At 31.3% G+C, this 66,197-nt stretch overlaps 7 protein-coding genes across 9 annotated transcripts; 5 read left to right on the top strand and 2 right to left on the bottom strand.

The window, feature by feature from the left end:
* Positions 1-16,648: 16,648 nt before the first annotated feature.
* Positions 16,649-18,518, top strand: LOC108329378 (homeobox-leucine zipper protein HAT5). Its single transcript, XM_017563591.2, has 3 exons — positions 16,649-17,104; positions 17,206-17,597; positions 17,824-18,518. The coding sequence occupies exons 1-3, from the start codon at positions 16,987-16,989 to the stop codon at positions 18,286-18,288; spliced, it is 975 nt and encodes a 324-aa protein (XP_017419080.1). The 5' UTR covers positions 16,649-16,986; the 3' UTR covers positions 18,289-18,518.
* A 7,155-nt stretch (positions 18,519-25,673) lies between these two features.
* Positions 25,674-27,538, bottom strand: LOC108336574 (uncharacterized). Its single transcript, XM_017573051.2, has 5 exons — positions 27,050-27,538; positions 26,746-26,879; positions 26,289-26,436; positions 26,088-26,194; positions 25,674-25,995 (listed from the first exon to the last, which is right to left on the bottom strand). Exons 1-5 carry the CDS (start codon positions 27,360-27,362, stop codon positions 25,954-25,956), a joined length of 744 nt encoding a protein of 247 aa, XP_017428540.1. The 5' UTR covers positions 27,363-27,538; the 3' UTR covers positions 25,674-25,953.
* Positions 27,539-28,146: 608 nt separating this feature from the next.
* Positions 28,147-32,324, bottom strand: LOC108331789 (LRR receptor-like serine/threonine-protein kinase FEI 1). The gene is made up of 13 exons (XM_017566717.2): positions 32,035-32,324; positions 31,637-31,775; positions 31,478-31,549; positions 31,314-31,385; positions 31,140-31,211; positions 30,948-31,019; positions 30,793-30,864; positions 30,245-30,351; positions 29,944-30,117; positions 29,504-29,836; positions 29,147-29,401; positions 28,675-28,808; positions 28,147-28,579 (listed from the first exon to the last, which is right to left on the bottom strand). The coding sequence occupies exons 1-13, from the start codon at positions 32,111-32,113 to the stop codon at positions 28,361-28,363; spliced, it is 1,800 nt and encodes a 599-aa protein (XP_017422206.1). The 5' UTR covers positions 32,114-32,324; the 3' UTR covers positions 28,147-28,360.
* A 4,115-nt stretch (positions 32,325-36,439) lies between these two features.
* On the top strand, positions 36,440-38,897 carry LOC108329792 (protein NRT1/ PTR FAMILY 2.8). Its single transcript, XM_017564181.2, has 3 exons — positions 36,440-36,578; positions 36,655-36,872; positions 37,288-38,897. The coding sequence occupies exons 1-3, from the start codon at positions 36,440-36,442 to the stop codon at positions 38,764-38,766; spliced, it is 1,836 nt and encodes a 611-aa protein (XP_017419670.1). The 3' UTR covers positions 38,767-38,897.
* A 3,662-nt stretch (positions 38,898-42,559) lies between these two features.
* On the top strand, positions 42,560-46,529 carry LOC108346229 (protein NRT1/ PTR FAMILY 2.11). Its single transcript, XM_017585286.2, has 4 exons — positions 42,560-42,756; positions 42,840-43,057; positions 43,250-43,809; positions 45,463-46,529. Exons 1-4 carry the CDS (start codon positions 42,654-42,656, stop codon positions 46,373-46,375), a joined length of 1,794 nt encoding a protein of 597 aa, XP_017440775.1. The 5' UTR covers positions 42,560-42,653; the 3' UTR covers positions 46,376-46,529.
* Positions 46,530-49,560: 3,031 nt separating this feature from the next.
* LOC108323492 (protein NRT1/ PTR FAMILY 2.9) lies at positions 49,561-53,160 on the top strand. Of its 3 annotated transcripts, XM_052869565.1 has the most exons (6): positions 49,561-49,714; positions 50,024-50,275; positions 50,371-50,530; positions 50,621-50,838; positions 51,068-51,621; positions 51,705-53,160. In XM_052869565.1, exons 3-6 carry the CDS (start codon positions 50,389-50,391, stop codon positions 52,621-52,623), a joined length of 1,833 nt encoding a protein of 610 aa, XP_052725525.1. In that variant the 5' UTR covers positions 49,561-49,714; positions 50,024-50,275; positions 50,371-50,388; the 3' UTR covers positions 52,624-53,160. The 3 variants fall into 3 exon arrangements, with proteins under 3 accessions (XP_052725525.1, XP_052725527.1, XP_017411460.1); XM_052869567.1 differs by lacking the exon at positions 50,024-50,275; XM_017555971.2 differs by lacking the exon at positions 50,024-50,275 and having other exon boundaries at positions 50,367-50,530.
* Positions 53,161-59,776: 6,616 nt separating this feature from the next.
* LOC108331053 (protein NRT1/ PTR FAMILY 2.9) lies at positions 59,777-62,292 on the top strand. The gene is made up of 4 exons (XM_017565673.2): positions 59,777-60,095; positions 60,212-60,429; positions 60,590-61,149; positions 61,328-62,292. Exons 1-4 carry the CDS (start codon positions 59,960-59,962, stop codon positions 62,229-62,231), a joined length of 1,818 nt encoding a protein of 605 aa, XP_017421162.1. The 5' UTR covers positions 59,777-59,959; the 3' UTR covers positions 62,232-62,292.
* The last annotated feature ends 3,905 nt before the right edge of the window (positions 62,293-66,197 follow it).

The following is a 66,197-nucleotide window of genomic DNA, read 5'->3' as shown; positions in this document are numbered from 1 at the left end:
AAATGATATTTTAACACACATAAATTTAATTTTTTTACATTCATTTGATATTTATTTTCTTTTAAATTATAAAAGTTTATTCTAATTATTTTATTCTTGTAACGTGTATAATGTGTGTTTCGTTACATAGGTTATAAAGTGGGAAAGAGGGAGATGAATATGAAGACGGTGAGTTAATATTTTGGTCCATGGTGGGATGGTTTTGAATTCAACAGTCTTTTCAGATATGTCTTTGAGAGATGTGGTCCATTGAAAGAGCTATGACATTGGGATTTTACACACGTTGGGTACAATAATCATCTTCTTACCAGTAGAACATTCCAGGACTGCACTAACACTTTTCACTTTTCTCTTCCACAAACTAGTGCTATTCACTTCTACGATCTTAGTAAGTCTATTTCATATCTCATCTATAAATAACTTTCCAAACATAACTGTTTTTTTGGTCGTATGTGTGTGTGAAATTAGGCTATATTAAAGCTAATTTTTTTAAGATAATATCAAAATTTATTAATATGAATTACAACAAAAATATTGTATTGTTGACTGAAAAAGAAGATAGAATATTGGTTAGATAAATGGGTACGCAAGATTGTTTTCTTCCTTTTTCTTTTTGGTAATTTCGTATGAAGTAGGGAGTTTCTATTGAGAAGATGGTTTTAATTTCATATCTGTTGTGATCATGTGACTAACCACATTCATCTGTCGAATTGTGTCTTCTGTAGCAACACTAATGTGAATTTCATTTCAAGCAACCAAATTCAACCATGGCTAGCCCTAGCTATAAAGGCTAAGGAGCTTCAACTCACTTCTACTAGAACTTTCTCCCACATTCTCATCTGGACCACTCACGTCTACGTTTCTAAATAACTTTTCATCAACACAAACTTACTTTATTATATTCTTTCCAAATATATGTTATTAATTTATTTTAAAAATAATATTAAGAGAAATATAAATATTGTTAGAGATAAAAATGGATGTCGTTTAAATATAATACTCTAATACTTACGCTTATATTTGCCTCTGAAACCATTAAGTTTAGGTTTAATCATTCACTTGGTCCCTATTTTCGCATGGAATCTCAATTTCGTCCCTTTCTTTCTGAAAATATCAATTGGGTCCCAATTTTATGAAAATTGCAACAAATCGATCCTTTCCGTTAAATACTGTCAAACGGCGTTACAGTATGTTTGACGTGGCACGCTGCGTTGGACGTGTTATCTGACGTGTTGATTGAAGCAGCAGCACGTGTTATCTGACGTGTTGATTGAAGCAGCAGCAGCAGTATTTTCCCGTTCTTCTCCGCGCCAGACCAAAGAGAGACCCAGGGTCTCTTTCTTCTCCCAGCAGCTCGCCGGCGTCCCAACCGAAAATGGCCACCGCACTCCAGTCAGCGTCGTCATCACTTCCGATTACTTAAACTAAACAAAAGCAGTCATCACAGTTTCCTCCCTACTTCTTTTAATAAAGAAACATCTCATACTATTCCCATTGCATAAAAAAAGAGTATACCAAACCAAACCTGGTAATCATCTCCAAATTCTTCATAGAAAGCAGCCTTGATAGCTTCAGCGGAAGCTCGATGCCCACCACCAGTGTCACTCATCAAAATCAAAACTTTTTTGGGCCTCTCACCCCCCACGCCATTCCCGCGAAGCCCCTCATTCTCCACCCTGCCACACTCATCCACTCTAACCCCACTTCCATCCCCGTCCCCGTCACAGCCACCACCACCACCACCACACCGTCGCCCTCCGCGACTCGCAGCGAGGCGAACCCAATCGGGATCTTCTCGCAGTGAAACCTAATTGCTCTATTAAACTCGCTCAAAATATTCCGGACCCTAACTCCAGCCGCCCCCACCCTCAGCGAAACGCCGCGTTTGGCTCCCGCCCCGCCATTGAAGCGCAGGAAACTGGATTGCACAGCGGTGTCGGTGCGAAAATGATCGAAGGCGAAGCGATTGACGTGGGATGCCAAATCGAGAAGCACACTGGATTCTTGCCTAACACCGTTGTTCATTCTGGCTTCAAACTGTTACCAATCAGTGGTAATCGTTACCAATTCTTCCTAACACGCAACAAGAACGAAGAAGAGGAAAAGGTTGTGGATAAGAGCAGACGTGTGGAGGAGGCGGCCAGAGAGTTTTTGAAAGAGTACCACCGAAGTCAAAAAAGGAGCAACTTGATTAATTTCAGGGATTTTCCCAATTCGGTGGAAGATGAAGGCGAAGACGATGATGATACAGAGTACAGCGTGCCATGTCAGATTTTCCCAACTTGATGATACAGATTTTCCCAACTTGATTAACTTCAGTCATCCACGTCAGCCATTGCACTAACGCCGTTTGATAGTATTTAACGGAAAGGATCGATTTGTTGCAATTTTCATAAAATTGGGACCCAATTGATATTTTCAGAAAGAAAGGGACGAAATTGAAAATCCATGCGAAAATAGGGACTTAGTGAATGATTAAACCTTAAGTTTAATATCTTTCTTATGCTTAAATTTTTTACTTTGTTCGTGACCACTTTCTTGTACGTATCTCTTTTAGTTGTTTTGGCTTCTATTATTAAGAATGTTATATCTCATTACGCAACATCAGCTCTCGTAATAATTAGTCACATCATAAAAATATAATTTAGATATAATTATTGTTGCACTTAATTATGAATAAGTTTTAAATATTTAAAGTTTTTTTCTGTTTTTATATTGTTTCCTATTTAAGTATGAGCATTTAATATTGTTTATAAAAATGTACCTCATTTGAGAAGGAATAGAAAAAAATAAAAAAGTATCGTATTTTATTCCCTGTGAATTGTTTAACATGGTATCAGGTGTTTTTAATTCCGGGAATATCTATCTTCATCTCCTCACTGTTTCCAATTCCTAAATTCCCAATTTTGCCATGGCCAATCCTTCTTCCACCTCCTCACCGTCTAACACCTCTACCCCATCTTCCAATATTATCATTCAGCAAGATAATTCTTCTTTTCCCATCACTGTTATTCTTGATGACTCAAACTACCCCCTTTGGTCCCAGTTAATGGACATGTCTATTGGTGCTCGAAACAAATCGGGGTATCTCACTGGGCCACTGCGAAACCCTTGTTATGTTCTCATTGTGGTGATTCTTGTCACTCCAAGAATCGTTGCTACGAAATCATCGGCTATCCAACGTGGTGGGACTTCACCAAACGTCCTCGCAGAAAAATCTCCTCCAAAGCCCTCCATTCTTCTTCTGATGGTGACTCCTCTCCCTCTCCTCAAGATAATGTTGTGTATGAAGGTATTCTAGGTAAAACTCTTGCTTTCTCTGCTCACTCTAGGAATTCTACTTGGATAATTGATACTAGCGCATCAGATCATATGATTCATGATGCTTCTATATTAAAACATTGTTTCCCATGCAGTAAGTCCACCATAACCACTGCTAATGGTGGTTCTGCCTCCATTACTGGTCAGGGTACCATTACTCTATCAAAAACTCTCACTCTTCATTCCGTTCTTGTTGTTCCTTCTCTTGATTTCAATCTTTTATCTGTTAGTCAACTTACATCACAACTTAACTGCAGTGTGATTTTTTGGCCCACATTTTGTGTTTTTCAGGACGTCCAGACCAAGGTGATTCTTAGCTATGGTGTTAGACGTGGTAATCTTTACTTCTTAGATGTCTCTGAGGGTGGTACTGACTTGCATTGCAGAGCATCTGCTACTAACACTCCAGATTCTTCTCATTCTGCTGCTTGGCTTTGGCATAAAAGACTCGGACACCTTTCCTTTGGTTATCTTCAAAAATTATTTCCCCATTTATTTTCGAATTGTCATTCCTCTAAATTTCAATGTTCTACTTGTGAAATGGCTAAAAGCCATCGCATTCCCTTTTACCCCAGTATGAATAAAAGTTGTATTCCCTTTCAAGTCATTCATTCTGACATTTGGGGTCGTGCTAAAGTCCCTTCGTTTTCTCATTCTTATTATTATGTCTCCTTTATTGATGAGTGTACTCGAATGATGTGAGTCTCTTTGCTTAAACATAAAAATGACGTCTTCCCTGTTTTTCAGAAATTTCACCGTATGGTTCAAACACAATTTAATACTTCCATACAAATTTTTCAATCTGATAATGGCCTCGAATATAAGAATGGATCCTTTTCTGAATTCTTCACCTCTAACGGAATAAAACATCAAACTTCTTGTACATATACACTTCAACAAAATGGACTAGCTAAGAGAAAAAACAGACAATTGTTGGAGATTGTACGGGCTTCATTATTTGGCATGAATGTCCCTTCCCATTATTGGGGTGAGGTTGTCCTCTCTACGGCCTATCTTATAAATCGCACTCCTTCTAGTGTTTTAGGTTTTCTCACCCCTCAAAAGAAGCTTGAAACTTTCTTTTCTATTCCACATGTCATGAATCTTGAACCTCGAGTTTTTGGTTACACTGCCTATGTTCATGTTCCAAAAAAATTACGCGGTAAGCTTGATCCTTGTGCTAAAAAATGTATCTTTGTCGGCTATTCTGACGTCCAAAAAGGATATCGTTGCTTTGACCCTCAAACTCACAAAATGCATGTAACACTTGAAGTATCCTTTAGGGAGTCTGAACCTTTCTATTCAGGGGAGTCACCTCTTCTTCTTCTCAGGGGGAGATTCGTCATATTGGAGAAGAAGAATTATGCTTACCTTTACCTGTGACTCCTACTCCAACATCTCCTCTTATTATGGACAGTCCACCAAATCAAAATCCTTCTCCTGAAGTCTCCACCGGTCTTTCAGGTACAGATCTTCTCAATACAAGTCATTCTTCACAAAATGAGGCACCAAGTCTACGTTACATACCAGAATCACCTGATGTGGACAGTTCTGAAACACATCCCGAACCTACTACTAAGGTAACTTCTGTCCCTATTGTAAACTCTTCCATCCCAACTTCTTCTAACACTCACAATACACAAATTAGAAGATCAGAATGACAAAATAAAGGTATACCAAAATCAGTTTATGAACCAGATCCGAGAATGAAAGTAAAATACCCTATTAGCAGTTATGTATCATCTCATAGATTATCTGAATCATATGCTCTAACGATTGATCAATTATCCACTGTATCTATTCCTAACAGTGTGCAGGAAGCATTAGAAGATCCTAGATGGAAGCAAGCAATGAACATAGAGATGGAAGCACTTCAGAAAAATGAAACTTGGAAACTAACTTCTTTACCAAGTGGAAAAAAGACAATTGGGTGCAAATGGGTATACACTGTGAAGTTAAAAGCAGATGGAAGTATTGATAAATACAAGGCAAGACTCGTGGCAAAGGGATACACACAAAAATATGGGGTAGACTATCAAGATACGTTTGCTCCAGTGGCTAAACTCAACACAATCCGAATCCTAATTTCCATAGCAGCTAATAGAGATTGGCCCCCTGAAACAATTTGATGTAAAGAATGCCTTCTTGAATGGTGATTTAGAAGAGGAGGTCTACATGGAGGTTCCACCGGGAGTACAGCTACCCCCTTCAAAAGAAAGTGTAGTCTGCAAATTAAAAAAGGCTTTATATGGCCTTAAACAGTCACCCAAGGCATGGTTTGGAAGACTCACGTTAGCATAACTTGTTTATAAAGCATAACAAAGGAAAAGTGGCCATACTTATTGTCTATGTAGATGATATGGTGTTAACAAGAGATGATGTGGAAGAAATGAAATTACTTGAGAAGAAATTGGCTGCTGAATTTGAAATGAAGGATCTTGGACAACTAAAATACTTTCTTGGCATAGAAATTGCAAGATCTGAAAAAGGTATTTTTCTATCTCAAAGAAAATATATTCTAGACCTTCTATCTGAGACTGGAATGTTGGCTTGCAAGCCAGCCGATACTCCAATTGAAATCAATCATTCTCTTGTTGTATATCCAGACCAGATTGAGACGGACAAGCATAGATACCAAAGGTTAGTAGGAAAGTTAATTTATTTATCTCACACTAGACCTGACATTGCCTATTCTGTGAGCATTGTAAGTAGGTTCATGCATTCTCCTAGTGAAGAACATATGACAGCAGTATACCGTATCCTTAGATACCTCAAAGGTTCACCAGGGAAAGGTTTATTATTTTCAAAAAATGATAGAGCCTGCATAGAAGGATACACAGATTCAGACTGGGTTGGAGATAAAACTACAAGGCAATCAACTTCAGGGTATTTTACCTTTGTAGAAGGCAACTTAGTCACGTGGAGAAGCAAGAAGCAAAAGGTAGCTACAAGGTCTAGTGCTGAAGCTGAATTTAGAGGTATGGCATATGGCATTTGTGAATTACTATGGATTAGAAGCGTACTAGCTGATTTAGGAATCAAATATGAACAATCGATGAACCTTTTCTGTGACAACAAGGTTGCGGTAGAGATTGCACATAACCCGGTTCAACATGATAGAACCAAACATGTTGAAGTGGATAGACATTTTATTAAGGAAAAACTAGATAATCAAGTAATTCAAACTCCACATGTTCGGTCTGAAGATCAACTTGCTGATATATTAACAAAGACTATTTCAGGAAAGGTGTTTGAAGAAGTCATTAACAAGTTGGGCATGATTGATATTCATGCACCAACTTGAGGAGAGTGTTGAAGATATAATTTAGATTTAAATTATTGTTGCACTTAATTAGGAATAAGTTTTAAATATTTAAAGTTGTTTTCTGTTTTTATATTGTTTTCTATTTAAGTATAAGCATTTAATATTGCTTATAAAAATATACCTTATTTAAGAAGTAACAGAAAAAAATAAAAAAGTATCGTATTTTATTCTGTGGATTGTTTAACAGAATGATTCATAGAATGTCACATTTTACATTTGCATCAATTAATGAGAGATTAAAATATACCTTCAAACAATTGTTTGTTTTAAGGTTTTAAAGGAAAAGAATTCAAGTTAAATGAAAAAAAATATTTTATTATTATAAAGTTATATGTTTAATAAAATTAATCTACTATTCAATCATTGAAAATAGTTTATATCTTTTAAATATACAATTTTCGTTTTTCTCTAATATTTTGAGGTAATTAATTTTCCTTTTTTTTTATTGGGTATAACAGAACTTAGGATGTTATTTAATTATATTTTCTTTTAGGAAAGTTTTCCTTTTCATTTAAACTCTTGGGGTTTTTTTATATCACCGCATGTGGGATTAGCGAGAATGCACGTGTGATCTAAGTAGAAAATAAATATTATTTTTAGTTTAGATTTATTATGACATGTTTTTTTTGTGAATCATACTTTTTTAAAGTAATTTAGGACTTTCTTTATTTAAAAAAATATATTAAAAGAAATACAACAATTAAAGAAAGAAAAAAATAACTCTATCTATTTTATTGGAAGATAAATATACATTTTTAGAATATATGTTGATTTGGATATAAACTTTAGAATGGGTATGTATGATTGTATTATTGTGATATTTGCTTGATTTGAAATTAGAAATGAATATTAGTATTTGTTTGAAAACGAAAAATAAATTGTGCAGTAGGAAGGTTGTTGGATTTGAGTTGTAATTACACGTGTGAACAAAATTATGAACTTATGAGATTTAATAAATCTTTGGAGTTTGTGGGATTAAGATTAATTATTTTAATGTCTTGTTGGATGTATTTATATTATGTTGTGACAGTTAGAATTGGAGTTGAATGTATTTGATATTTAATAGATTGAGTGTTTAAATTCAATTCAATTAAAAACAAGTATATTTTAAGTAATGTTGAAGATACAAGTTTTGAATCGAAAGAAAACTAGTTTAGTTCAATTGGAAATAAAATTTCGTTTTTATTTAAATTATAAAAAAAATAGTTTTTATTCAAAAGTTAGTTTTAAGCTGAGTAAAAATACTAGGTTTTTATACGTAGGATATCCGTATAAATTACTTAGCATATTAAAGACACGGTTATGAGGAAGAGTTTCTACCATGATTTTGTTGAGAAAATACAATTTTTTCATTACTTTTTTCAGTGAAAATTACTACGCAAACTTCACTTAATTCATTTCTAAAAGAAACTTAAATTTTATTTATTATTCCTATGTTTATGAATGTTATATATACATTATAAATGATGCAGTTTATTAGTTAGTAAAAATTGACCTAGTTATAAAGCAGTGTCGTTACATTGTAATGTATAGGGTAAGTATTGAATTATATAATATATCTAAACGTTTAATGATAATTTAAGTTATATAGTTAAAGATATCATCTGGTAAATTATGTCACTTGTGCTTAGGTGAAAGATTTAGGAGTTAACCTTATATGTTGATTTTTGGGTTGAAATTGAAGATAGTAAAAATATGATAATCAAGTAAGAATGAAAACTAAGACATTAATACAATATTCTAAAAGCTATCTTTTATTAATATTATATAAGAATGTTGAGTGGTGCAATAAAAATGATGATAATTTTATATAATATTTATGTATATTATTCAAGACTTTAGACAATATTTTTATTGAAAAGTTAACTCATTGTATGTGTTTTTCCTTTGGTAAATAATATTTGTATTTTAACATGATAAGATATAATATTACATGTATAAGAGTATAAAGAGAAACAAATTATACATTAGTAAATAATTCTTTTATACTTCAAGAATGTAGCAACCTGCATAACTATTTTATCATCCATCAATAGTCTAATAAAGAATAAAATAAGTAATAGAGATAAAGTATGTTAATAAAATGTTTATAGACTAAAAAAAAAAATTTTTGATAAGTTTTAAAAGTGAAATGTTAAACTTTTTTTAAAATCCTCACAAATATACCCAAAAATAATAGTAAAATTAATCATTTACCATTACTATTTTTAAATACAACGTTGTAATTCATAAGTTAATTAATTAAATCTAAAAGCAAATTTGAAAATATTACAGGTACACAAATTGATTACACCTAAATCGTTTTTTTTTATAAATATTTTTCATTATGATTAAGTTTATGGATTCGCGCATATATTTGAAAGAATTATTCATAAAACGTTCTTACATGAGAAAAATGATAAAATTATCTTATTAATATTAAAATTAATTTATACAGAAATTAATTACTAGACGTTTTCTCGTATAATCTTTAATTTATTTTAACTTGAGTGCAAAGAACTTAATTTATTTTTGAAGAAGCTTGTTTAAACATCTTGTTCAATAAAGTTAATTTAATGATAGATATATTCATAGTGAAACATTTATAAACTCGCGATTTATAGAGTAGGGAAATATTCCCATTAGAAAACATAAAATTGGAGAAATTAATGCATAAAAATTCGGGTTGCTGCAAAATGAGAATGAGAAGAAATGTAACAAGACTCATGGCTAATAACAGTGTGCTAACTTTTATTTTTATTTAAGTATAAATTTTTAAATTTCATTTTACTTATAGTATATTTCGTTTTGGAAAGTATCACAATTATTATAAAAAGCTTCTTTCGAAAATCCATTTCCAGAACATATGTCATATATTCTTATAAGCTTCTTCCATAAAAATCATTCTAGGATGTGTCTCATATGTTTCAAAAATTTTGTTCTGAAAAACTCATTCCAGAATATATCTCATATGTTTCAAAAATTCTAGAGGTGCAGTTCGTAATTACGGGAGTGCAGGAAGGAAAATCCTTAAATATTTACAATCAAGACCAAAAGGAGAAAGAAAAAGAAAAGTGGAACAGGCTTTTCTCCTTACGCCATCTCACATTTCTTTCCGCACTCCCATATTTTTTAAAAATTTCAAAACTATTCTCTACGCTTCAAAAAATTTCTACACTTCACTTTTTTTCTTCAACAAATTTCAAAATATGTTGAAGAAGGGTATTTTTAAAATGTGGGGTAAAAAATAAAAGTGAGATGGTACAGGGAGAAACACTCGAAGCCTTTTTAATATTTTCAAAAGCAGTCCAATATAATTTGTTTCTCCACCATGTTGTTGGTTTATTTCCTCGTTAACGAAGTTAAAAATAGTGAAAATCACATGTTGGAAAATGAAATTAAGAATGAAGTGCAGCAAAGGGTTCTATTTGAAAGGGAATACCTACACACCCACCCACCGTAAATATAAAAAAATGTGATTGATATTCTCGTGGCAAAATTTATTATAATTATTATGATGATGATGTGCGAAGAATTAAAAAAATGTGTTGGTTTTGATTTATTAATTATATTAATTTGAGGCTGGGAGGGTTAAATATTGTTATAATATGAAATTGAAATGACATGGTGGATCCTGGGCCTGTGAAGGTGGCCCAATGAGGCGTGTAAAAGTGGAAAGGACAGTGAAGGAAGCAGGTGAGATAAAAAGTCAAAGTTTAACACAAAACTATTATAATTTCATATCAGACCCCACAAAATACGTCACCATCTTCTATTCCTCCACACTTCTTTACATCTCTCTCTCTGCCTCCAAATTCATCTTTATTATTAAACAAATCTTTCTTTTTCCAACAAAATAAATAATTATATACATTTTTTAATTCTTTTTGTCCTTTTTCTTGCCCCTAAGAAAGCGACTCGATCTACACAAAACTCATGAATATTTTCTTCTTTCATTGTCTCTGCTACACTCCAATTCCACTTCTCATATAAGTGAAACCATATATCACTTACACTTCTTTCATTCATGCATTCTAATTTATGGTTAATCTTAAAGTCACAGCTTAATCTTCGTGTTAGCAGAAGGGTTTTATAATGTTTGTTACTATTAAATTTAATAATTTAGTGTATACTTTTTTTTAACTTGGGATATCCTCTGACTGTGGAAATAATAGATTAGACTTTGGGAATAATAAGATTCGTTGAAAGGATCAAGCTTTTAAAAATATTAATTTTTTTCATACATGTACCCTTCGACATGTGAATTGAATCGGTGACTGCACACTTAAAAGAATATGATTATCTGTAAACTATAGGATGTATTATTTGGATTAGATCTACCCGTAAACTCGAATTAATATATGGATTGGATGAAAGTGTTTTAATACATTATGCATCTTCCTTTTATACTCGCAATAAAAAGTTTAAATTCACCCTCCTTTTCAATTGGAAAACTCACTATTCTATTTCTTAAATTAATACCGCTCTCGTTTTATTTCTTCGAATTTCCAATATTATACAATTTATAAACTACTTTGACGTAATATACACTTTAATTTAAGTTTAAATAAATTACTAATTCTTGGAATAAATAAATTAGAATATGAATAACAACCTAAGCTGAGAATTGAAATGTCATATTTATAAATAAAATTTATAAATTTATAATGAATGCCTTATAAGTAGAAAGTCATATGAGCGTTGTAGTGATCAACCTTTGAATAAGAAATCAATTTGAACTTTTGAAAAACTGTGTTTTTTGGAGTGAGAGTGCTGTTGCTTAGTTGACTTGTATTAATTGAGTTCTCCTTCTCTTGTCGTACTAGAGCTTTCATGGAATGGAGTGGGCCAAGAGAGTCCTTCTTTGTAAGGTACTCACAATCTTATCTTACCATTTTTCACTCCATTTATCAAATTGAGTCTTCTTTTGTCACAATTATATTATTTCATTTATTGCATATTTGATATGTTATTGTTTAGTTTTATGTCTTTCCAACAACTTAAAGCTTATATGGAACCATAAAAATCCCAACGAAAATCTTCTGTGTCTTGATTTTGTCTTTGGTTAGAAAGTTGAGTGGATGTTCCATCCTTTCCAAAACTCCTTCAATGGGTTTCCTTTCATGAAGCCTAAAAGAAAGTGAGCAAAGAGTCTTTAAAGATCTTTCTAACATTTTGGTTGTATATGTTTACTAAAATACTCATCATCCTACCTTTTGATTGCATGTATTTAGTAAGGCACTCATCATGTCACTAGTTTTTGGCTCTTGTCGTGCTACCCTGTAAAGTGCATTAACATTTCTTTCTATCTACTACTTCATTATTTACTTATTATTAAATATAGTATGGTAAATTGTAATTTCACTAATCCTTTAAGAGAGTTTTTCATGGAGTATTAAGATTTATACGTTCATAATTTCCATGTAGAATGTTGTTATGATTGTGAGTACGAATAAAATTTAAATATCTTAGATATCTTTTTATCCTAAACTATTATACTTAATCTTTATAAGAAAAATATATAAAGAAATTTGACGAGTACATTAGAATAATACATTGAACTTTTGGATAATATAATTTGAAATATTATCATATTATATTTTTTTAATATTTTGTTAGACGTACTTAAAAAACATGTTTTTTATAACAACAATCTATATTGGTAAGGTGTCATAAGATAACATTTTATTCCGCTTATAGTTATAACAGGTATAAAAGGCTGGTACAATGACATTTTTGTAATAAAAAAGAAAACTTTTTATATTGGTTATAGTTATAACTCGTATAGAGAGTGAACATGGTGATATTTTTGTAATAAAAAAAATTGTATACTTATTTTAATTATAACCGATATAAAAAGTTCACATGGTAACATTTTTGTAATAAACAAGAAAAATTTCCAAGTCATCCCTTGTAGTGGTGCATTCCAACTTCCATCAAACAAAATGACTCCATTTCTATTGTTCCTCTTTGTCTTTCTTCTTTCACGAGACTGAACAATCTCATCCCGTTGTCGCTCTAGCTTTGTTTTCACCAATTCTAACCCTTGCGACCTAGACCATCATCGTGGTTGTGTGATTCCTTTTGAACCTCTAACATGTTGATTACATCACCGTCGACAATTCTTTCTCCCTTTCCTTTTGTCATGTCAGACCATCGTTTGCCCTAGTCATCTATTGATGTTTGTTTTGTTTGATATGTTGTAATGATAAAAACACTTCTACACAATATTAATAAAAGTTCATTTTTTCTCTTACCTTCTGATGAAGTCTCTCTTCCAATATGCTCTCTCTTTTCCTTCCAGATGCCATGTTTGAGTGTTGCCATGAATAGCTCCGGCCCTTTCTCTCTCTCGCAGACTAGCCTTGTGTTTCTTCACTGATGTTCTGACACAAATGACTTCTTACACAAGATATTTTTTTCTCATGGGCTTTCATGTTTTGGGCCTCTGTTAAAACAACTACAGACCTTATTATTATATCATTGCTATAACTATTTGAATCTAAAACTTTTTTGTTTTAGTTTTTCTTTTTCAGGTGACATACAATGGTGTTTATGATTGCTCGTAGTTTCAAATAAAAATGGAGAGAGACACGATTTGCAACATGCGACTTTGCATCTTGGAAGTCTAATTTTCATTGTGATGGAGATGAGATTTGAGGTTGTTATGGTTTGTGCAATCTGCATAAGGGAAGCTCGTGTTTGATGGCATACAATGAGGTTCAGTTGCGGTATTTCTTGGTGGCAGATCTTTGATATCTCCTTTTCCGACGAGGCAACAAAAAGGTCTGACGATATGCATAATGGTGGTGGTTGCATTGAAGCAAGGTGTAAGGATTTATTGTCATAATAAATTGCTGTGGGTAATGGTGGTTTGAATGTAATTGTCTTGATTTTGGCTAGTGAGAGAGAAACATAAACTATGATCGAATTTTTGTATACTAGTTATATCTTTAATCAGTATAAAAAATGACATTTTCTATATCAATTCTAGAACCAATATGAAATGTGAATATTTTCTAAACTCTTTCTTTTATACCAATTTCATAATCAGTATAAACAACAATTTTTAAAAGCTATAAAATGTTTTTCTACACTAATGCGTTGTATAAATTATCTAGTAAACAACAATTTTGTAATTTAAATGATGATATGTGTATAATATATAGTGTAAATATAAAATAAAATATTAAATTAAATAATTAAATGAAAGTTAAAGTTATGAACTTTCAATCAAAAATAATTAAAAATTAACTTATTTTTTTTATCGTCACTTCATCCTTTAAAACTTCTCTTAATTATAAAGAAAAAATTAAAAATCATCCAGAACTAAATGTATTATTATTATATGTAAACCAACAAAGATTAATTTTTTCTATTAGATCACACAAATATTTAAAATAACATAAAAGTTTCCAATTAAAAAATTAAATTACGCAATTTCTTATTGGTAACCTTAATGGTTTTGAAGTTAAATTTAATATAAAAATATTACGTAATCTGAAAACTTATAAGGGAATAAATTTAAAAATAAAAATAAAAATCTGTTTTAGACAAATGATAATAAACTATTTTTAATATATATTAAAATATAATATAGTTAATTTTAAAAATATATACTAATCTTAATTAACTTAAATATTAAAATATTAATTTTTATCTACTTTCGTCCTTCTCATCCAAACTTATCCATAGACCAACTAAATTATTTGAGATAACTTATTTAGAAATTAATAAATAAGAAAAAATATTATTATATAGTATACGTGTCTATGTGTGTGTGTATATATATATATATATATATATATATATATATATATATATATATATATATATATATATATATGTGTGTGTGTGTGTGTGTGTGTTTTATTTAATAGTGAGGTAATTATTTAAATTACATTATACTATATTTAAAAAAAATATTTTATGAACACATGTCAACGAAATTTAAAGCGTTTAATAAATTAAAGTCGACTCCTTAAAGTTTATCCAATAATTTGATTAGAGATAAAATAGAATTCATTAAAAGTTAGACGATAGAGTATAGTGAAAAAATCAAAATAAAAGTACATTAAAAACAGTTATTTAATATATTTTTTTTATCGTATCACTTTCATGAGATTACTGTAGCGTTTACCAGAAATAAATAATTCTTTACCATTCTTAACTGATAAAATTCCACCAATAAGAAACATACATGACTTCTTTATACTTTATTGGTTCACATTATCTTATAAAAAGCCAAAACGAAATAAAAAGCTAATCTGGTCAGAATTTATTAAGAAAAAACCTTTAAAGAAGTTTTATTTACAAACTTATACTATTTTTTTTTTAAATTAATCTTAGATCTTTATGTCCTCGCAATTAAAAAAATAAAATCCTCAAATTTAAAAAGTACTTTTTAACTTGTTTCCCTACCGATATTTTTTTTAGCTGAACCTTTGTTACAGGTTGAATTGGTGTCGTAACACTATTTATATACATATGTTGAACTCTCTCGAACACTTAAGTTTTGTTCGGATTTGAGAAGATTTGAGAAGAATGGTTGAGGGGATTTAAGAGGATTTGAAGGTAAATCTTTTTGTTGTTTATTTGAGTGAACTTGGAGGTAAATGAGAATTGATTTGGAAGTAAATTTTTTTAATCTGTCACGTCAATCAAATCCTACACTAATTCTCATAAACTTTACTTCCAAATTCACTCTCACTTACCTCCAAATCCACTCAAATAAACAACAACAAAAATTTACTTTCAAATCCTCTCAAATCCCCTCAATCACTCTCCTCCAAATCCATTCAAGTGAACAAGGCCTTAAAGATGAGCTAGTGACAATGAAGACACAAAACGTTATTGGTGTACTCTCTATCCCCCCCAACCTGAGGAGCCTCTAGAAGAGATGTTGATAACAAACATTTCATTACCTTGTACAAAAAGAATTGATTACCGAACAGTGAAAAGATGAACGAAAAATGGTGAAATTTATGGGACCACCTAACCTCTATTTATAGAAATTCTCGAGGACACATGACACTTTTATAACTGTGAGATCTGACACCATCCAATGGAAAAGGACGATGTGATGCTTCGCATTTGGCGTCAGACCTGATAGCAAACAATAAAGGTGACATTACCATATATCGCCAACTATCAAATCTTTGACCCAACAATCACAATTTTAAACATAAATCGAGCGAACACAACAATTAATGAGGCATCGACACGATTCGCAAAGCAACTCAATCTTTCATCTCCAGTAATAGTATAAACAAATCCTCTTTGTTTGTTGACTTAAGTTCAAGCTAAGTCTTAAAAAGTTTGAATATTATATATCGACGTGTAAATATTGACCAAATTACATAGATCGAATGTTCAAATTGAGATAAAACCAATTAGATCCACTTAATCATCTAATTAAGTTAAATATGTTAGTAATCAGGTTTAACATAATTGGACTATAATTAATCTAAACTTATAAAAGTTTTCATAAAAAAATTATAAATACATATTAAATATATAATTTTTAAGACTCTTATAACAAATTTATTACAACATTATTTATTATCAAACTAATTTAAATATCAAGATTTCTTTAAGAGATATTCAATGAATTGGATATATCCGAGAACAAAGAGAAAAAACACTGGACCTTACTTTATCCACCTGAAACATTTAGGTTTATTATTAAGTGGGAAGGGTAATTAAGGAGGAGGCTTTCCCAGATAAACTCACGTGTTCTCATCTACCCCATCCAGAGGGGAGACAAATATCGGAAGCAAAGGTTTGGTAGGAAAAACCATTTATACCATCTTCAATTTTTACTTTAATTAAGTTTCCCATATGCAAGTAATCTTTTTAATTTTTCACAACTTAAATTCGTAGTTTGAACATATATTATTTAAATTAAAAATAATTTATAATTTTAAGATCTATTGAGAAAAGTGTTGCAGTGAGTTAGTGAGAGGACAAGATAGTAAGTCCACACTCTCTTTCCATCCAAGGCTCTTGTTATAAACCGCAGCAACACTCTTCTCTTCTCAAAACGCCAAGGGAAACAAACATAGCCACCGTTTCTGTCTCTCTCTCTCTCTCTCTCTCTCTCTCTCTCTCTTTCTCTCTCTCCGTGTTCAGATTCTCTCTTCCGCTCTGCGTTGGAATTGGGTCTCTCTCGTCGTTGTTGGTGTTCTGAGTGATGGGTATGCCCTGCCGCTGTTCCCACACCTCGCACATCACCGAAATCATCATCACCAGCTTCTTCCGCCATAAGTCTTAGATCCTCACCTCAATTATTTATAACTCCCTTAGTCACCTTCTTTCATGGCACCTTGAGATCCAACTTGGAGTAACCAACGCTTCCTCACATGGCGGCTGGAAGGGCTTTTTCCGACATCACTGCCTTCCTTCGCAACCAAACAGCTCCTCCCACTTCCCAACCTCTCGATTCTCTCTTCCTCTCTTCTTCCACTGCTCCTTTTCTCGGTCAGTCATAATTATTTATCACCCTCTCCCTCCTTAATTTTCACCACTAATCACGGTTCAACTAATGGGTGCTGTGTTTGACCTTTTTCTATTTGATTCAGGTTCGAGATCCATGATGAGCTTCGAAGGAGAAGGAGGGAAGGGGTGTAACGGTTCCTTCTTCCGCGCGTTTGATATAGACGAGAATGGAGATGAGTGCATGGACGAGTACTTTCATCAGCCTGAGAAGAAGCGCCGTCTCTCTCCCAATCAGGTTCAGTTTCTCGAGAAGAGCTTCGAGGAAGAGAACAAGCTTGAACCCGAGAGAAAAACCAAGTTAGCCAAAGACCTTGGTCTGCAGCCACGACAAGTCGCTATTTGGTTCCAGAACCGTCGTGCTCGCTGGAAGACCAAACAGCTCGAGAAGGACTACGAGATTCTGCATGAGAGCTATGAGAGTCTCAAGGCCAACTACGAAATCCTCCTCAAGGAGAAAGACAAGTTGAAATCTGAGGTAATCAAATCAAAAATTAAATTTAGATCCAAAATGATTATCTTTCTATCAAAATTGAAGTTTGATCTTCATAACAAATGTTTAACAGAGCTAACACTTAAAGAAACAGCATATATAAGTTCAGTCCATGAATTATAATGTTCGTTTTATTCATGTATAGATACAATCCGGTGACTTTATTTTCTGGGCCGACGAGTTAATCTGTGTAACGTTTTGGTTAAATCAGGTGGCGCACCTGAGTGAGAAGGTGCTTGCAAGAGAGAAAGAAGAGGGGCAGTTGAAGCAGGCCGAAAGTGGAACAAAGAGGTTGCAGGAACAGGATCAGGAACCACCGCAAAGGCCTGTACTTGATTCAGTTTCGGAAGGTGAAGGATCCAAAGTGTCTTGTGTTGTTGGGGGTTGCAAACAGGAAGATATCAGCTCAGCCAGGAGTGACATTTTGGACTCCGATAGCCCGCATTACACGGATGGAGTACACTCGGCAGTGCTAGAGCACGGTGATTCTTCTTATGTGTTTGAGCCTGATCAATCGGACATGTCACAAGATGAAGAAGACAACCTCAGCAAGAGTCTGTACCCTTCCTACCTCTTTCCGAAACTCGAAGATGCGGATTACTCCGACCCAACGGAAAGTTCTTGTAATTTTGGATTCTCGGAGGAAGATCATGGTCTTTGGAACTGGGAGTACTAAGTTTTCTACAATGTTTGTGTGTCTGTGCCGTGTGTAGTGTTTATTTATTTAGTATTTGCAGTTTTAGTGGAGAATTTATAAATGGGAAATAAGTCAGATGAATGACTATAGGTTTATTAGGATAGAGATGGTGGTTTTTGCCGCATTTTGCTACTTGTAATGAAAGTGTTGGTTCGAATGTAATTAAATAATGCGTTCCAGTTGAGAATGTAATTGTGGATTTAGTTTAATGAAGAAATATAAATTGGAAAGATGAAGAAATGAAAAGATAGTTGAATTAGTTCGTAAAGAGAGGCCCATTTAAGAGTATGAGTATGATTCCTGTTGAGTTGGGTTATGGAGTTCTGGGTCCCTGTTGCTTGGATCGGTAAGGAACTCTGCATTCGAAGTTGACTTGCCTGCACTTGCAGTTGTTTCCATTGTGAAAGAAGGATGTCACTTTCGTTACGACTTGGCCAAAAATCTCTGCCTTTCCATTCAACGGGGATCACCGACTTCTCTTCTTCTTTATGTTCTCCACTTTTAAAATTTACTCAAGAATATCTCTCACAACCTTCGCATCTTCTAACATTTCTTCAACCCAACATTTTTATAATTTATTCCTTTTCTCCACTATTTTCTACCTACTCGGATAAATTAATCATTTATATGTTTTTTCACCACTAATATCTTTTTTTTTTCTTGTTATTATTTGACCATCCATAAAAATGGAGTGGAGGAAAATTAAAGTTGGTAGGTAAAGAGGATGAGAAATAATTATTGAAGAGCATGGAATAAAATATTATATATATATATATATATATATATATATATATATATATATAGATTTATCTCTGGATGTTTTTTCCCCAGGAAAGTATATTTTTTTTCTTAACTTATATCTTTTCTACTTCCCGCTATTTATTTAGACATTGATTTTTTTCATGAATTAATCTCGTCTAAGTTAATAGGTAGACGATTATTTATGCAATATGTTTACCATAAATATTAGGATAATGATACAGTATTTTCTTTATAATATTTTAACACCATCTCATTCTGTGATTGATTATGTTAGTCTTTATAATTATTATTATTGATTGTGGAGTAATTTTGTACTAATCATATAATGACACGTAAATTGTGTTAAAGTATTTTTAAAGTATCATTATCCTAAAGATTATACTCTTTCAAAGCACAAGTGAAATGATAAAACAAATAAAGGTTAACAATTGTATCACATATCTATAATATTGTTATGTTCTTGTAAATATAAAATATCAAGTAATCAAAATGAGTCATCACATTGATTAAGTTAACGAGAATTATTTTTATTTAACTAGTTTAGTAAAAATAAATATTTAACTAAATCCAGTGTTTTATTATTATTTCGAATCCAAATCATGGAAATAATATTATCAAAGTCTATATTAAAATTGAGATATTTTTTGTCATATAACTTAGAATTTCGTTATAATTTTATTTTTAAAAAACACTTTCAATTATTAAAGGTGAGAGAGGTATTTAAATACTTGGTAAAAACAATTTTTTGTCACGTTATAAGAATAATAGGCATGTCTATTCCAAAAGTAAAAACAGATTATTAAAGAATAATAAAACCGTGATTAATTCACATAATACATGTACTTCTAAGTATAAGATTTTAATTTCGGATCCAGTGAATATAAATGATTTTTATTTGGAAAAATAGATAGTTATATTTATAGCAATATTCGTGCATACACACGCCTGCCATCATTTATGTGTTGATTAGCTAATTATAATGTAAATATTCATAACTTTAACTGTAGTTATCCTTTATGAAACATAAAAAGAAGTAAAATTGAAGATAAGTATTGAATCTGTTGACTATAAAACAAAAAGGAAATAAAAAATACCATAATCCCGATGCAAACATTAAACATCAGTCACATGTATGAGGTGAATTTTTAAAAGAATAACAAGGTATGGATGATTACGAACCAAAGGAAAATTTAGCGAAAGAAAAAATGGTGCTTATAATAAGGCAATAACATGTCAGACAATGAAAGAGTAACACTGTCTTAATCTTTTGTCTCTTTTACTGTTCCTCGTTTTTTATTGGGAGTATTTGTAATACTCGAGTAGTAAATATCGATGAAAAAGAATGAAACGCTAGAACAAAACCCTCAAGAAACTAGGTTCTGTGATGAAGATGATGATGATAATGATGTTACATATGATTATTTTGAATACTAAGTCACAGAGGAGAGAAGAGGACGTTAATGGTAGAATAATTGAAATTGGTGGCTGAGAATGGCTGCGATTAGGGTCAACATGTCGTTCACATTCATCTCTGCTGTTAATTACGAATTTAATTTAGTTTAGTTTAATTTAATTGATTAGGATTTGGAAGGAAATTGCGTGAGGAAAGGTCCATGCTTAACGGCGTGTCATGAAAGATCCAATCAGAAGGTGCCACACGCTCCTGCCTTCTAAAAACGCTTTCCTACCAACCGAGTCAACCCCACCACACACCACAAGGGCTTCACCTTGATTCTGCCACGTGTACGGCCACCATGCCACCACCTGCCACGTTTTTTTCTGTCCTCTTCGGTGAAACAAAAAAAATTGGGAAAATCAAGAGGCGCGAGCCAGATTCAAGAGCAACCACACCAAATGCCTTATGCAAACACCGCACTGGAATCTACACATCATCTGGGCCCCACCCGACGTTGACCTCGATGCCACGTGCCTTTTAATCTGCGATTCTCTATGAACCCTCCACACAAAAAAATCTATCATGTTTTATTATATAAAATACTACAAACACAAAAGATAAGCATCATTAATACTCTAAACAGTACAATGTACATAGGCTTCAATCTAGAAAACTTGCTTAATACCAAGATAAAGTGTCCCAATTTAATACATTTTTCTAAGCACTCAAACTCCTCTGTCTTTTTTGTATACATACTTGTCTGTGATTCTTTTAGTGATTATATGTTTTTATTTCATAAATCTAGATTTTTTTTCGTTAATTTAATTTCGATAAAATAATGTAATAGTTAGTTTAGTATTTAAATTAGTAATTATCCATACGTTTATAGTTTAAGTGGTATTTGAGCCAAAATGTGATGTTAAAAGTTAAAAAATGAAAGAAAATGTTATGGAAATGGAGAGAAGATAGTAAAATTATTGTGGTGATTATAATGATTCGGAGTGAGGTGATGAAGAGAGGATGTTGGGTATGGTAGTACGTAGAGTGATTAATTTATTTTGTAAACAGATCCGGTACTGAAAATGATGAATTTAATTGGCACGTTTTAAAAGGGGTTAGATTTATAAAAGGGGTAGATAGATAATGTATAGAAAATTTTGTAGTTTTGCGAAAAATACGAAGGAATCAAAAGAAATGACAAGACGGAGACAGCAGTGGCATCGATTTATGGCGCATTTTTTGTTTTATTTTATGGAATAAAGGGATTGATTATTGAAGTTGAAATGCGATGAATGCAGTGAGGAAGATTAAGGTGAAATTGTACATAGGGAAAGAAAGTAGTCATATCAAATTTCAGTATTTTAATTTAAATCAGATTATTTTCTTTTCCATTGTGGATGTATTTTCTCATTTTCATACAAGTATTTTTCATGAAAAAATCATGCTTTCAGGGACTCTTAGATAATTATTTATTCGAAATAAATAATTATTTATTCGAAAAAAATACACGTATAGTTGGGTTGCTTTCCTTGGACCCATGCTAAGGCTGTTTGCCAGTACTTCATGACAATGTCCTCTTCCGCTCTTAGCACACCAAGCTCTCACTCCTTTCACTCATTTCTTACTTCTTCTAAATTTCTTTACACAACACAACAAATGAAGTTATATATAAAAAAACAAAATCAATATCAAAATAAAAACCATAACTTTTTTCTATGGGTTAAATATACATTTGTCTTAAATTGTTTTAAAATTTCTATTTCGTTATTAATATAAATTATGTATTTATTTTATTTCTAGTATAGACTATATACATATTTTATTTATATATTTTATGAAAATTACGCAAATTGTTTTTTTTCAATAAACATATTTTTTCGTATCATGAATAGAATTTTCATAATAAATTATAATATATCATTTACGTGTCCTTTACTAAATAAGATATTTTACGTAATTTTTATAATATATAAATATTAAATAAATATATAATTTATATTGAGAATGAAACAAAATATTTTAAAATAATTTAAGAATGTAAACCATGTATTTAATCTTTCTTTTCATTATGAGTTATATTGTTGTTAAAAGATTGTGAATGATTTTAAAATAGTAATACTAATAATAATATATGGGTGTTCCGTGATTCTCTTATCTTATTTAGTATTCTTAATTTCGAAAATTTCAGTGTTGCTTTTAACATTTTCAGTATCTAGTTATACCATGCTATCTCGTCCCGTCAAAGAAACCTAGGAATGATTTTATAGCCATTATAGGTGGTTTAAAAGAGAGATGAGAAAAAGATAAGAATGGAAGAAAGCATCCAAATTTAAGAGAGTTAAAAGAGAATCTTCCAAGCATCTTGTCCAAAAATGCAGAAAATCTTCTTGGATTGACATATTCATGTGAGTGAGAAAGAAACACACTCTACAAATAAAAAGAAAACAAAGAAAGCAATGACCATCAATAAGGTCTTGTCTATTTTAGCACCCACCCATTTGGTTTTCTCACTTTATGGCTTATACTATTTCACACCAACAAAGACCATAATTTCACTCATATAAAAAAATGATTTTCTAATATTATTCTGGAGTTAGAAAATATATTCAGTACTAAAAGAAGTATCCTCAAAACAGTACAAAATTCCAAGTTTATGAACTTGGAAATCACAGATCAATAAAAGTATATAATCAGCTACAATTAGAAAGCAATGCTAATCTATTTATATCGTAAAGGTAGAAATTTAATAATTATGTTTTCCCGACAAAACGGTAAGTTTTATTCTAAGTAAGCCTTGTGAAAAAAATATTTATATAATTACTTTACTATTGTGGGAATATGATCATGCAAGTTAGACGAATAATTTTGAAAATATTATAGTCGATATTTTACTCGTATCTTTAAAAGTACACTGTTCATTAATCTAAATTTATTTAGTAGAATATCAACCAGTTTTGAAAATGTATAAATTTTTTTGAACACTTTTTTTTTGTCAGCATAAATTTTGAAGACTTGATCTAGTTTATAATACATTTTTAATTTAATAGTTGCATTGATAAAATTTAAAATGAAGAGATAGTAATAGAGTAACATTAGTTAAATGTTGTCGTGAAATAACTTGGTTGCTCTTTGTAATTTTTAAAAGTATTAGTAACTCGTTATTACAATAATACACAGTTACATTATCTATATTTTCTATATGCATAATTTTGAGGAAATATCAAAATATATAAAAAAAGTTAATAGAGAGTAATTGTACGAAGAGTTAATCCTAACTTCAATTCATTCCAATAACTTTAAGTATTGTTACTACCGAGTAGGGGACAACCGACCGGGCACGCTTAGTCCATACCAAGTAGGTCGGATCGGTTGACCGATCACACCGACCGGGCATGGAAACCCATCTTTCCCGATCGAACGTCAGGGCAGTACTCGTGAATTCTATAGCCTAGGCTGGGGACAGCTTTTGAAGGACCATAAATGTGTAGTTAATGGCGTAACGGTCATTGTCGAGTAGTTAGAATGAACATTGATTGTCAATTAAGAGGTAAATTAATGAATAATATTCTGTGAAACCATATAATATAAATAACAAGCGATGGAAAAGGTAAACTCTCTGATTTTGATTGATTTTCACTAGACTTGCCAAGATAAATTTTAACTTGAGCGTCGGAGTGTTTTCTTGCAGGCCCCCCCACTTTGATATTGAGAGAGGAGTCAGGAATTAAGGAAGGATCGATTGGAGAAGGAGGAGCATTCCTGAGCGGTATCAGCAGGAGTTTCCTCGGTCCCATTCAACATAAAACAAGTATCACGGTAGTTATAAATTTAACACAAAAACAAGTAATGTAAACTTCAAAAGTGATTAACCTCAAACACTTGATAAAAAAGAAAAAAAGTGAAGGAGAAATAATGTAACACTCAACCCAAACTCTATCCATTGACATCACCGCTCATGTTCATGCATCATCTGTGGGCTCCTCCTTGTCGTGCATCATCTCATGCATCCCATTAACTCAGTTTTTGTGATTTTCCCTTTCATTTCTGGTTTATTCAAACTGAATGATGCGTACAAATGAAGTAGTGTGGCCAAGAAGTCGGTGTAGAGACAAAATTCACTTGAGAAATCAGACCCTAATTAATCATTGGATTTATGACCTAATTAACAAGGGCTGCGATTTTGCTATTTGAGATAGGAGCGTTGTACAATTATGACCCACTCACTAATCCAGTATTTTTGCTATTAAAAAGAAGTTAATTAGTGATGTTTAAGATCCCACTCTAAGAGGGTTGCATCACAATTCGCACATTACAATTCAGAATGTGATAGCGAGTTCACGAAGCTTAACACCAACCACCCATTTTTGCGCAACAGAACAGAATCAACAACCATTTTCTCTGAGTCAATGTTCCACTGCGGTGCCTCAAATAAAATTAAAGGGAGTTTATGTTTATGTGTCGTGTGTTTCAACTTTTAGGAGACCATGCCACCGGGTGCTGTAGTTGGCTTAGTGGGTTCTTGTTTGTGGACCCTTTAGCTTTATCATTCGACCTTCTTCTTCTTCTTCTTCTTCTATTTATTTCTTGATTGATTACAAACTATTATTCTACACATAACTTTTTAAGTAATTATTAAAAAAGAAATAATCGTATCCCAATGATAAGGTAAGATTGGATTATACCCAGTCATTCAATTTTAATTCTATTTTAATTTTTATAGGCAGCTTTTCCTTTACAAGTACAGGTTTAGAATACCTTATTTTGTAAAGTAGCTTAATTTAAAATAACTTCCTCTGAAAAAATTGGAATAGGAACTATTTCCCTGACTACAAGCCCAAAAAAACATATAAAGTGTTCATAATTGGTAGTCTTTTATAATGTTTTTTGTTCCAGTGAAAGTTGAGCTGTTCCTTGCATGTGGGTTCATGTTAAGCCCACAAGGAAGTCAATAATTACGAAGATGTTAGATGAGGATGGATTACATGGCATTAACATTATTGGAACAACTTTTATTTGGCGTTCCCGTTTAGGCCCAATCACTGCATCAAAGAAATTTGCAGGCATTGACTGATGTAACAGACGATGCTTTTGGATAATGTACTGTGTTATTCACTTATTTGTCACAAATTTATTGCACTTTGTTCCTGCTTTTGATGATTTAGATCCCTTTTAGATGGCTTTTGACTTTATAATAGAGGAGGCACAGTTTGATATGCAATGCTTACAAGTCATTATTGTCAAATAATTTTCTGATCAAGTACACTCAATGAACACATTGCAAGACCAATAGCTGCAAATGAGAAGATCCATTTAATCTCCAGTTTTGACCTTGCCTCGTGAAGGAAAATACAGGACAATTTTACTTTGGGTTGAGGATGCTATCTACTTACAATTATGATTCTGATCAAAGAATGTTCTGCTTGGCCCTTAGGCAAATCAAATTAGAAGAGACAGCAGAAGAGATGTATCAATGCGCAGAGAGGCGATCAAAATTTGAAATTTTTCTTCAAGTATATAACCACCTCTTGCTGAAAAAACAGTTGGGGTCAATTAGCAAACTTTTGCAATGAATAACTCATTTAGCAGTAATGTATGTTTCAAGTAACAACAGATTTCTCACCACCAAACTAAGCAGAATGCATGCCGCAGCCCCGGGATACAAAGCATACCAGAAATTCAAGTGATGGAACTTTGGACCATCAATGAAAAGCAATGGCATGCTAGCAGCTGCATGTATCATTGGAATAAAGTTAACCAGAAAATTTGGAAGCTTTAATGAGTTTATTCAAACTACAACAAAATAACGTTGAGGAAAAAATACCTGGGGGGTGAACGGAGTTAGTGCAAATCATGTAAGCAACGGATGCTGCAATACTAGCACTCCTGGCAAGCCATCCGGGTCCAAATATTGTCAATGCCAAAACACCAATTGCTGCACAACCTATTTGAGCCATGAACATGCTGTACTTCTGCATAATCACATGTGGGTTATTTAGTTCTGATGTAAACAATTAGTTTTGTGGGGTGATTTTATTTTTGGTCTATATATGTTCTAAACCGAAAACACGCAGGTCTTATTTTTTAAAAAAAAAACAATGACCACTATCAGGTTTAAACGTGAGTCTGACAACTAGACGAACCCTAATGAGTGAGCAGATTCTGATAAATTGTTTTTCACTTGTAATTAGTAAAAAATGAACATTTGTAATAGTTGAAAATGTGGAAGAGCATATGAAAATTTAGACACAGTGCATTCAATTGGTTAAAAGCAATTATACCCTGGCAGAAGGGGCAGTGGGAGTGGCAAAGAGGACAGTGGAAACAGCCCCAAATGGTGCAAATGCGATTGAGAGTCCTTTTGGTGCCAATAACTGATCCAGCTTTCCCAATACTGCCATGGCCGCAAATGCCCCTGTTCAATTAATTTCTTTGATTAAAAGAAAAAACATTTAAAGCTGCCAAATTTTAGTGAGTTACTAGATGAATTGGTGTAGTTAGGAAGATCCTACAGTGGGTGGTTCCAGTGAAATTATGATTTCAAATTTCTTGAAAACAAACGAGAGAGAGGAGGAAAAAACTAACCAGCAGAGGGCCAAAGAATGTCACTGAGGGAAGGAGTGGAAGGGGCTTTGAGAGGCTTCCAATCATCCCATATAGATGGAGAAGCAACGTTGCTTGATGCCACAATCCCATATCCTCTTTTCCTTCCCTTTTCAATATATTTATGATTACAGTTAGTAGCTGCCCAATAATCCGACACTACTACTCCCTTGCGTTTGATGGTGGTGTTAGAACAGAAGAAAGCAAATGAAGATGATGAAGGTAACGATAATGGGAGCGTATAATTGGTGGCAACATTGCCAGCACCAACCATTCCAGATGAAGTTTGACTCATCTCTCTGGTCTTCAGTTTTGGACCGATCGCTTAGAGTCTGGAATTCTCAGAGTCCCTCTATCAAATAACGGAGAAGGTGAGGTCAGGATCGTGGAAAAGCAAAGGCCTTTGAGTCAAAAAGCGAATAAGCCTTTGAAGAGAGCCAAAGGACGCCCGTTAACAACATCTAACCTTTTCTTTTTGTTTCCTAATACTTTAATTTCAATGCTCTAACTACCTATTATTACTTTTGCATTACACAAGACAAAATCCTATCACATCCACCACCACTAGCCTCTCATTTCACTTTGTGGACCTAACCTCTACTTGGGTTTTTCACATGTCATCACTGTAAGCCCAAGTTTCACATTACTTTTTTTTAATCCTCCTATACTTGTAGGCATTTCATTCAAAAATAAAACTCTATTGCTAAATAAAAGAGTATAAATTAATTTCAAAGATTAAGTTTAAAGGATTTTTATACTATCATCTCAAAAGAAAACGTTTATAATATAACAATGCCAATCTTCCAATAATTACTTTCCCAATCATACATGATGATTTTTAGTCACTAATTAGTTGACCAGGTAAAAAAGATTATAATAACATAAGCTCCGAATTCGATTCATTCATATGATTGATTAAAAATGTGACCTACTTAGGAACGGACTTTTTATAAGCATAGAGACGATAATAACGCATATGAAACTATTATGGCCTTTTTCTTGCGCAGAGGTAAATTAACTTTGTCGGTTAATAGTCTTTGGAAATTGTTGACCAAAAAGCTCACATTAAGAATGCCTAATTGACCAAAATTGTATGAGAAAGTGATAGCATTGCTGGAATGGAGGCCATTCCAAATATAAAAACCCGCTACAACATTGAAGGGGATAAGTGTTTAGGTTATTCATAAGAGGACATTTGCAACAAAGTAAAACTAGAATGTCACACAAAGGAAAAGGAACACATAGGAAGGGTGCTGCGGAAATAGCATGATTGGATAGGATTTACTTTTGTCATCAGTAATCTGAATCAGACTCATAAAACTCGCTTGGACAGGACATAACCTCTTGCTTCAGCAACTGTAACACCTCGTTCATTGATGGACGATCATCTGCATTTCCATCTGTGCATCTTAATGCTAGCTCAAGAATAACTTCAAGGGTTCCTTCATCTGCAATTCTGCATCTTTTGTCCACCACATCTTTCAATTTGTTATCTCTCAGTAATGTGTTCACCTGCAAAGAATTGCCTAAAGCTCAGTACATTTATGTTGGAAAAACTTTCCTGTGTTACCAGAGATTTGCATTGAGGGTTAAAAAGCTTAGCTTACCCAACCAACAACATTTAAACCTCTTCTCACAAATGAAGGATCTGTTGGCCTCTTCCCAGTTACAAGTTCGAGTAAAAGAACTCCAAAGCTATACACATCCGACTTCTCAGTTGCTCTTCCACTTTGTAGATACTCTGGTTGACAGGTAAATTATAAACCACCACTCAATCAGTATTAAATTCAGAAAATCACTTGATACATTATTGAATAATTAATAGGGTCTTGTTACAGGGACAACTTGAGTAATGCTTTGAATAGTATTCTTAGCATTTATCAGCATTTGGCCAATTAATACATATTGTATACATTAGAAATAATTATCTACCATATCATTCAGCACTCTTTTAGCACATTTGGTATAGGTCAATTGAAAATTTGATTAGTGAATGGAATATGATCATCTTGCATCCAAAATCCCAAAATAAAGGATAACCAGGCCACCTATAAGTATCCAAAAGTACCAAATACATACCTGGTGCCAAATAACCAAATGTGCCAGCTACCACTGTGGTAACATGTGCCTCCTCATCGACCAAAAGCTTCGCAAGGCCCAAATCGGATATATGTGACTCCATGCATTCATCAAAGAGTATGTTGCTAGATTTTATATTACGGTGAACAATTTCTGGGCTGCATTCATGGTGCAAGTAAGCCAAACCCCGGGCAGCACCAAGAGCTATCTTTAGGCGATCACTCCAGTTCGGTACTAGGATTTCTTGAGTATTTTCTGAACAAAGGATTGCATAACAATTAGAAAATTGCACAGCTACAGGACGAGTCATCACAAATTTACAATACATTTTATAAAATTTACTGGCTTGAATCGTACCATGCAAGACATCATCTAAGCTGCCTAAGACCAAATAGTCATAGATAAGGAATCTTGAAGAAGGAAGCCTGCAGTAACCACGCATATTTACAAGATTTGTGTGTTTGATGCTCCCCAAGATCTCGAGTTCCCTTTCAAACACTTGATCGGACCCTGCATAACTTCGATCAATCCGTTTAACAGCAAATAGACGACGATCATTCATCTCCATTCGGTAAACAGTACCATATCCTCCGGATCCTAATATATTCTCTTCATCTAGAGACTCCAGCTTCTCTATGATCTCAGACGATGTGTATGGCAGATCACCATGGAATGTGATAAGTTTTGCGCCTGTTAAAGATTATGTTAGCATCTATGAATAAAGAGAATATTTTCTTTTCTTTTTTCCTTGGTAGTAAATAGGTGATTGTCAAATTTGAAAATATCACTCTTCTTACTAGCTCCTGGATGAACTTGTTTCTTGACTTCCGTGTATCTCTTTGCAGCTCGCTCTTTCTTTGATATCAAACGAGTCCACAGAAATGAAAGCACCATGACAAGTGCGATACCCATAATCGCAATTGCATAAATTAACAGTACCTTCATGTAACGTGAAGACCTTTTGGCGGGGACTGCATATATTGAAGTGATAAGGATTATCATACAAAACAGTGACCATAATTCTTTAATATGTATTTAGTTCTAAATCAAGGAAATTAGATAGTATTTAGGAAAATCAAATTCAAAGGTAAGACTTGCCTGCAGCTTGATCACTTTCAGCATGGGGCAGCACCACAGGAAAACCAAGTGATGTCCGACATGGCTTTTCGATTTGCCGCCCACAAAGATCTGAATTTCCCTCAAACCTATTTACATGAATTTTTCATTACAAAAGTAAAGAAATAATAGAAACGAACGTGCTGCTCATAGTGCAAATACATTAACATGATAACAGATATAGAAAACCAAGAAAATCCAAAATTCTTAGTGTCAATGAAAATCCAAAATCCAACAGCCAAGAAAACTTAAAAACACAAAATGATTTTTTTTTACCTTAAATATTAAAAAGATAGAAGGCAGAAGTTCAGAAATCAAAAGTGAAATGTTGACTTCAGTCTTTGATCCACAATTTTCACCATTCAAATTCAAATAGTTTACAAATAATCAAACACTATGTTTGACTCCAATAATTTAAAACACAACAGTTACCAAGTAAACTTATCACCCTACTGTAATGCATGAGTGCAAATAATTAGTCTGCATGTTACAAGGTATAATATAAACTGCAATAAGGAAGGAGTACATACGAGTATTTGCTAAAGGTGCTCAGTACTCCAATGTCAGGAATTTCACCAGAAAAGAAATTGGTAGTCAAGTTCCTAAGACAGGGAGAGTGAGCATAAATGAATCATAGAGTTATTAACATCGTTATGCCAGAGAAGTTTAGGTTATACTGACTTACAGAATTTGCAACTGTGAGAGACGGCCAATAGAGGAAGGTATGGCACCTTTCAATAAGTTACTCGATAAATCCCTGTATTTAAACTATGTATTAAATTCCAGATAAATTAAAATGCAGTTGAGAAACAAAGTGTAGAAACAAGCTCAAAGAATCATAAAGGAACAGTGAGAAAAGCAAGGAACAAGGAATTACAATATATTCAAATATGAAAGATTTCCAATGTTTGACGGTATGCCTCCTTCAAAAAAGTTACCCCTCAAGTACCTTCGAATACAATCAGATGAGACACATCAACATCGACATAGCATAAAAGCAATTTATATGAAATTGATAAATACTTCTTTAGGATTGAACCATTTAACTTACAGTGCTCTTAGATCAGAACAATTGGTAAGTTCATTAGGAATGGTTCCATGCAAGCTGTTCTGATGAAGGGCTCTGATTCATTGCAAGCCATCATATGGAATGAGAATGATAAAAGTCTCATGTGCAAGTTCACCAATGGTGAGAGAAAGGTGTTTTCTACTTACAGTCTTTGTAGTCCACTGAGTTTACCAATGCTGGGAGATAAAATTCCTCCAAGTTGCATGTATGGCAGATTTCTGAAGAACAAAACATAAAGTGTTATACTGAGCTGAGAAAGTGGGAGAAAAAGGAAACAGAATGAAGTGCATGTGTTGTTTGCTTACATTAAGCGAACTCTTTGGTCATCGCCAGGGTGGCAAGAGATACCAGTCCATCTACAATGAGTCTCATCAAACTCTTGCCAGTTGCTCAGAACATTCTTAGTATCATTCAAAGCACTTTTTATTTCCAACAAGGTCAGACCTAACAGATGAAAAAACATGCATAAGAGAATTAAAGTTCACAAATTTAAACTCCAGTTTTCACAAGGAGAAGCATTTTACAAAGATTTGGAGAGAGAATGATAAAGATAAACTCCCAAAATAGCTAAGGTGAAATGGAAAAAGTACCCAGAATGCATTTATTCTTCTCCACAAAAAGAAAAAAAAAATCATAGGAAAAACTAAACAAAACATGGAAGAGGATTTGAAGCAGAGAAATAAAAAAGATTCATGGCTCTAACCATCCAGGGTGAGAGCAAGAGAAGAAGGGCAGAAAACTGTGACCATAATCACCAGAGAAATGCATGTTACAATCCCCATTTCCAATTTCCAATCTCTCAAAAAATTTGAACTTTCTATGTGAGAAACTGAAACTATTCACCAGAAGAGTATGACTTTAAAGTGATGATCAGTAGGAAAAAAGTGTGAGTAGGGTTGGGAGTATGATAATAATGTAGACCCAGATGTTACCATATGATTTAACTTTCATGAACTCAAAATAACTAATATATAGAGAAAACAGTGAGAATAATTTCATGCAAAGGTAAGAGAGTGGTCTCATACTACTCTGATATTTACTTTTTTTTATTGGTTCTAAGACTTAATTTATCAAATATTTTTATAAAGAGAGGGAAAAAGGACAAGTATTTTGAAAATCGGTATGAAAAGCGGTGCAGCAGTTGTTCAGAGCGAAATTTAAAAACAAGTTCTTGAACCACTCGAGTATGTGAGTGTAAAGGATACTCGCCATTATGTTAACAAAAACAAAATTTGCCATCGACAAGAACTAATAGAGATGAGAAGTGAAAAGCCACAGCAGCAGGTAGCGCGTGGTAATTTTTTCACAGTCCCAGAGAAATGTCAGATATATTTAATCTAATTTAATATTTAAATTTTAACAATAATAAAAAGGAAGAATTGCACAATTAGGATGAAATTATTGATGGATCCTATGTTCTTGTTTTTTCCAGTTTCAAGATAAATTTGAAGTGAGTATATACAATAACAATTTGATTTCTCTATTTATAACCTATCTTATACTTTTCCTTTTTAGTTCATGTCTTTCTTACAATAGATATTTCTATCTAACTTTTATCATTTTTTAATAATAAAAATGAAAAAATAATTAACCAGTCTTTTACACAAATAAAGGACAAAATATGTGAACATAATTTCTAATACATCTTAATTGTATTGCTACAAAAGAATGTTCATTATATTGTCTTAGCTTTTAAAGACATGTATTCATACAAGTTGTTTATCTTAGTTAGTTGATATAGTTTGTGTATATTTAGAAAATATTATCTGTTAAAAATAATATATTATTTTATAAATTCCATAAAATAAATTCAACCAAACAGCATACTTCTTTGTTGATAAGTAATATGTAAATTCTCATTATATATGTTAGTATTGAAGTTTGAAGCTGAGATGTATATAATCCTCCCTTTATCCATCTATTCACTAATTTAAACAACTTTCTTCATGAGTATCTTAAGATAAAACAATTGATACTATTCTTTTTATATATTAGAACTAGTTTATGCATTAGATAATCTGAAAAGGTGTACAGTATAATTTATTTAAATTTTCATTAGTTGTTTATTCATTAGCTTAAGAATAAGAAAATTTGATTTAAATTTTTTTCTAAAGATCTTAAAATAAGTTTTCCTGACATGTTTGTTTATTTAGATGTGAAGTTCAAACTAAATTTTGTTATAGTGCTTTTATTTTATAATATATTTTTTTTCTCAGTACAATTCAAATTTTATAAATTTGTAACATTTTCTTCTAATAAAATTTTACAAGACTGAACATTTTAAGCATTACATACATTTTTTTATAAGAAATACTAATTAAGGTTAATTATAATTAATTCTTTTCAAAATAATATATTACAATATGATTGTGGCTAACAAATAATTTAAAAAGATTTGGTGAAATTTTCTACTTTTAAATAAAATGTTGATAATGGGATTATATATTGAATAATAAACTCTAATTGAAGTCGAAATATAATATTTTTTATAAAATGAAAAAATATATATCATCAATAATAAATGTTTCTAATGGTAAGACGGCAAAAAATTAAAGTAAGTAAAAAGGAAAATTAAAACAATTAGAAATATTATGTATTCTAATAAAAAATAAATTTATATATATATATAATTTTTTTTAAAAAAAACAAGGTAGAGAAGATGGGAAAATTGTGACATAAGATGATGAGTTGGAGGTTTTATTTAGTATTCTAACTTATTATGTATAAAGATTAAACATGTCAAACTTTAGATTGAAGTTGTCTGAAATGGATGAGGAGCTAAAGAATTCAAACAATTAAGGTGACGGATCATGATTGACTTTTATGTTGAACAATGTAAAAATATATCCTTATATTTAGTAGAAAACTCATGTAAAAAATAGGAAGGTCACTGTGTTTCACAAGTACTTTGAGTCAAAGATCTTGAGATATTTGATTTTTTTTTCTCTCACTTTTTCATCAACACCCTTAGCTCAATTAAATTTTGTGAACCCTTTTAATTTACTTTCATTTTTTGTTAGGAAAATTAGCATTGATATTATGTTTGATTGATTTATGTAAGAACTCTTATAGTTCCATTTACAAAGATTTGTAACACATAGTCTTAAATAATTCAATACAAAAGTGACATTAAATCTGATATATATAGGACATGCAGAGTGTTTCAGTATATCCTTTATAGAAGAAGGAATAAATTGTCTATTCTTTATATAGCTTAATCAATTGGTGTGGGATATAACTTTACAACCCAAATGTCATTTTGAAGATCCAAAGCATACTTGATGTAAAGTAGACTAGTCCTTTAATTTGACATGACACTCATTTTTTTAAAAGTTTAATTTTCTCAAATCTTTAGTATACTAAAACCGATATTCAACTTGTATTTAAGAGTATTTATCTCATCTCCGTATACATGTATACATAAGAAGTAATTAGTTTTAGATTATATAAGACATTGTTGATAAAGAAATAAATTAATTTTCAGCTTCCACTGTATTTACTCACAGAGGAGATTTTTAAAGTTTGCAAACTAAAATTTCAATAAAAATAAAAAGTTGTAATGCAAACTTTATTGTGTAAAAAAGTTGTCTTGAAACAAAATTATTGTAAACAACGTTGTAACAGTGGTCATCTTTTTGACAACAAAACTAAGTTAATAAGGAGTTCGTGTAAAACTTTATTTAAAAAAAGAATTTATATATATATATATATATATATATATATATATATATATATATATATATATATATTTTTGAGAATTTATAGATGGACGTTACACTTAAAAAAATCATTATTATCTATTGTAAAAATTCATAAATAAATTTTAAAATTTATAGGTAACACATTAATCTTTACAAATCATCTGTGAATAAAAATCTGTAAATAAAATTGTTACTTATAGATTTGTCTACAAATAATTACCTACGAATAAATCTATAAATAATTATATAGATATGTAGATAATTACCGGATAAAGTTTATAAATAATTATCTAAAAAATTCTAATTACTTAGGAAAAAAGTTTCATAGATAATTTCCTATAATAAAATTCGTATATAATTATTTACGAATAAAAATTTATATGTAATTATTTATCATAAATCCGTATATAAATATTGATAAATAACTTGTAGTGTTATTAAAATGTTAGCATCTCATAAGAAGAGTTCTAATATAGTGTTAATACTCAGAAAAAAAAAAATCAAAAAAATATTTTATGCATTTTAATATGAATATATATATATATATATATATATATATATATATATATATATATATATATATATATATATATATATAATTACAAACCTAAAAAAAAAGGGTGGACACAACGTGGAAAGATTTGTTACGAAACAACGGGAAATATTGTTACTAAATAAAAATGAGCTGAAATTTCATTTAAAATATCAATTTATGGATGGCAGATCCTATTCTTTAAAAAAAAATACAAAAATACATATATATAAAATGAAAAATGTTATTTCAAAATGAAAGCTAAAACACTGATAAACGTGATTTAAAATACAGTGGATTGAGGGGGGAAAGTCATAGGATAAACTAAAGCAAACTAGTACTATAAAAAAAACAAAAAAACTGAAGAAAGTAGTTATAATAATTGCAATAAATTATGGAAAAACAGTCACAGACTGTTTTGTTATAACCTTGAGAAAATTTAAACATTTTAGGAGTTTGTAAGATATAAGATTAAAATCAAACTATGATAAAAATCCAGTTGAGATGGAGACCGAAGATATTTCACAACATAATAGGAAAGCAGTTATTAAAATCCTAGCTGATGCAAACATATAATGCTTTTAACTGTAAAAATAAAAATAAAAATAAAAAAATTCTCAAGATTATGCAGGATGAGATGGAGACTGAAGATATTTCACAACATAATAGGAAAACAGTTATTAAAATCGTAGCTGATGGAAACACATAATCCTAGATTTTTAAGGAAAGAACCTAAAAATTCTCAAATTTAGACCACGTTGAAAGGTTCAGACAGAAGAAAAAAAATAAAATAAAATTCTTCTCTACTTCTACATTGCATTATATATTATATATTATACATAACATAGGCGAATGAGTAGAACCAAACATAGAAAATGGAGAACGGGAGCAGTGATTATTCTGGTGCACTAGAGTTAGAACAGGAGCCAACATCAACATGCACACCACCCTCTTCTTCATCCTCTGCTTCAGCAAAACAGGCAGGAGGGTGGAGATCCATCAAATACATCATTGGTAATTCTATCCATCTTCTATATTTTACGTCAAATTAATTTTCATTCTTCTAATGCACCATGCTTGATTTCCAAAGGAAACGAGTCCTTCGAGAAAGTGGCATCCATGAGTTTGGTATCAAATCTCACAGTCTATCTGCTCTCAAATTACAACCTCAGCAATATATATGTGGTGAATGTGGTGCAAATTTGGAATGGATTCTCCAACATCTTCTCAATAATTGGAGCTTTCATTTCTGATACCTATCTGGGTAGATTCAAGACCCTCTTCTTCGGCAGCATTGCCTCACTTCTGGTAAGGAAAATCACATGCATCTTCCTGTCTTCTTTTCCCTGCACATACCTATTTTCATTTCTGAGTCCTCTTTTAATAATCAATTTCTACATTCCAGCTATTTTTTCACCCTTGCAATGCCTAATGTACCTTCCAATAAGTATTCACAAATTGAGAAAACAAATGCTCAACTTTCCTTGATTCACATATGAAATATTTATTCTAGTCTGATAAATCAGAATGTAAAAAATCATATGAACTTTCAGTTAATTGAGAGCTATATATATATTGTTTGGCTTTAGACTTTATTAGAAATAATAAGATGGAAGACTTTGATTGAACATTACACACTGAAGTTTCAAAATTGTAATTGCTACTCTCATTACAGAAGGAAAGATCATGTATATACATAACAAGCTTGGGTTGTACTTGACAGGGAATTTTGACCATAACCCTAACAGCAGGTATACGACAACTGAGACCCCATCCCTGCGACAACAACAGAGACCATTGCCAATCTCCAGATGCCTTGCAGCTAGCAGTTCTCTTTTTAGGTCTGGCACTGTTATCCATAGGAGCCGGTGGCATCAGGCCATGCAACATTGCTTTTGGTGCAGATCAGTTTGACTCCAAGACAGAGAAGGGTAGGGCACAACTCGAAAGCTTCTTCAATTGGTGGTACTTCAGTTTCACCATTGCACTTGTTATAGCACTCACAGTTGTTGTCTACATTCAAACCAATGTAAGTTGGACTCTAGGCTTTGCTATTCCCACTTGCTGTCTTGCTTTGTCCATAGCCATCTTCCTACTTGGACGCCACACTTACATTTGCCAGAAGCCTCAAGGGAGCATCTTCTCAGACATGGCCAGAGTAATTTCAGCAGCCTTTAGAAAACGCAACCTACAGGCTTCTGGTGGAACCGTTTATAATCCTGCTTCAACATCGGAGGAAGCAAAGATTGTTCAGACAGATAGGTTCAAGTTCCTTGACAAAGCTGCTATAATAGTTGATCCTAGTGAATTGAATGACCAAGGCATGGCTAGAAATGGTTGGAGACTTTGTAGCTTGCAACAAGTGGAACACTTGAAATGTCTGTTGGGAGTTCTACCAGTGTGGGTGACAGGAATTTGCGGCTTCATTGTGATGGATCAGCAAAACACTTTTGGGGTGCTTCAAGCTGTTCAAAGCAACAGGTCCATTGGGCCCCACTTCAAGGTCCCACCTGGTTGGATGAACCTGACATCAATGATAGCGCTCTCATTTTGGATATTCATTTACGAATGTGTCTACATTCCCCTAGCGAGAAAACTTAGTATAAAGGCTCCAAGATTGGCCATGAAGAAAAGAATCAATATTGGGATTTTGTTGTCCATCTTATGCATGCTGGTAGCAGCAATTGTTGAAAAGCAGCGGCGTGACTTAGCTTTGAAACATGGTTTGTTTGTTTCACCATTAAGCTTTGCATTGCTGCTGCCTCAGTTTGCACTATCAGGCCTCAATGAGGCCTTTGCTGCTGTTTCCATAATGGAATACTTCACCTTGGAAATGCCAGAGAGCATGAGGACTGTTGCTGGGGCAATCTTCTTTCTGAGCCTGTCCATTGCAAACTACATGAGCTCCTTGATTGTCAATATTGTCCATAAAATAACTTCTAGCAATGGAAAAACATCATGGATAGGGGGCAATGATTTAAACCACAATAGGCTTGACTGCTACTATTATGTTATTGCTGCACTGGGAGCTTTGAATTTCATCTACTTCAATTTCTTTGGATGTCGTTATTGTGACAAGGACAAGGACAACCTCAAAACAGAGGCACAGCGAGAGCATTCAAATGTTGTGGGAGAATCATCTGAGCCAAATGATGAGGAGAAGGCATTGGATATAACAGGCACCACAAAAAGGGCAACATGACCGCATTCTCATATTGTTGCAGTTCAAACTAAAAAAATTCAAGTTCTTTAGTGCTGCTGTATATTCATTTGGTAGATTTTCTTTCTCTTTGAGGAAACTAAATGTAACTAGGTTCTGGTGTAGTTTTTGTCTTTCATTTTCTATCGTGTGTCTCGGACACTTTGTCATTAAATAATAGTTTAGATTTTTTAGATCAAAATTTGCTTCCTTAAAAGTTTCTTTGATTTTAGTTTACCTCTCAGAACAAAAAAAGTATATTTAGTGGTCTCTTGTTTGGAGACAAACATCCAAGAGTACAAGTCATTGCCTTTAAGGTTTTTGATAGAGATGAAAATAGAACATTTTATTAGATTTACAAGTCTCGCATTGGATAGAAATAAGAAAGTAGAACATTATATAAAGATGAAAGATCCACTAACTCATTGTCTTTAAGGTTTTTGATAGAGAGTGATATCAATTCCTTATCTAGTTTAGGACATTTTATTAGATCATTTTAGGACATATACAAAAACAAACTTAATAGCTTAATCTAAAGGACCATGATATTTTAACAATTTTCTTAACAATTTTTTGACAATTGATTATTTGTCACTATTTTATTGATTCGTATATTTGAAACTAGTACACATGCTATTGTAAAAAAAGTTGTCAAAAATTGTTAAAGAGACTTTTTCCTAATCTAAAACATGTATAAGCGAATCTATATAATAAAAACGGTTCATGTTTGATTTGGTTTACAGTTTACACAAACACAATCCTAATCTTTTCATTTGGTGGCCCAAATCCGGAATGTTATTTGCATCACTTTACATTAGCATTTAAACTTATCCAATTTCAGAGCAATTTAATGATGTAATAGGTCATGTGAAGAGGAGTAAAGAAGTACGTCTTCATCACTCTAATTAAATATATGCACTTCGTTTTATAATATTGATAAACATATTTCCATTTTAGATTTTAAAACTCATATAAATACTGATTATTGTTTTAGTAGAATGATAGGTTGAAAGCATAATCTTAAAATTTATTGAAAATATTAATTCCTTATTCATATATTGGAAACGTGGACAGAGATGATTGCTTCCTGAAAGAAAAGATGTTGAGTTTGTAGGCATGAGCTTACGTTTAGAAATTGATTTCTTGGTACAAAAACAAAAGATGAATTATTGTGAGCCACCACGGCAACAGTTCAACGTACACTGTATGATTAATCGCCTTCTTCACCCCAACTTGCACAAACGTCCAACACATCCAACTCTCAATTTGAAAAAATGTGAGGAGAACGAGCCTACACGCTCCAACCGATACAAAATTCAATGAATTAGTCTTCTTCATCGGAAAGTAAGACTCATTTCAACGCCAGAGATCATAATAATTATAGAATATAATTTGGAACACTTTTCAGATACTGTGCAATAATGTTGTCTATCTGATAAAGTTAAAGGTTTTAATAAACTATTATGTTTGGCAAAATCATGCGATTAAAGATATAGTTTAAGAAATTAAACTTAGTGGTGGTGGATATGATGACGGGGAATGAATGAATAGGACAAACTCTCTAAACAGTGATATTTTCTTGAACTTCCTTATTCAACTTTCTAAATGCATCCAAAAAGAGCTCTTTCCAATTATGAGTCAGAGCAGAGGCAGTGGAGTGGAGTATTTAAACAAAATTAAACTTACTTTGCTGGTTGTCAAATCCTTTTTTTCTTCTTTCATCACCACGTGTTTGACTCACGTTTGAGAAGCAATTTTTTAATCCCAAAACTATTATCTTGGTTTCAAATATTTGTGTAAGAAACATTTTTTGTTTCCTTTTTCCTATGCAAATCTTGAAAACATGAGACGAATTGAGAATAAAGTTGCGACTTTTGGAAATTAAAAGTGAAAAATAAAAAGAAAAAGGTATATTTTTTTCTCAAAAGCAACTCATAAACTGAGAAATGTAAGACTTTTCTGTACATTGTTCTTCCATTTTCCTTCACGTGGAACCATGGAGAACGACCTAGAGTCAACTGATGACAAGATTGTTTCTATTATGCACGAGGACTGAAGTTTGGGGACATTGAATTTGTAAAATTAATATTCTAATTTTATTGAGAAAAGATAATGACATATTGTTATATTTATTTAACATAGAAAATAAGAAGATAAAATGATAGAAAATAAGATAAAATAATTATAAAAGCGTAAATTTTTGTATTTTTATATAAAAAAAAGAAAATAAATTGTAATAAAAGATAATGTTAAATCAATGTAAAAAGTTTAAGAATATTAAAGAATTATGTTTCAATTTTATTTGGGTGAATAAAATTTGATGCCTTTTAAGTGGCTCCCATGTGAAGTCTGTAATATTTGTCTGGGCAGAAAACAAGGTGAGTGTGACTCTGATTGAGGAGGACTTTTGTGTTCGTTAATTAGGCATGCAATTATAAGAGAGAAAAACACATCACACTTAGAATTGACGTTGGTGTCGTGTGATGCCAGCTGATTTTCAAAAGTATCTTATTTTTACATCTAAAGCTTAATTAGTTAATTGTGTTTGCGAAGACAACCAAGAAAATCCCTTTGTCTCTATTTCTAAGCAATTAAACAACATTTTTTTATACTGTATATTACAGGACTTAAAACTCATGCCAACAGTAAATGAAAGTGGCGATCGAATAGAGAGAGTATAGATTAAAAAAATGTGTTATTTTGTGATTCTTTGATTATTATTACACTTGATTGATTTGGAATATAAAATCTATGTTTGAAATGGGAACTTAAGACGTGTAGTTTTGACTAAAATGTAAAGAGACAGCAATGAGAAATGCGATAAGATTTAGTCAAACGGGATTCGATATTTAGGTGGGACACTGTTGCACAATAAAATGAGTGGTATGAGCAATTTTACGTCGTCCACACAAGTTTAATTGAATCATTACCCAGGAACCAACAATTATGATCCACTGGGAATAACTCCACAAATGCCATTCAAGCTTCAGTTATGGACTATCTTCTGTCTTCCATATTTCATACATGAATCGAATTATAAGTATCAAATTTTAATAGTTAAGGAGAAATTTCTTTTAAATCATTTATGAAGCACTTCTATAAACGCTTTCATACTCAACACTTTGCTTCAATAGAGGGAGAATAAAAAAAAGGAAATATAAAAAAATTCTTGTCATTTGTTTCAAGGAATTTAAGGTGATTTTTGTATGGGAGAAAAACATGAAAGGGAAGGAGAGATTTAACCAGAAGTGCATGTGTACAAAAGAGTGGTTGGTTTCACTGTCTTTCCTTTTAATCTCTAATCCAAACACCTTCATTTTTATTATAATTTTTTTTCTTCTTTTTTTATTTACAACTCATATTTTAAGATTTTGTATTGAAAATAGTGTGAATCGTATTATCTTTTTCTTCAAAATTTTATTATTGTAAAAACAATCATTAAAGAATTGCTTAGTTTAATTTATATAATTTTCTTATTTTAAATACTTTTCAAGAGAAAAGTTAATACTTCAATAATAAATTGTTTATGTGGTAAGGAGGAGTGCTAATAATATATTCTCTAAATATAATTTTAACGATAAAATTAGTTGAAGTTATAAAAAAATTATAAGTGAAATTTATATAGGTCTATAAATTTTTGTTAATAAAGAGAAAATGTTGAAAAAAGTGTTTTATCTTGGGCATTTTTGTACTTGAATTATCTGTTACCAAAAATGTAATGTTTTATCTCATCCACTTGTTTTTTTCGGTCTAAGGCCAGGAACAAGGAAATAGGTTGATACTATAAATTCATAACACCCCGAGGGAAAAAAACAGAACAAGGTTGATGAATATCAGATAGGTGTTCACAAAATCTTAACAATTATTTGCTTCTTCTCTCTGTTTCAGTCATGAACGTTGTTGGGAAAAATGAGTCAGACCCAGAGACTATGGAGAAAAATGAGGAGGCAGAGATTAAATACAGAGGGTGGAAAGTGATGCCCTTTATCATTGGTAAGCATCACAAAAAGTTGCAAATGCTTTTACATATATAATTCCTTGTTACTGTTTTCACTCATCTTATTCACATCATGCAGGGAATGAAACTTTTGAGAAGCTGGGAACCATTGGTACCTTAGCCAATCTCTTAGTCTATCTCACAACTGTTTTCAATTTGGACAGTATCACTGCAACAAATATTATCAACATCTTCAACGGCAGTGCCAGTTTATCCACTTTGATTGGGGCTTTTCTCTGTGACACCTATTTTGGCCGCTACAAGACACTCGGATTCTGCACAATTGCTTCCTTTCTGGTCTCAATCTCTATTTTCAAACTACATAAGCCTCTACGCGTACTTTAATTATTTTTCAACCCACTTCAGAGAAATGATAAAAATCACCACTTTTTTCTACTAACTTGTAAAAGAAAGTTAAGTGATATGAATCCATCTAGTGGGAGAGTTTTAACTAACTATTGTGATTGTATCTGGTTGGTTATTCAACAGGGGCTACTTATTATTCAGCTAACAGCATGGATTAAGGAAATGCATCCACCTCAGTGTGGAAGAGATAGCAGCATATGCAAAGGTCCAAACACAGGCCAAATGGCATTTCTGCTGTCTGCATTTGCATTTCTGATTGTGGGAGCTGCAGGGATCAGACCTTGTAACTTGGCATTTGGAGTTGATCAGTTCAACCCCAATACTGAGTCAGGAAAAAAGGGAATAAACAGCTTCTTCAATTGGTACTTCTTTACCTTCACATTTGCTCAGATGGTATCTCTATCACTCATTGTGTACGTACAAGCAAACGTAAGTTGGGCTCTGGGTCTGGGAATTCCTGCAGCTTTGATGCTCATCTCTTGCACACTCTACTATATGGGAAGCAGATATTATGTCAAAGTTAAAACAAGTGGTCCAGCTCCACTAACAACCATAGTTCAAGCTATAGTTGTGGCTGCAAAGAAAAGAAGACTCAATCTATCACAGTATCCATTGGTTTCCCTCTTTGACTATGTTTCTCCTCACTCTATGAACTCCAAGCTTCCTCACACTTCTCAGTTCAGGTAACCATCGTCATCTTTTATATTGTGTTTCCAATGGCTTACACAAAATTAATACCTTTAACCTTATTGAAGTAGAGTCTATGACCTCATCATAAGCTCTTTCACTGAGCTTTTTGGTGAAACTTTTTGAAAGCAAGCTTTTTTAGATTTTATGCTATAAAGTTGCAAGACTTTTTAAAGTATGTTTACTCCAAAACCAACAAATCTTTCTCCTCCGTTCATGTACTAAAACTGCACAATTTTGTACTGAAATTTAAAGTAAAGAAACAAGTACATCACTTTGAAGTAGAGCTGTCAAAAAGGTAAACTGGGTCGACTCCTCGCGGCTTATAAGGGGTTGGTTTTTTAATGAACCAACTCAATCTGGCTCACGAGTTAAAAAAATTCGAACCCGACTTGACCCACCATGGGTTGATGGGTTAAACAGATTGACTTACTAACTCATTTAATTATAATTTTTTTAAGTAAAAAATTACAATTTTTTTTAATTCAAATATAAATAAACGTTACTCTAAAATGATGTTAAACTCCAAAGACAATTCAAAATAAATAAAAAAATATCATACAATCCAAATGTAATCCAAAAACATGTACAAAAGACGAACAAATAAGTTTTTAATATTGATAATTTTTATATTAGTTGTCCATTTATAATATTAGAGTCTTTAATAGATAAATCTATAATAATTTTCTCTCTTGAAACATCTTCTTCTTTATCACCATGTACAATATAATAAAAAAAATGCTAACTAATAATATTGAAATACAAAATAATAAATAATTAAATTAAATTAGGTGGGTTGGTGAGCCAACCCGGCTGACCACGGGTTCAACCCGGTAAACTGGATTCTAAGTGAGTCAGGTTGAGAGCTAACCCGCATAAAAAAGTTACATTTTTTTCAAACCTAACCCGGCTCAAACCCATGATGAGTCGAGTTATCTCGCGAGTTACAACCCATTTTGATAGCCCTACTTTGAACCAAATGAGACTTTCCGAGAATGTTGGACTTTCAGAGCAAAAAACATTTATATTTATGCCTTATTTCTCTCAAAGTTAATATTTGTTACATTAGTTTTATCATTTTCATCACTAAATATTAGCACTAATTTCTTTAACCAATATTATACTTACGTTTTTTTTTATAGCAAATAGTGTAACATAACATAAACAAACGAAATTATATGATACTTTACTAATTTATTTATATATATGTGTGAAGTAGAAATAAAAAAACAAAACAAAACTTTATAACCATTTCTTGAGGATATAAACTACAGTTTTTACTAAAATTCTTAAAACAATCACAAACGAGTTGTTTATATTAAATTTATATTTCTTATAATATGGCATGGATTTAAAAATTTAACACAAAAATAATTTCAATATACCAACATTAATAAAATAAATATTTAACTTAATCTTTTTGTATACCATGGGCTTCAATATATACTTTTTATTAAAAAAATAAATAAAAACAAAGATGTTTGTACATATAAAGAAAAAGTTAATCACTCCAATGGCAAACGTTGTTTCATTTTTAAACATCTCACATATGTAAATACTATTATAAGAGCTGACTGATTGATTAAATTTTGTGGTGTATTAGTGAATTGGCAAAAAAGAATTAAGACGTTGAATGTTGATATGAACAGGTTCCTTGACAAAGCTGCTATCATAACCCCAGAAGATGGTATAAACCCTGACGGGTCTGCTTCTGATCCTTGGAATCTCTGCAGCATGCAGCAAGTGGAAGAGTTGAAATGTTTGATAAGAGTGATGCCCATTTGGGTTGCAGGAGTTTTCTTCTACGTTGCCATTGTCCAACAGAACACAATGTTGGTGTTCCAGGCCCTTCAAGCTGATAGACGCGTTCTCAACAGCAACTTCAAGATCCCAGCAGCTTCCTACACTATCTTCCAGATGCTGACCCTCACCCTCTGGTTACCCATCTATGACCGAATTATCGTGCCTTCACTCCAAAGGTTGACAAAAAAAGAGGGTGGCATCACTGTTCTTCAAAGGATGGGCATTGGAATGTTTCTCTCTGCATTATGTGTATTTGTGTCTGGTGTGGTGGAAGAGAGGAGAAGGACTATGGCTTTGAGCAACCCTATTGGAAGAGAGCCAAGAAAAGGTGACATTTCTTCAATGCCAGCTCTGTGGTTTATTCCTCAGTTAGCACTGGCAGGACTGTCTGATGCATTTACCCTTGTGGGGCAAGTTGAATTTTTCTACAAACAGTTTCCTGAGAACATGAAAAGCATTGCAGCGTCTCTTTTCTTCTGTGGTCTTGCAGGATCGAGTTATTTGAGTAGTTTGCTGATTTCTATCATCCATAAGGTGACAGCTAAATCTGCAACTGGGAATTGGTTACCTCAGGATCTGAACAAGGGAAGATTGGATTATTTTTATTACGTTATAACAGCTCTTCAAGTCTTCAATTTTGGTTACTTTATACTGTGTGCCAAGTGGTATAAATACAAAGGGACTGCTACTAGCAGCGCTAGTGATCTTCAGCTAGATCAACTATCCAAACCATCTCAAAAGACTCTTAACACTGTCTAAGGGTTTTCTCTTCATTCTGTACTTTCTGAATACGTATCAGAAAAACCTTATCAATTCAGAATCATAGTCTCTCGTGCAAAGTTCATGTCATCTGTAATTGGAAAAATGGTTCATAATGTTTCTTTGCCAAGAGAATAAGGCAGCCTTTCTTTTAGGTTTGGATTTGGAATTAGTTTTACTGTAAAGCTGCTTAAGGTAGCTATGAAATTTGAAAGGCTTGAATGTTTTTAATATTTAAATAATAGTTTTATATTTGATCATAACAAAATGTTTTTATTTCAATTTTTTTAAATATAAAATTTCTAACATCCCAAAATATTATATATATTATCGATATAATTAATACATAATTAACCATAATTCAACTATATAATCATCAACAACTTATATGAGTAATGAAATTTAGAAGTGGTCTAATAAGATGAAATATATCTCCAATTATGTATAATAAATTTAATAAACCCATTTCTTAAAATAAATAATATTTATAATTTTATGATCAATAGTTTTTTAATAAAAAGTGTTCTAGAAAATTCATAGCAGATACATATAGATAATTAAAATAATAACAAAAGCTTAATTTTAAGTAATTAAGTTGTAAAGGAGAACTGAGAATAGATGAAAGATCCTCTAAAAAATATTTTTTATATTAGAAAATTTATACAATATTAATAGATACAATCATAAGTCATAGACATAATTAGAGATAAATCCGGGTAAAGATTAAATAAACTAACGGAACAAAATATTCAGTCTATTTTGCATAAATCTAGGGACTAACGATTAGTTCCTTTCATACTATATTATCCATCATTTACCTCATTCTAATATTTTTATAATAAAGTAACTGAGGTACAAACATAGTTATCATTTAATGAGCATTTTCATAATATTTTAAATCATATTTTTTATGATGTTAAAGAATGTTAGATTAAAATTATATTTTTTAAATAATGAGTGTTAAATAAAAGTGATCAAATTAAAATTATTAAATGATATAATTATTAACAATGTATAATTAGTAACAGGTAATTAAATTCTAATTTATTATTGTATATTAATCTTATTATAAGATTAATATTATCCGTTAACGTGCATATTTTTTTTAAGTAAAAAGAAATTAAAAACTGAAGTGAATTTACAATTGTTGATTAAAAATTAATATTTCAGAATTTTAATAAAACTAAATAGACATAATAAATAAATGGAAATGTATACAATTTTTTTATGAAAATGATAAAAAAAATTATATTATTTTATCAATTATTATTTAAATAAATATAAAAGTGATGACTGGAAGAGACGAAAAGTTTTTTTTTTCTTTGAAAAAACCTGGCATCCATAAGCAAGATCTCTTATGCTTTATTCACTTTGCCGTATTTTCTGTTTGTCAAAATGGAAAAGGATGGATGAAGTTTGTTTTTTTTTCTTTTTTCCAAGGGATGTTGTGAGGATTCGAAGAAGGAAAGGAGGATGGCATTTTTGTTTGAAGACTTCAGGAAGTGAACAGTGCTTTTACAAATTTAACCTTGTCTTTTTTATTTAAAAACTAATTATTTATATTTTATTTTAAATTAATTTTACTTATTTACATTTTACTTTATACTAATTTTAAGGATAAGAATTTAATTATAATATTTCATTTTAATCTATTGAAATTTTTTTTTATTTATCACATATATTATGTCACTCACATATTTTACTTTTAATTTTTTTCACTTTTATTTTTAAATATCTCAAATCTATCTGTTAACTATCTCTTAAATCTATATTTTGAAATGAACCAATATTTTTATTAAAAATATATTCCAGTACAAGACTACTATAATTATATAAAATATATTTAATAACACACTACTATCAACTATTTTTTATTTTTGGCAAGAAATAACAATTGTAAAAAGTTAGAAAATAAAGTATCAGATTTTAATAAGTGTTTTAAAATAATGAAATAAAGTATTTTAGTATTAAAATAATTCAATAATATAAATAGAATTTCATAAATTTATTTTTGTTTTAGTGTCTAAAGTAATAGTTATTTTTTTATAACTTTTTCTTTGAGTTTCTTTTTTCTTCTCTCTATAATTTCTAATTCCTGAATCATCTGGATGATGATCAGGAAGCTTTTGGAAGATCACAACAGAGTATTATTCATCATCATCTGATAAATTTTTCTTCTAAACCAAGTAAGTTTTTATCCTTTTTTCTTTTGATTCTTCAGTTAAGGCTATGCGTAGAAGTTCCTTCACATATGTCAATCGAGTTTCTTTTATAGTTTCATGATGATCAAAAGTTATAAGGACTCACTTCAATTACAATTCTGTGATTTGTAGGTGTTTCTAGAGTTCTTTGAGCTTGAAGCAAGGGTAGTTTCTCTATAGAGCTTGGTAGTGTTCTAATACGTCAGTATGTTTTAATACCGTCTGTAAAAACTCAATGGAGAGGACTTAATTTTTTAAAAATTAAGACTCAATTGATATCGCTTTAAAAAAAAGACTCATTTAAGATTCTCCTACAAAATACGAGATCATAGGATTTAAACCTATTTTATATTTCTTTTATACTAATACATGGTGTTCCAACCCCAAAATACAAAATATCTATTACTTTATATATGCAACGACGTTAACATTAAGTTAATTAAATAGACAAAATTAATTTTATTTAATAAATATTAAATTCAATTAAGTTAAAAATTATAAAAGATAAAGTAAATAAAAGTTTAAATATAAAAACTAAACTTTTAGAAACTTATTATTCATGAAGGAAATTTTTATGAGATAGATTTAGTAGTTAGTTTTTCAATCCAAAGAAAAAGTAAAGTATTTTTTATTTTATTATTACTTTTAGTTTATTTTTAACTCGGTAAAAAAAAATCATATCAAAATTCAAGTTGATTTTTAAATTATAATTTATTTTTTCAACTCGAATCAAAATTAAACCATCTTAATCTTTTACTTGTAATCCAAACACATATTTTAAATTTGTTTAAAAATAATAAATTGATTCTTTTTTTATTCTTTTAAGATTCCTGACCTTATCTTTGACGACAAAACTTTTCTTCATTGTTTTCCTAGAAATAATAGAACTGTTTCAAGATGAAGCTAATTTTTTCTTAAAATAAAAGAGTATATTTAAGGCCAACTTAAAAAATTCATCCTATATTTGAGAGAATAAAAATATACTTAGACTAAAACTCAAAATCTAAAATTAAACTCTTAAGCAAGGTACACTGAGTACCATGTCTGATAGCAAGTCTTTCTCTGATAGAAGTTGAATTTGAAGGCTACGTCCGAGATTTTCGTTTCGCAGGGGACCAATTAACATCTCTCGCTTCAGGTACTGCTATCACCCCCTTCTATTGCTTTTCGCTTCCTCTCTCAATTTTTATGTCGCTTCATTCCTCATCACTCTTTTGCTTACGCTTTTATTTCGATATATCATCTTATGATGTACTGAGTTGACTTCTTGTTATACTAAATTTATATCTTTCTTTCTGGGTTTGATTATATTGCAATAAGTTTTCTTCTTTTGTTGAAAATTTCCCACAGACTTAAAATTAGGATAGGAATTACAAAAGTTGCATTTAGGATGATTTGGTAGCATTTTGTACAATGTATGTGTGACTGGGCAATGTTTAACTTGCAGCAAACTTCTGAGATTTTGTATTGTACTCTTCTTGCTTGGGTTTTGCTTTTTGGGTACAGCAAGTTATTTTGTATTGGTCACCAACGAAGATCTACTCGCTTCAACTAAAACACAGTAAATGGGTAATTTAAATATCCAATCATAATAAAAAAGAAATTGGGGGAAATGTAAATAAAAATTGAATTCAGGACAAGAACCCGGGAGTGAAGACTGGATCCGTAAATCAGCTTGAGTAAATTTGTTAGTAGGTAGGTGCGATGATAATAGTAGGTGTGGTTTTGAAATTCCCCCTATTTCATGATCTCTCTCACTGGTCGTTCTTGCCCTCCTTTCCCTCTTCAAGGTAGCGCTTAAAGCTTATAATCATGAACACAATTGGAGAAAGAATGACAAAGCGAGAGAGCTTTGATGATGACCAGGAAAGTTTATTGAAGAGCGATAATAGTGGAACAGATGATGACCCTAAGATTAACTACAGAGGGTGGAAGGTCATGCCCTTCATTATAGGTGAGGAGGGTTTTGTGATTTTATATGCATTTCTTTTTCTGGTTGGTTTTTCTCCTCAGAGCTTGACTGGTTCTTTTCTGTAATTGGCAGGAAATGAGATTTTTGAGAAGCTAGGAGCCATTGGCACTTTATCCAATCTCTTGGTGTATCTTACTACTGTGTTCAACTTGGAAAACATCACGGCTACAAATATTATCAACATCTTCAATGGCAGCACCAACTTTGCTACATTAGTAGGAGCTTTTCTGTCTGATGCCTTTTTTGGTCGCTACAAGATATTGGCATTCTGCACAATGGCTTCCTTTGTGGTAAATTGCTGCTGCCTGGTGCTTTTTGTTTATGGATAAACACAACACTGTTAGGGATATCTGAATTTGTAAAAGCCTACGACACTGAGAAGTAGAAAATGTGATTTAAGATCATCCCAAATAGAAGTAATTCCATTTTAAAATCCATATAGAAAGAAAGGTGCTTGGTTTATCTGATTGGCTTGTTTAATTTTTGTATCGGATACCTTGGTTTCCCTGCTTCATACAGGGTTTATTTGCAATCCAACTGACAGCGGCGGTAGAGAAGCTACATCCACCTCAGTGTGAAGAGTCCCCCACATGTCAAGGACCAACAGAGGGGCAAATGACATTTCTTAAGTCTGGTTTAGGTTTATTGATGATAGGAGCTGCAGGGATTCGACCATGTAACTTAGCATTTGGCGCTGATCAGTTTAATCCTAACACGGATTCTGGGAAAAAGGGGATCACTAGCTTCTTCAATTGGTACTTTTTCACTTTCACTGTTGCTCAGATGATATCCTTAACAATTATTGTCTATATACAGTCAAATGTAAGTTGGGCAGTGGGTCTTGGAATTCCTGCCGCTTTGATGTTTGTATCTTCTATAATCTTCTTCATGGGGTCCAAAATGTATGTGAAAGTTAAACTAAGTGGTAGCCCTATAACTAGTATAGTGCAAGTTATAGTGGTTGCAGCAAAGAAAAGGAGGCTGAAGCTCCCGGAATATCTATATCCTTCCCTCTTCAATTATGTGGCTCCCAAGTCAATGAATTCTAAACTTCCCTATACATATCAATTCAGGTAAACAACATCAAGCAGTTAGCATCTGTTGTTAGTTATGATAGCTTATTAAGAATTGTTTACCAGATGGCTTATGTTAACAGGTTCCTTGACAAAGCGGCAATCGTGACTCCCCAAGATCAAATAAACCCCAATGGATCTGCTACTGATCCCTGGAATCTTTGCAGTATGCAGCAAGTGGAAGAGGTTAAATGCTTGTTGAGAGTGTTACCCATATGGGTTTCAGGCATTATATACTTTGTTGTAATTGTCCAACAGCACACCATTTTAGTGTTCCAAGCCCTTCTATCTGACAGGCGCATTGGGCAAAGCGAGTTCTTGATCCCAGGAGCATCCTACTACGTCTTTTTGATGATTACTGTGGCAATTTGGTTACCCATCTATGACCGAAAAGTAGTGCCCTTACTCCAAAGGCTCACTGGAAAAGAGGGCGGCATCACACTCCTTCAGAGAATGGGTTTTGGAATATTTTTCGCTATCCTCAGCATGGTAGTATCTGCTAGGGTTGAGCAGCACCGTAGAACCCTAGCTTTGATTAATCCTCTAGGAGTAACAATAAGAAAAGGTGCAATCTCATCAATGTCAGGTCTGTGGTTGATTCCTCAGCTGATATTAGCTGGATTGGCGGAATCATTCATGACTGTTGCACAAGTTGAGTTTTACTACAAACAATTTCCTGAGAACATGAGAAGCATTGCAGGTTCTCTTTACTACTGTGGACATGCAGGGTCAAGTTATTTGAGTAGTGTGCTTATTTCAATTATCCACCAAGTCACTGCTAAATCTGAAACTGGGAATTGGTTACCGGAGGATCTTAACAAGGGTAGATTGGATAAGTTCTATTTCCTCATTGCTGCTTTTGAAATTCTTAATTTAGGTTACTTTGTGTTATGTGCAAGGTGGTTTAGGTACAAGGGCACGAGCAGCAGTTCTGTCGAACTCGAAAAAGTGACAAGACAATCGGAAAAAAGTGGTAATGGTCTTAATGATTCGAGTCTATAGCTACTGTGTAGAAATAGGCTACTACAACTTTTCATCGAGTGGAACCACAACTAGCAACGGTTAAAATCAAGATTGAGTATAGTAACAAATATGCAGTCTGTGCTTTTCCAATTAGATAGATACTTTATGTGTAGATGCATTTGACAGATGAGGTGCATTGTTCTTATAATAGGTGCCTACATCCGAAACTTTTGCCTTAAAGCACCTAATGACAGTGAAAGAAAGTATACACTGAAATCACGATTGTATTTTCCTCAATTTGATTCTTACATATGAAGATAATGATTGTAACCACCTAAAGTCGGTCAGAGTTGGTGATCTTTCAGCTCATTTTACAGGGGAAAAAAAAAGAACACTATTATTGGAAATGACATTGTTTTTGTAAAATTTTAATTTTACTTTGATTCTGTAATTGTCATACTATTGTTAAGTGTTAAAAACTAGGAGGGTCGTCCAGTTAATCAACCATTGTATTCTACATGGTATGGTTCAATTTCCCTTTGTTAATAATAGAAGAATATTACAACCCATTTGAAATTTTGGTTTACCTGCTCTTGAACTGCTTGTGCATTTAGATAGATTGATACAAATGATGAAACTCTATGATTTATTATAAGTTTTTGGTCACTTTTTTGGTGCAGATTATGCAACAACTCTTATCTGATGACTAACAATTGTGAACATAATTCGGTTTATCATGCTCAATGAGGCCTTTTCTTTTTAGTTTGAGCCATGTTTTTTTTTTTCGGGGCGGCTACGTCCTGCACGTCTCCTTTTTTTTCTGCACCCCCATAAGTTACAATATTCCCATTTTACTCCTTTATTAAAAAAATATTAAAAACCCTAAAATTCAAATTTACATTTCCTTTTTTCCTTGCGCCTCGAAACGTACTATACCTTCTTCCCTCTTGTTTCATTTTCTTCTTTTCACAAAGTTGTGTAAGGTTGTTGAAGGCAAAATCCCCTCTCGACTTGTTATGGAAGGTGAAAGATTAAGGGAGAAAGGAAGTTTGGAAAAGTTCTTTGAGTTATTTTTAAAAGAAAACTTCAAGAATAGATGTTTCAAAAATTCGAAAATATCTTCTGCAATATCCATTTTTCAAAATTGAAAATAACTTTTAGAACATTTATTCTGGAAGATATTTTTTCTTTTTTAAATAACTCAAACAACCTCTCTATTGGCTATTCTTCTCTAAATTTCTTTTCTCCATCAATTTTTCATCTCCCATCACATGTCCAGTGGGGATTTGGCTTCAATCATACACGACTGTGTATATGAAGAAAATTAAGCAAGAGGGAACAAAGTGCAGGATAGTTCATGTCAAATTAGGGTTTTGGGATTTTTAATAAAGGATAAAATGGAAATATTATAACTTATCGGGTGCAGGAAGAAAAAGGGATATGCAGGAAGTGGCAGCCTTTTTTCCGGAAAAAGAAGACGAAGCTGTACTTGCAGTCCAATAGCGAAGGAGTCTGATCCAGAAGAAAAGTATCGACTTCCTTGGTCAGTAAAATCCCAAAAAATTATATTTACTCGTTAAGGTAAATAGCAAAGGAAGAGCTTCTTTGATCATGTTTCTCAAAACCATTTTTAGACAAGGTCGAAATAGGTGAAGTATTATACTTGATTTTTTCCTCTTTTGAGACAAAAGGTTCAATCTACATTAGACACGGCACCTTGTGATATTTTACGTATATGAACTGACACTAATATTCCAATGATTAACGTCCACAAAAACTGAACGAGTTTGAAGATGTAATGGGAGACGAAAAAAAGCTAGAGGGCTCGTAGTTTTTCTTGTCCGATACAAACAAAGTTTTATATAGAATAAAATAAAAAATGGAAATGAATTTATATATCCATAAAATATTTTCTTTAATAAAAAATCTTTTGTAATGATATCAAAAATAAATCCAACTTAGTCTAAAACGGACAATATCTATTCAAAAATAAATCCAACTTAGTCACACAAAAATTAACTTACTCGAATTTACGGCCTATGATTATGATTAGCATTTGTATTAATACAGTTAACCAATTGGGTTCACAGAGAGAGAAAATTACAATCTGTAGTACACTAACGATTGCGCAAATTACTAGTTAAAGAAATCAAATTACAGAATTTAAAAAAAAAAAAAAATAATTACCATTGTATAACTATAAATACAAAATTCACTTTCTATTCCTTAACGCAATCTCTTTTTCCTTTTATGATGATTAACTAGTATCACTATTATAATAATTTCCTTTGGATCAAAGTGTTACCTTGTGCAGGTTTGATCCTTTAATGGTATTACCAACTTGTGAGAAAGCTTTTGTGGCGTACTTGACTTTTTGTGCATTTGAAACTGTGTACTCAACTCGTGTGAGTAGCCTCTCAACACTGCTACCACATGGTTGGTGGCTATATTTAATTTATATGGTAAGCTTTTCCTTAGAAACAATTCACGCCAGAGTTGAGGAGTGAAGAGAGTGAAGTTTGTGGTGTTGTGATTTCATGCAGTGTCATGCAGTGCATGTTAGCCTTAATGAGTGGATCTAATAATTGAATATGTGCTGTAAACGACAGTTAAGTATAACAATCAAAGAAAGAAAGTGGACATGCCTTGTAAAGTCTAACTGAATGCATTTATGTAGGGTAATGTGTTCTAAGGGTGTCAATCAGAATTTTTTATGTCCGTGTCAATTATTTAACCAATTCAAACCCACCAATATTTAGATCTTCAGACTCAAACACACCCAAAACAAAACGACAAAAATTCATTTAGATATTCATTTTGATTTCGAATCAAATCTCGGTGGTAATCTTAAAAACCAGAAAACTGCACGTCACCGAATCATAACTTACCACAATTTTTAAGCTAAGACAATCGTGCTAGGAATCTAAGGGTAAGCTCATACATATATAAAAATACCAGAAAACATATTCATAAACCCATCTTTTTAAGGCTAAGGATAAAATATGAATCAGATATTACAATTCATACATTCATAACACTTTTATTTTAAAAATTCTTTAAATATAACACACTCATCTTATACCTAATTCAATGACTAAGGGACTATATTCTTATTGGATTTACTTCTTCTCTCAACAACAGATTAAATAACTATAACGTCTTTCAAAATATATGTATTCAACAAGTCACACGAAGATTAACTTTTGACTCGAAATTTTTTCTGTCAATTGTTCAATATAATAGAGGTAGCTTATGGAATTTGCTCAACAAAATATAAGAATTAATGTTGTCAAAATAGATTAGAACATCTGGATCAATATGGTCCATCACGTGTTCAGGCTAGATTAAGTTTTAAAAAAATACAATTTTTTTATAGGGAGCAATTTTCAATTCGGTCAACTTAAAAATCGGCTTACCCGGATTGAACATGTGATGAGTTGGGTTGACTGACCAACTCACATGATTTAATTTAATTATTTATTATTTTATGTTTCAATATTATTAGTTAAAACTGTTTTTATTCTATTGTAAATGGGGATAAAAAATAAGATGTTTCAAGAGAGCAAAAGACACAAAAATGATTAATATTAAAAACTTATTTATTTGCTTTTTGAACTTGTTTTTGGATTACATTTGATTGTATGTTACTTTTTCTATTTTGAGTTGTCTTTGGAGTTTAAGATCATTTTAGATTGAAATTTATTTAGATTTTAAAAAAAACTTGTAATTAAGCAAGTAAGTGAGCCAACCCGTTTAACCCACTAACTTGTGGTAGGCCGGACTAGGTTCAAATTTTTTTTTGTCTCGCTAATAAATGAGTCATGTTGGGTTAACTCACTAAGTCATCAACCCATAATGGATTGGGTCGGGTCGAGTGGATGACTCGTTTTGAGAGCATTATATAAGATATCCTTTAACTATATGTTTACTTGATATATTACTTTATATAATTTAAATTATTAGTGGAATTAAGATTTCTTAATGAATTCCAATATTCAGTGGAAAAAATACAAATAAACGACTAGAGATAAAACCAATTTATAATATATAACTGGACTTACAAAATCAGTCAATGTGAGACTTCCAACACCTCGCTAGGATAGACTCTGACCATAGCTCTGATACATGTTAAAGAATGAACTTTAAACCTAACTCAATCTCATAAAACCAACTTGTAACATGAGATTTGCACCCAGTTATATATTATAAATTGATCTTATTTCTAGTAGACGTGGGACTTTCAACAACTTGATTGATCTATCTTTATAAAAAAACATAATTGAATATCATACGATGAAGATGAAAAAGAATCCTTACTACCACCAATTCCAAGATATCAATGACATCCTTTCTTTGGTCATTCGTCGACATGTCTCCATTGACAGCATCTCACTCTTTCTAACCACTAGCACATCCTCACAGCCTGATTCCTCATTGTTGTTACTCGATGACATTGTAACAAATTACGTTCTTGCTCATTGATTCCAAGAAGGAATACATTATGTCAAGGAGGGAGAAATTGTGAGAAGAAAAAAAAATGTGAATGATAAAATAAAAGGTAACATTTTTATTTAGAAATTTTTTTATATTGATTAAAATTACAATTCACGTAAGTTTGATTAATATCATTGTCTGAATTATTATGATAAATAAACAAATAATCATTATAATTATAATATGTTATGTTAATTAAATTTAGAATTGGCACAATAAATCTTCTTCTATTTAAAATTTTGCAGTCACAAAACATAATGTGACAAATTGATTAGAATCATCATAAGTTCTCATTAAAATTCATTTTTCATTGGTGTTTCTTACGTAAGTGTCTCAATGAATATTTAAACATTTAAACTCTCATAGGAGAGAAAAAATAGTGCATAACTTCCTCAATGAAATTATAAAATATGACTTAAGACGAGAAAGTCAACAAGTAAAACAACAAAATAAATCTTTGAACAATAATATTTTGCCATAATATTTAACGTGGTTGAAAATAAACTTGTTCTCTTTAACAATCAAAATGAAAAAGGTTTTATCTTATTTTTCAAATATTTATTCTTCAATTCAATTCAAAATATCTTTGTCTTATATTAAGAGTTACAGAAGTTGCATTTACCTTTCAACATAATCACCAATATAAATCAATCTCAATATAACATTTCAAAATCAACTTTCTTATAAAACTCAAAGAATTAACTATGCTCTTTCATAATCTAACTTAGGATTGTTTTAGTTAACTACTTAACTTTTCTTATCTTTTAATACTTAGTTCTTCGAAGTCAATTAAAAACATTCATTAACCCAAATTTATTTTTCACAATCATATTTCACATGCATATACAAGTCCAACTTTGAGCACGTAAAGCCATGCCAATAACTCAAAATATTTTGTACAAAATTAAATGTTTATCAATTGAAAAATTAATTCGTTGGTAACCTACTCTTTATATTCTTTAACATTGTAGAGTCGAATTAAAAAATATTATTTAAATCAAAATCTTTAAAAAATTAAAGAGAATGATTTCAAAATGTATAAAGACTACGCCCTAAACCGTGAAACAAAGCAACTCTCCATAGTTCTACAATGATGGTAAACATATTTAAGCAGATTATATATTATTAGGAATTTATTAATTTTTAGGCTTAAATAAGATTCAGGTTTCTATTATATTATTGATTTTCACAATAGCTACCTAATGATTTTTTTCTTCGATTTAGGTAACTAATAAATTAAACATTTTTTTATTAAAATAGGTACTATTACCTATGTCAGTTTTATTGTTCACATGTCACTTAAATTAAAATATGTATCAAACAATATAAAGAATTAAAGAATGATCAGGATGAAAATAGATAGAACTGGTTGTTATACATACCTATGACCAGTCTTAGAATTTTAAAATTTGTGTCATATTTATTTTATACTTGCATGAGTATCTTATAGAGAGATATTTTTTGAAATTTTTAAAACCAACAGATATTTGTGGATATGTACGGATGTTTTGAAAAAAAAAATTATTACAAAATGCAGTTAATTTATTAAGTTTTCAACTTAATAAAATAATTTAAAAACTTACCCCAAAATAAAATATTATGCTGTAAATTTTAGTTTTTGCAAGTGTTTTTTATTATTTCTAATTAAATGTTTAAATCTTTTCGCGGATGAAAATAAGTTCTAACTATTGATAGGATTGATTGAATTCGAATCCAATCCAAGTAATTTAGTATGAATTTAAAATTTAATCTTTATATAAAATAATTTAATTTATTAGATTCGTCTTATATTATTTATTTATTTAATATTATCCTATTAAATCCAATCGTATGTCTAAATTTACTTCGGATTTGATAAAATACGTTCGATTTTATTTGGTGATACCTGGTCATATGATGGCTGCCCCTACCCTATTGACAAACTCAGTTTAAATACCCAAAACATCCTTCATTCATTTGATATTTTATCTCAAATTTCATTTCTGAATATCTTTAAATACAGGCTTTTTGTCATCATTTTGATATCTATTGAATGAGAAGAGAAATTTAAAAATATTTCGACGGAAAGTTAAGACATATATCATGAAATTGGAACAAAATATAAATAATTTTTTTTCAACAATTTATTAAATTTTTTATAATTTATAAGCTAATCAAAACAAAAATTAAATAATATATTAATGATCTGAAATTTGTATTAGGTAATTCTATTATAATTATTTTATTAACAATGATCCTTAACATTTATTTCCATTATATATATATATATATATATATATATATATATATATATATATATATGCATATAAGTTATAATCAGTTTCTTTAAAAAAACTCATCAAGTATGAATCTGACTCATTTATGTAATTAAATATAACATCAAAATTAAACTCTTTTATTTATTACAAAAAAAGTTACTTGATTAGACTTTGACAAAAAATGAATCGTTTCAAAACTATCCTTAATTTTCATGTTTTTTTCCTAGATTATTAAATTATTAGATGTGAACCATTCATTTAGATTATATTAATCTTAATTTTAGGATAAGGATAAAATGCTATACAAGTATATTTATTTAATATGATAAAATAGTTACAAAAAAAGAATACTTGTTATTTTTAAGAAAAAACTAAGATCAAATGAACATTAAAAATTTGTGTGTGAGATATATTATTTCTTTTTACTTGGAATAATTTAGTTTCAAAGTGAAATCTCACTTTTGAGCATCAACCACAAAAAAGTCTTAGTCGTTCATTCATATAAGAACTTCACTGCTCTACTTCTCATGTCTTGTTCAACTTTCATTACCCAACACCAAAATCACGTTTCTTTCTCCCTACTGTGAAGGAGCAACAGAGTTCATATACAGAATCCTGAACAAATGGGAGCTGAAGAGGCAGGGAGAACAACTATAGAGACAATGGAGAAAGAAAGTACAGAGAACAATGAGAAACATGTGACAGACAGTGATCCTAAGATTAACTACAGAGGATGGAAGGCTATGCCCTTTATCATAGGTAAGGAATGACAATCTTTTACATCCTAAATGCTTTCTGGGTGTTTGTGTGTGTGTGTGTTCGGTGTTTTTACAGTTAGTCTTACCTTTCGAATGACTTGTTTGTGTAATTTGCAGGAAATGAAACTTTTGAGAAATTGGGAGCCATTGGCACCTTAGCCAACCTCTTGGTCTATCTCACCACTGTATTCAACCTGAAGAACATCACAGCCACAAATATAATCAACATCTTCAGTGGCAGCACCAACTTTGCTACCTTGATAGGTGCCTTCTTATCAGACACCTACTTTGGTCGCTACAAGACAATAGGATTCTGCACATTCACTTCTTTTTTGGTACAATTTCAAAAAAATTCTTCACCAAATATCTACTATTATTTCACAACAAGCCACAGTTTACAGAAAAACTAACACATCTGCATCAATTACTTGTATACTAGTAATTTAATACATACATATTTGACCCTTTGTAATTGTTTCACCTGCATCTGAACAGGGATTGCTTGTGATACAACTTACTGCTGTATTTAAGAATCTGCATCCACCTCACTGTGCAAAGGAGAGCAAAACATGCAGAGGACCAACTGCAGGGCAAATGACTTTTCTATTGGCTGGATTTGGTTTGCTGCTGGTAGGTGCTGCTGGGGTGAGACCATGTAACTTGGCATTTGGAGCTGATCAGTTCAATCCCAAAACAGATTCAGGGAAGAAAGGGATTAACAGCTTCTTCAATTGGTACTTTTTTACCTTCACTTTTGCCCAGATGGTCTCTTTAACGCTAATTGTGTATGTACAGTCAAATGTTAGCTGGGCAATAGGGTTGGGAATTCCTGCAGCCTTGATGTTCATATCTTGTATAGTGTACTTCATGGGGGCCAAAATTTATGTCAAGGTTAAACCAAGTGGTAGCCCCATCACTAGTATTGTGCAAGTTTTGGTTGTTGCAACCAAGAAAAGGAGTTTAAAACTACCTGCAGAACATCAAACCATTTCCCTTTTCAACTATGTGCCTCCCAAGAGCATTAACTCTAGGCTCCCTTACACCTTTCAGTTCAGGTAACTACATCGAGCTTAACTTTTAACTTCACCAATTTCTGGGTGGATAATTTGCTTCTCAATAAGTAGTATGGATTAATTATTTGTTTTGGGAACAATTGATAAGTTTTGTAATTCTTTGTGAAAATGATATATATATTAAACAAGTCCTAAGTTTGTAACTGAAATACATGAATAGGTTATTGGATAAAGCAGCCATTGTGACCCCACAAGATAAAATAAACCCAGATGGATCTGCAGGAAATCCATGGAACCTTTGCAGCATACAGCAAGTGGAGGAGGCAAAATGTGTGGTGAGAGTATTACCCATATGGTTATCAGCCATTTTGTACCACTTAGTTATTGTCCAAAATCACACCCTTCTTGTGTTTCAAGCCCTTCAATCCGATAGGCGTGTCGGACACAGTAACTTCAAAATCCCGGGTGCATCCTACTATGTGTTCTTGATGTTGAGCATGACCTTATGGCTACCAATCTATGATAGAATATTGGTCCCTTTCCTCCGTAGACTCACTGGAAAAGAGGGTGGCATCACACTCCTCCAGAGGATGGGAACTGGTATTTTTCTCTCTGCACTGTGCATGCTAGTAGCAGCAGTTGTTGAAGAGCATAGAAGAAACTTGGCTCTGACCAATCCCATAGGAGTGCAACCAAGAAAAGGTGATATTTCATCTATGTCAGGTCTATGGTTAATTCCTCAGTTAGCACTTGCTGGTCTAGCTGAGTCATTTACTGCGGTTGGACAAGTTGAATTATACTATAAACAATTCCCTGAGAACATGAGAAGCATTGGAGGGTCACTTTTCTACTGTGGCATGGCAGGGTCCAGTTATTTGAGCACTCTTCTTATCACAATTGTTCACAATAGCAGTTCTAAATCTGCCTCGGGGAATTGGTTACCAGAAGATCTTAACAAGGGGAGATTGGATTTGTTTTATTACATGATTGCTGCTCTAGAAATCATGAATTTGGGTTACTTTATATTGTGTTCACAATGGTTTAAGTACAAGGAAAATTATACCAGTAGCCTTGAACTCAAACAAGTACCCAAACAATCCGAAACATCCACTGTTGCTGTTTAAGGTATAATTATAATCATACTAATAAGTAGTCCATCTTTTTAGAAGCATGCTTCTTTAACAACTACTTATATTTTGCTATTATTTTTATTATGATTAACGTCCCATAATATTTTTTGGTTTGCATGAGTATTTTCTTTCAAAATAATTCTGATCGAGATACTGTGGAACTTTGTATGGATAAATTTTCCAAAAAGAAGTTCAATTTATGACTCACTATTTATGGTTAATATCTTTTTAGAAGATCAATTCTCCTCTTTTTTTATATTGAAAGAAACTTTCTTTTATCCTCAAGTTACAAGTTCATACATTATTATTTTATTATAATATTTTATATATATTTATTATTTTTACTTTAATATAATATTATATTTTGAAAAACATTATTAAATGAATGTAGAAAAAAAATGTGTAACTTGAGTGTAAGAGAAAAATAGAGATATCAAACTATTATGACGCTAGAAAAAATTACAATTTAACTTTTGTAAACGAATAATAATTTTATTTGATAAGAATATTTGTATGATGCTTTACAAAAACAAATCATCTTATTCAATCATCATGGACTTTAATATGCTTAAATAAGACTTTTTTTTATATTCAATACTTTATTTTATATTTATTGCAATTATACCAAGGATTTGTTTAGTGGTGAATATCAAATAAGACCAAATACCTGTAATTTATTCTTTGATGAAATATAATTAATTTATCTTATTATCCATAATATTTTCTTAGTTTAGTGTAAATTTTTTAGTGTGTAGAGATTAATGTGAAACAAATAATATATATATATAAAGAGTTAAATATGTTTTGAATGTAAAATTAAAATTTGTTTTTGTTCCAAATGTTGATATGGTTTGGTCTTAAACTTTAAAAATGAATAGATATAATCATTTTAATTTAATTTTGTAAAAAAGAAATTAAATGTTAAATGATATTTTATACTAGTATTTAAACTATTTACATCATTTGACAAGCTAAAATAGGATCATGTCAAAAATAAGAGACATAAGTTAATATGATATCATGTTATTGAGTGAAACAGAATTTATTATAGTATATTTTTGTGGAATGCGCTCAATAAATAGTAACATATTTAAAAAAAAAATTGTAAAAACCAACATATGTTTAAAAAAATATATTGGATTTGTCTTTTGTATCACTCCAAAAGGTCTCTTACTAAGGAATGTATCTTATGTGTATATAAACTCATGTGTATTTCATATTTTATCCAATGTGAGACTTTGTTTATACACAACAACATGAAGTAGTTATTGTATGTGCTTAGGATGATTTGAATAAAATTTCTCAATTTCTCTCAATAAACCTTACTAAATTTCTTTATCTTTTTTGCATCTTTATACTTAACTCTACTGAGGATCCGCTTTAATTTCACCTTATTTTATATCATTGTTTTAATGGGACAAGAATTTCATACTAGCTAGTTTAAACTTGTTGATTTGATGTTCATAACCACCTACACTAAATTACAAAAATGTTTTAACCAAGTAAAACATTGATGAACTTGATTGATTTGTCAGTTAGAACATTTTATTTAATTAAATCTTCATTTTAATCATTGGATTATAATGTAATTTTAATAGAAAATTATTAGTAGACTACCTTTGACTGATTTTGTCTCATTGAAATACTATTTTAGCGAGTAAAAAGTTTGTGCAACCTCACATATAGCTCTCTTTTAGCATATTAAAAGTGAATATAATTGTATTAAACCTCTAAAATTATGTTTCTTACTCTTTTTAAATATGAAATTACTTAAAGATTAAATTGTATGGAATCTTCAAAACACTTTAATTAATAGTGTTGCATTCTCAAAACACATTCTTGGATTTATTTTAAAGAATTATCATAATTTAATCATGTTACCTTGAAGATCATCATTATATGTTAAAATGATCTAATTTCATAAACATTTTTTATTTGAATCGTATTAATCTTGATTAGGATTGACATGAGAGAGTGATTTCCTAATATAGTTTTATATGTGGAGACCTAGATTTTATAGCATTCAAGATCTTGTATTATGTTGTATATCTTCTTATTTTCTTAAGATATTCTTGTAAAATTTGATAATTCATGGATTTAATTGATATAGCTAATTAAGCAATTAGATGTAAATTTTTCTCTAACTGTTATCTCATATAATTTTTCTTTTAATCGAACTTATATTGTATGTGAAAACTTAAAAAACAATACCACTGAAAATAAAATTACTTCAATTTGAAACCAGTTTTCTTTAAAGATATCATTAATTCAGATTTTATTTTTCATTTATATGTAAAAGGTTTATAAATTTTCTGAGAGGTTCAATTCACCCATTGAACTTAGTTCACAATCCTAACATGTTTTTCTTGGAAACACTTGATGGTTTAGCCTCTGAGGGTTTTGTTTTTCGAAAACCCAAAACCATAATTTTTATTTGGTTGAAACTTGAGAATGATAGTGCGCAGAAGCAACAACATTCTAACCATTTTATGTAATAGGCGATACAATTTGTTGAAATTACAATTAAAAGACACAACAATCATTCATTTAAACACAATAGTTTTAGATATTTTCGTCGTGATCTTCGCTATCACTGCATTCAATATAATATAATAAGTACACTACTTATGTTAATGATTCACTTTAAGTAAGTACTACAAACTTTTTATATTGCTTTAATTTATGTCAATTTTTTCGTTTGACATTAAAAGTCTAAAATAATTATCATAAAAAATATTATCTACGTCAATTACATAAACAGGTATCTCAACTGGGAGAACAACTTTTTTAAAGAATAAGTGATTTTAAATAATTTTTTTTTTATTTCACTTGTTTTAAAATTATATTAAAGTAATGCTATAAATACACAATGATGAGAGTATTATTTTATTTAGGATGAAGTTATGTTTATCACAACACTTTTGTGCTTCTTAATTTACACTAAAATGGTAATTACGGATATAATTTAATTTTTCTTTTACCTAATTTTAAATTTTTTTTATCAATTTATTTAACTGTAATTTAACTTTTTTATATAAATTATAGTGTAAAAATAATTAATTGCTGATAAAAAAATAAATGAAATATTATCAATCTTAACAGAACTTATTTTTAATAATAAAAAAACACGTTTTCCTTATTTGTTTTCAACTAATTTATTCATTTTATTATAATAGTTGAAATCTTACTTTTAAGCATAACTAGTTTAAACTAAAGTACTCTAAAAATTAACTTTGCCCTATCTTTTAAGAAAAGAAAACTAAAATATTGTTTCTACTCGTAAATAATTTTTTAAAAACATATAAAACTCATGTTACAAAGACGACTTGAACATTAAAAAAAAAACTTAAAAGATAGTACTGTTTTCTTTTTTATGAAGTTATCTTTTGAAATACAACTTATTAACTTAATTTTGAAATAAAAATAGTGGTTTGAACATAGATGTGTAGTTCATAGCTTTAAAGAGTAAAGTAGGAATGCTTCAACCTCATAATAATTCACATAAAGTAGATCCTTCATGGTAGCTTCAAAAAGCAGAAAAGTAGGTATGCCAGGCCTATACCAACCGTTTGAATTATTTTTGTACTACCCCACCATACTACTATTTTTTTAAAAAATATATATGAAATATAATGATACAAAGATGGAAAATAATGACAAAATGTATTATAGAAATATCCTTAAATATGTTTGTAATTTCTTAAATTTTAGATAAATTAATTTTTTATTATAAATTTAAAATATTTTTTATAATTTAAAAATATGTCTCGGTTTATATTCTAAATATTCGTTAAAGGCTTTACTTCATTAATTGATGAATTACTATTTTGTTCACATGTGTAGATTTGTGGGAGATGATTTGTGAGAGTGATTGAGTAAATTTGAGGGTAAAGTTTTTGTTATTTGTTTGAGTGGATTCAGAGGTAATTGAGAATAGATTTGAAAGTAAAGTTTGTGAGA

Source organism: Vigna angularis, chromosome 1 (assembly GCF_016808095.1).
Source record: "Vigna angularis cultivar LongXiaoDou No.4 chromosome 1, ASM1680809v1, whole genome shotgun sequence".
NCBI lineage: Eukaryota > Viridiplantae > Streptophyta > Magnoliopsida > Fabales > Fabaceae > Vigna > Vigna angularis.
The sequence above is the reverse complement of the archived record's forward strand: the minus strand, read 5'-3'. Positions and strand labels throughout refer to the sequence as shown.

Bases quoted from the DNA above. Each gene is read 5' to 3' on its own strand.
- LOC108329378 (XM_017563591.2), top strand. From the start codon at position 16,987: ATGGCGGCTGGAAGGGCTTTTTCCGACATCACTGCCTTCCTTCGCAAC. The intron at 17,105-17,205 runs GTCAGTCATAAT...TATTTGATTCAG, and splicing joins TTCCACTGCTCCTTTTCTCG to GTTCGAGATCCATGATGAGC. The intron at 17,598-17,823 runs GTAATCAAATCA...TGGTTAAATCAG, and splicing joins AAGACAAGTTGAAATCTGAG to GTGGCGCACCTGAGTGAGAA.
- LOC108329792 (XM_017564181.2), top strand. From the start codon at position 36,440: ATGGAGAACGGGAGCAGTGATTATTCTGGTGCACTAGAGTTAGAACAG. The intron at 36,579-36,654 runs GTAATTCTATCC...TGATTTCCAAAG, and splicing joins ATCCATCAAATACATCATTG to GAAACGAGTCCTTCGAGAAA. The intron at 36,873-37,287 runs GTAAGGAAAATC...TGTACTTGACAG, and splicing joins GCAGCATTGCCTCACTTCTG to GGAATTTTGACCATAACCCT.
- LOC108336574 (XM_017573051.2), bottom strand. From the start codon at position 27,362: ATGAGTCAAACTTCATCTGGAATGGTTGGTGCTGGCAATGTTGCCACC. The intron at 26,880-27,049 runs GTTAGTTTTTTC...TTAATTGAACAG, and splicing joins CATTCTTTGGCCCTCTGCTG to GGGCATTTGCGGCCATGGCA. The intron at 25,996-26,087 runs GTGAGAAATCTG...CTGTTTTTTCAG, and splicing joins GCATTCTGCTTAGTTTGGTG to CAAGAGGTGGTTATATACTT.
- LOC108323492 (XM_052869567.1), top strand. From the start codon at position 50,389: ATGAACACAATTGGAGAAAGAATGACAAAGCGAGAGAGCTTTGATGAT. The intron at 50,531-50,620 runs GTGAGGAGGGTT...TGTAATTGGCAG, and splicing joins GGTCATGCCCTTCATTATAG to GAAATGAGATTTTTGAGAAG. The intron at 51,622-51,704 runs GTAAACAACATC...TTATGTTAACAG, and splicing joins CCCTATACATATCAATTCAG to GTTCCTTGACAAAGCGGCAA.
- LOC108346229 (XM_017585286.2), top strand. From the start codon at position 42,654: ATGAACGTTGTTGGGAAAAATGAGTCAGACCCAGAGACTATGGAGAAA. The intron at 43,058-43,249 runs GTCTCAATCTCT...GTTATTCAACAG, and splicing joins GCACAATTGCTTCCTTTCTG to GGGCTACTTATTATTCAGCT. The intron at 43,810-45,462 runs GTAACCATCGTC...TGATATGAACAG, and splicing joins CCTCACACTTCTCAGTTCAG to GTTCCTTGACAAAGCTGCTA.
- LOC108331053 (XM_017565673.2), top strand. From the start codon at position 59,960: ATGGGAGCTGAAGAGGCAGGGAGAACAACTATAGAGACAATGGAGAAA. The intron at 60,430-60,589 runs GTACAATTTCAA...GCATCTGAACAG, and splicing joins GCACATTCACTTCTTTTTTG to GGATTGCTTGTGATACAACT. The intron at 61,150-61,327 runs GTAACTACATCG...ATACATGAATAG, and splicing joins CCTTACACCTTTCAGTTCAG to GTTATTGGATAAAGCAGCCA.
- LOC108331789 (XM_017566717.2), bottom strand. From the start codon at position 32,113: ATGGGGATTGTAACATGCATTTCTCTGGTGATTATGGTCACAGTTTTC. The intron at 30,865-30,947 runs GTAAGTCAGTAT...TCCCTGTCTTAG, and splicing joins CTCTCACAGTTGCAAATTCT to GAACTTGACTACCAATTTCT. The intron at 29,402-29,503 runs GTACGATTCAAG...TCCTTTGTTCAG, and splicing joins CTTAGATGATGTCTTGCATG to AAAATACTCAAGAAATCCTA.